We start from the raw sequence: 72,089 nt of genomic DNA, 5'->3' as shown, positions 1-72,089 counted from the left end.
GGAAAATCCTTTTGTATGAAAAATCTAAACCATTCAAGTTAGATGTTTGAAATTTGTCATGCAGGTACCTTAGATACCGTAGAGGTGTACTAAGAAAGGAATTCCCGAAATTCCCACGGGAACGGGAATTAGCGGGAAAATCCTTTTGTATGAAAAATCTAAACCACTCAAGTTAGACAATTGAAATTTGGCATGCAGGTACCTTAGATACCGTAGAGGTGCACTAAGAAAGGAATTCCCGAAAATCCTTTTGTATGAAAAATCTAAACCACTCAAGTTAGACGTTTGAAATTTGGCATGCAGGTACTTTAGTAAACTTAAAGCTTAGTTGCAACAGGATATTACAAAATTCCCACGGGAACGGTAGTTAGCGGGAAAAAACATTTGTATGAAAAAATCAAATCTAAATAAAAGGAGAAACTGACTGACTCAGTGACTGACATATCAACGCATAGCCTGAACGGCTAAACGTAGGCATTTGAAATTTGGAAGGGACATAGCTTAGGTACCGTAGAGGTGCACTAAGAAAGGAATTCCCGGAATTCCCACGGGAATGGAAATTAGCGGGAAAATCTTTTTGTATGAAAAATCTTAACCGCTTAAGTTAGACGCTTGAAATTTGGCATGCAGGTACCTTAGTTAACTTAAAGCTTAGTTGCAACAGGATATTGCAAAATTCCCACGGAAACGGGAGTTAGTGGGAAAAAAACATTTGTATGAAAAAATCGAAACCGCGTAAGATAGATATTTTCAATTCAATTCAATTAAATTATTTATTGCATTCCATGTAGTACAATGGGGTGTTACATAGGCATAGGAACTAAAATATGGACCCTGTAGGGCACAGCAACGTTGAAGGGAAGAGAGGAAGTGTGTATTAAAATTAAAACTCAATGAACAATCAATTAAAAAAAAAACAATTCAATCAATTGATTCAATCTAGCATGCATGCATACCTTAGTAAATATAAAGTTTATTTTTGGCTGTATTTTGAAAAATGGGAGTTATTGGGAAAAAAAAATGTACTTATGAAAAAATCTAAACTGCATAAGTATGCACTCCCACACACACAAAGATCTCTCTCTTATATAACACGCCACGCGGACGAAGTCGCGGGCAAAAGCTAGTTTAAAATAAACAAATAAAAATTACTAATTATTAAATTTTATCAATGTCATCAATATTAATAATAACGTATCTACAACTTCAGCTATGCGCAGGTGAATAGCCGGCGCACGGGTCAAGGGCAACGCTCGCCAATAAAGTAGGCATACGAACAGATACTATTTCTTTCTCTGTCACTTGCACCATAAACATACTTCTCTCTCTCTGTCTAGTCGTCGGCTCGACTCGGCCGCGGCCGGCGCGTCGTCGGCGCGCCTTTGATGCTTTGCGCTAACGCCGCCGCGCGCTTCCGCTCAGTCGAATACTAAGCTTGACCCGAATCGCGTGATGTTTTTCGAGGATATTTTTTTCGTGTTTGTGAGTGTTTTGTGTTTGTTTTATTCTGTAAATGAGTAGTGTCGACTATGATGATAGATCATAGACCATTTACTGCACAAAAGTATGGAAGATTGTTGATGTTTATTAAAGAGCAAGGTGTTGTGTTTGTGAGTGCGTGTGATACCTACCTACCGCGGAGGAAACGCGATGTTGCATACCTACGTGACGTGACATGTTCTAGGGTACCTACCTAGGTACTTCATCCGAAGGAATAACAATTAAGGTAAGGCAAGAGTAGGGTTTTTATTGTTAATAAGTTAGGAACGTTTTAATAACTGGTAGGTAGGTACCGTGCGTGAAAAATCGTGACAGTAGGTGTTCTACTTCAACAAACTCAACATTTTTAAACGTTGCACCACTAAGCATCTAAATACAAGAGAATGAAAACTCCTACCTAGATACAACATCGTATCACGCACGCACGCGTAACGTAGCCGTGCGTAGGTTTAACGTCTGTGTGCCGCGTTGTTAGACTTACATTGCGGCACAGTAAAAATTCAAAATCTTTATTAAACATTTGCGACAAGAAAAACACCCACCATCGTTTTTAGTACAATCAAATAGGCGTTCCATTTTTTTTTTCGTTACGATGTCACTAACACCCTGTATTTAATATTTTTATAACTAACCATTTATCATAACTAATAACTGCGTCTCCATATTTTACAGGTAGAACTCCAGCGTTCTCGTTAAGATGATGTAGTTGAAGGCCCTGGCTTTGGGTCACCAAGGTCATCAGGAAGAGGACGTACCTGTGAAGGACGTTTAATATCTTTAATGGGGACTCTAGCTTCCTTTCCTCTAGTGAGGATAGGTAGGATGTTCCTAATTGCTTCACCAATTACGCGAGCCTTTTGGAATCGCGGTTTATCTTTGCTCCTTCTATCATTGACTCCTTTAAAGAAAACTACGTCTCCCTCTTTGATGTTAAACTCAGGTTCGCCTCCACGCTTTTGTTTAGTTTTTTCTTTGGTTTCGATCATTTTCTCTGTGATATATTTGTAAAGGTGTTTCGTTCTCTTGGCATGATTAGTTTATACATTGTGAGTGCTATGTACACCGTTATTGTTACACATATCAGTCAGAATACCTAGTTAAGTTATGGAATAAGCTCAATATGTGTGATGTGGTTGTACTTTTTTAAATAAATAAATCAAGTACCAATTTTTGGGTGTATTGTTTTTCGAAGTTTACGTCAAAAGTACTTGAGGCTTCTGTGTGCCCGAAAACAACCTCAAAGGGGGTAAGCCCTGTGGTACTGTGGATAGTTTGATTATATGACATTATGGCATAAGTCATTATGGAAGCGGCGTCGGTAATTTTGTATTCATATTTAGCTAGTCTATAAATTTCTATTAGTGTAGAATGAAAGCGTTCGATCAAACCAGTTGATCTTGGGTTATGGGGAGTGGTTACATGAAAGTCAATTTTATAGAAATTTAGAGTTTCCTTCATTAAATTATTATTGAATTCCGATCCCGGGTCAGAGCTGATCCTGGATGGAACTCCATACATTGAGAAGTACTTAATAAGTGCTCTCACCACCTCAGGTGTAGATCGGTTAGAGATCTCTATAGCTTGTCCTAATTTGCTGAATGCGTCTATAACTGTAAGATAATATACATTTTCAATTGTGAATAGATCGATGAATATTTCCTGGAACGGTTTTGTTTGGGTCTGTGTGAGTTGCAGTTCTGGTTTTAATGGTTTACGGTCGTATTTCAATTTTTTGCAAGCTTCACAACTGTTTATAACGCTAGCTACTATAAGATCCATGTTATACCAAAAATATGTTCGTTTCAGATGCATCAAGGTCTCCTTAATTCCACGGTGGCATGTTTTCCCTTGATGATATTTCAGGACGATTGCTCTTTGCTCATCCTCATCTTCAATGAATATAACTCGCTCTGTACATTCATACAGTCGAACTGTATCTTTTCTTAATAGGGAAATTACAGCTTCGGTAAACTGTTTTCGATGTATTGGTTCCTCAAAATATATAAAGTATTTAATTTTTGGTTTAATATATTCTTTTAGGAATTGTTTAACTAAAGCGGGTTCATTTACTGGTAAGAAAATTTCCAAAATTTTTTGTTTGCTGTTTGACATATTTTTGACTTGTAATTCCTTCCTATTCCAACTGAAGACGAGAATCTGATGAGGCTTCGTGTCTATGGCTTCTCGAAGAATGGGGATTCCTTCTGTATCTATTTCCAGAGCCGAATGAGCAGTTTTTGTACTGGTGGTGTATTTACCTTCCGTTGCTGTTAAAGTGTCTGAAGACAAAGATGGTATAGGGAATGTTGCTTTGGAAGATATGCTACGAGTTTTTTCTGAGTCTGAACTAATTTGAATTGTTTCTAATTCGTCAGTAGGAGGAGGGTAGAACGAAGTTCTACAGCGAATAAGCTGATTCTTTATATATTTTTTTTTTAAGTTGGAAAATACGTATAAAAATTCACGTTTTTATATACTACGCATTGTAAGTGCTGCGATTAATGTGTACTAGTGTTGGTGAAGTGTTTTGTGCAGACAACAAAGACAAACAAAAGTTCCAATGGAATGTTGCTGTTGCCTTTTGTGCATGTAATTATGCATCAATTCTTCAAGGGAATATGATAACTTTAGTACGACGAGTGTATTCAGAGTGAGCGGACTCATCAGAGGATTTCTAATCAAAGGACTACAACAGTTGTCTGCAAAAACACGAAGATGACCTTTGGACTGCACGTCAGTTGTTTTAAAGTCTGTAGACTTTATGCCTCCTACTGGTCGCAAATTTCGCAGCCTTATATTATTGCATCGATGGCCTAGTGGTGTGAGGACGCTATCGTTGACTGTTCAAAGCCGCTGGCTCCGAGTTCAAACCCCGGCGACGACAAACCGTTTTTGACTTTTTGTGATTTTTAATATTTTGCTATTTTTGTGAAACATATATCTTTTATTGTGTTTTAAGTGTAAAAATCCTTTTTAGTTAATATTAATTGCTTCAAATAATATATTTTTTTTTTAAATTATTATTAGATTTTGAATGTTGATCAGGTGTTGTAATTTTAAATTTATTGACTACTAGCTTTTGCCCGCGACTTCGTCCGCGTGGCGTGTTATATAAGAGAGAGATCTTTGTGTGTGTGGGAGTGCATACTTATGCAGTTTAGATTTTTTCATAATTTTTTTTTCCCAATAACTCCCATTTTTCAAAATACAGCCAAAAATAAACTTTATATTTACTAAGGTATGCATGCATGCTAGATTGAATCAATTGATTGAATTGATTTTTTTTTAATTGATTGTTCATTGAGTTTTAATTTTAATACACACTTCCTCTCTTCCCTTCAACGTTGCTGTGCCCTACAGGGTCCATGTTTTAGTTCCTATGCCTATGTAACACCCCATTGTACTACATGGAATGCAATAAATAATTTAATTGAATTGAATTGAAAACATCTATCTTACGCGGTTTCGATTTTTTCATACAAATGTTTTTTTCCCGCTTACTCCCGTTTCCGTGGGAATTTTGCAATATCCTGTTGCAACTAAGCTTTAAGTTAACTAAGGTACCTGCATGCCAAATTTCAAGCGTCTAACTTAAGCGGTTTAGATTTTTCATACAAAAGGATTTTCCCGCAAATTTCCGTTTCCGTGGGAATTCCGGGAATTCCTTTCTTAGTGCACCTCTACGGTACCTAAGCTATGTCCCTTCCAAATTTCAAATGCCTACGTTTAGCCGTTCAGGCTATGCGTTGATATGTCAGTCACTGAGTCAGTCAGTTTCTCCTTTTATTTAGATTTGATTTTTTCATACAAATGTTTTTCCCGCTAACTACCGTTCCCGTGGGAATTTTGTAATATCCTGTTGCAACTAAGCTTTAAGTTTACTAAAGTACCTGCATGCCAAATTTCAAACGTCTAACTTGAGTGGTTTAGATTTTTCATACAAAAGGATTTTCCCGCTAATTCCCGTTCTCGTGGGAATTTCGGGAATTCCTTTCTTAGTGCACCTCTACGGTACCTATGGTACCTGCATGCCAAATTTCAAACGTCTAACTTGAGTGGTTTAGATTTTTCATACAAAAGGATTTTCCCGCTAATTCCCGTTCCCGTAGGAATTTCGGGAATTCCTTTCTTAGTGCACCTCTACGGTACCTATGGTACCTGCATGCCAAATTTCAAACGTCTAACTTGAGTGGTTTAGATTTTTCATACAAAAGGATTTTCCCGCTAATTCCCGTTTCCGTGGGAATTTCGGGAATTCCTTTCTTAGTACACCTCTACGGCATCTAAGGTACCTGCATGACAAATTTCAAACGTCTAACTTGAGTGGTTTAGATTTTTCATACAAAAGGATTTTCCCGCTAATTCCCGTTCTCGTGGGAATTTCGGGAATTCCTTTCTTAGTGCACCTCTACGGTACCTATGGTACCTGCATGCCAAATTTCAAACGTCTAACTTGAGTGGTTTAGATTTTTCATACAAAAGGATTTTCCCGCTAATTCCCGTTCCCGTGGGAATTTCGGGAATTCCTTTCTTAGTGTACCTCTACGGTATTTAAGGTACCTGCATGACAAATTTCAAACGTCTAACTTGAATGGTTTAGATTTTTCATACAAAAGGATTTTCCCGCTAATTCCCGTTCCCGTGGGAATTTCGGGAATTCCTTTCTTAGTGCACCTCTACGGTATCTAAGGTACCTGCGAGCCAAATTTCAAACTTCTAACTTGAATGGTTTAGATTTTTCATACAAAAGGATTTTCCCGTTAATTCCCGTTCCCGTGAGAATTTTGGGAATTCCTTTCTTAATGCACCTCTACGGTACCTATGGTACCTGCATGCCAAATTTCAAACGTCTAACTTGAGTGGTTTAGATTTTTAATACAAAAGGATTTTCCCGCTAATTGCCGTTCACGTGGGAATTTCGGGAATTGCTTTCTTAGTACACCTCTACGGTATCTAAGGTACCTGCATGACAAATTTCAAACGTCTAACTTGAGTGGTTTAGATTTTTCATACAAAAGGATTTTCCCGCTAATTCCCGTTCTCGTGGGAATTTCGGGAATTCCTTTCTTAGTGCACCTCTACGGTATCTAAGGTATTTGCATGCCAAATTTCAAACGTCTAACTTGAATGGTTTAGATTTTTCATACAAAAGGATTTTCCCGCTAATTCCCGTTCCCGTGGGAATTTCGGGAATTCCTTTCTTAGTGTACCTCTACGGTATCTAAGGTACCTGCATGCCAAATTTCAAACGTCTAACTTGAGTGGTTTAGATTTTTCATACAAAAGGATTTTCCCGCTAATTCCCGTTCCCGTAGGAATTTCGGGAATTCCTTTCTTAGTGCACCTCTACGGTATCTAAGGTACCTGCATGCCAAATTTCAAACGTCTAACTTGAGCGGTTTAGATTTTTCATACAAAAGGATTTCCCTTCACTACTCTGCTCCTATTGATTGTAGCGTGATGAAAAGTATACTATAACCTGTCCAGGAGTGTGAAGAATAATTGTACCAAGTTTCATTAAAATCCGTCCAGTAGTTTTTGTTTCTATAAGGAACATACAGACAGACAGACAGACAGACAGACAGACAGACAGACAAAAATTTTACTGATTGCATTTTTGGCATCAGTATCGACCACTTATCACCCCCTGATAGTTATTTTGAAAAAATATTTAATGTACAGAATTGACCTCTCTACAGATTTATTATAAGTATAGATTATTACTGAATTTGTACATTGATTTCTTGTGTGATAAAATATATTATTAATTTATTTCTAGTGTTAGAACTGTGATTCGCAGTTAGACTTTAAGGCACCTGTACATGCCTTATTTTTAATTTTACTTTTAATTGTAGGTACCTATCTATCATTTTATTTAAAGTCAGATGTATTTTTTGTAGGAAAATATTTAATTTAATTTTTTGATAAATTTTTCATTGTATAAATTTAATTTTGTTGACATTTAATATAAATTTAGTATTTTAATATAATAATTGAATGTATTATTGTGATACCTAATTCGTTTTATTTTATTGATTTAAATTTATTTTAACAAAATATATAATGAGTTCCACTTCTCAGAGCGTTACGTGTCCGTATTGTCCGCGTACATTTTGTCCACATGGACTTAAAGTACATATAGGCCGTTCACACAAACATGAACACGGTCTTAATCCCGCGCCCTCGCTCCCGTTGTCCTCGACTGCTGTTGCTGGTCTGGTCGACGGGGTGTCGCCTCAGTTTAGCCTCGATGTTTTAGCTTCCTTGAAAAAGACTATACGTGTTTTAAAACATATTCCAAAAGGAGCTAGAAATGCAGCGGCCGGCAAGATGTGTGATCTCATTGAGAAATGTGTTGAGGCGAATGGGGTTGCCGACTGGTACGCTTTGCTTACATTTGCTTATTCGGCTTTTAGGGTACCTGATAATACTGCTCCAGGAAACCTTACGACCAAAGTCAAGCAACATGTAGCCTCAATAGGTGATTTAAGTCTCAACACTAGTATTGGACAGTCGTCACTCAAATCACCGTCAGTGTATAAAACAATTGAGACCAAAGTTTTTGAGGGTGATTTGAGAGGTGCCGTCCGCGTGTTAATGTCCGAGGACACAATGGCAACTCCTGGTCCTGACACCCTCGCATCGTTGCAGACAAAGCACCCATCGCCATCCCGCCCGCTCGCCCTTCCTCCTGCACCGGGGGCATCCACAGCCGCTTTAACTGTTAATGTGGAAGATGTGGTGCATGCTCTCAGTACATTCTATACTGGTTCAGCGGCAGGACTGGATGGTTTACGTCCAGCTCACTTAAAAGAGCTGACGTCAAAGTCTGCGGGTGATAATGGACGGCGGTTGCTGGAGAGCCTTACTAAAATGTCCAATTTCTTGTTAGGCGGAAACCTCCTGCCGGAGGTGTGCCCCTACTTGTACGGTGCATCGCTGTGTGCGTTGTCAAAGAAGGACGGTGGCGTGAGACCCATTGCTGTTGGGAGCACGTTGCGTCGTTTGGTAGCAAAGTTAGGATGCCGTGCGGTGAAAAAGGATATGGCATTGTATCTCCAACCACATCAGCTCGGTTTTGGCACTCAGTTGGGATGTGAGGCGGCTATTCACGCGACACGCACATTCGCAATGGACCCAGCCAATGAAAGTTGCGTTATTGTTAAGCTGGATGTGCGAAACGCATTCAATACCATAGAAAGAGACGTACTTTTGGGCGAAGTGCGCGAGCAGATTCCTTCCCTATATCCTTTTCTTTTTCAAGTTTACCAATCTCCTTCTAATCTGTTTTATGATGGATCTCTTATTCTTTCCCAGGTGGGAGCCCAGCAGGGGGACCCGCTTGGGCCGCTCGCTTTCAGTCTAGCAATCCACAAAGTTATTTCGGAGTTAGAGTCACCGCTAAATATATGGTACTTGGATGACGGCACTGTAGGAGGAAATCCCGAAGTAGTGGAGCGGGACCTTAGTAAACTCTTGCCGCGGTTTGCGGAGGTGGGGCTGGAAGTGAGCGCGTCCAAATGTGAGTTTTTCCCCTGTGGTCCAAATTCCCGTTCTTCTTTCTCCCTTTTATCTACTTTACTTCCTGGGCTCAAAGAGATGTCTCCCAACGATTTTTGCTTGTTGGGTTCGCCCATCTTTCCAAATGCTATACCTGATGTCATCGAGAACAGAAGGCAGCTGCTCTTACTCGCTCGCGATCGTCTTAGGAATGTCTCGGCCCATGTTGCTTTGGTTCTGTTGCGGGTGTGTTTTGCAGTTCCTAAGATAGTTTATTTGCTGCGAACGACACCGACGTGGCTGTGTAGTCAAGAAGTCTCCACGTTTGATGCCTCTTTGAAGGACACTGTAGAGACAGTTCTAAATGTATCATTGAATGCAAAGCAGTGGAGCCAGGCGGCTTTGCCGATCCGGCATGGAGGGATAGGCGTGCGCTGCGCGCGAGATGTGGGTATACCAGCCTACCTGGCGTCGACGCATGGGGTTGCGGACCTTGTTACTGATATTTTATCATTTTATGGTGGCAGGGTGAACATCCCCTTTGCGGAAGACGCTTTGTCGGTTTGGACGACTTCCAATCCGTCTGTGCCTGTTCCGGCTCATCCATGCAGGCAGAGAGCTTGGGATGATGTCGGAGCTCGGCATGTTTTGCAGGAGCTGGTAAGTGACTGTGTGGGGGAGGATGCAGCCAGGTTAAAGGCAGTTTCACAGCCGGAGGCCGGTGCATGGCTTCATGCACTACCATCTCCGCACATGGGAACTTTTCTCGATAGCGACTCGGTTCGTGTGGCGGTTGCTCTTCGCCTGGGCTGCAATGTGTGCGAGAAACATCAATGCATTTGCGGTTCCCGGGTGGAGGCCAACGGCCATCATGCTCTGAGTTGCTGTCGATGTGCTGGAAGATTTCCACGGCATCATGCGTTAAACGAAATCGTCCGCCGAGCCCTTGTCTCAGCAAATATTCCGTGTGCGCTGGAACCTCCGGGTCTTAGCCGTTCAGACGGAAAAAGACCAGACGGTATGACCCTGGTGCCGTGGGAGAAGGGCAGATGTCTCCTGTGGGATGCGACGTGTGTTAACACTGTTGCCGCGTCGCATCTTGGTCGCACGGTCGCTTCGGCTGGCGCCGCGGCTGAGTTCGCTGCTCGTAGGAAGCGGGAAAAATATAGGGAGTTAGAAGGTCGCTACATTTTTATCCCGCTTGCTGTTGAGACGACGGGTTGTTGGGGTAGCGATGCTAAAAAATTTATAGCGGAAATCGGACGTCGTTTAAGAGAGAGTGGAGATGACCCCCGTGCAGGATTGTTCTTGGCGCAAAGGTTGTCCATTGCTATACAGCGAGGAAATGCGGCTAGTGTAATGGGCACCTTCGCGCCCGGATTAGTCAGGGGCGGGCTTTTTGACGAGTGCAGTAAATAGCATTATTTTTGTTAATTAAGTATTTATGTAATTTCGTGACTTGTTATAATTTAAATAACTAAAAATTCGTCAGTTGGGTCTATATTTACTATAATGGAATCGTTATCTTTTTTGTTTTTTAATACGTTGAGTTTTATCCTGGACAATGCGTCGGCATTACTGTTTTGCTTGCCATTTTTGTATATGACTTCGTAGTTAAATTCAGCTAAGCGGAGCTTCCACCGTGTTAGCTTGCTATTGGGCTCTTTGATGGAATTGAGCCAAGCCAATGGTCGATGATCAGTGTAGATGGTGAATTTTCTTCCATACAGGTAAGGACGAAAATGCTTAGCAGGCCACACGATTGCAAGTAACTCCTTCTCTATTGTGCTGTAACGGATTTCAGCTTCGTTCAGGGTACGACTCGCATATGCCACTGGTCGGTCAGAGCCCACTGGACCCTGTGAGAGAACTGCTCCTAATGCATAGTTTGATGCGTCTGTTGTGAGTACGAATGGTTTCTCAAAATCGGGGAATTGTAACAAAGGGGCATTGACTAATTCTTTGCATTTTTCAAATGATTCTATATATTGTTGGGTCATTTCTATTTTATTTCGCTTTTTAAGACAAGATGTCATGGGTTGTGTTATTTTTGCGAAGTCTTTAATAAATTTTCTGTAGTATCCCACTAAACCTAAGAAACTTTTTATTTCCGTAGGGGTTTTGGGTAATGGAAAATCTAATACTGCTCGAATTTTGTCATTATTAGGTTTTAGACCGTCTTGCGTGATGACGTGTCCTAAGTATAGGACCTCCTTTCGTAGGAACTCACTCTTGTCGAGTGTGACCTTAAGGTTTGTGTCTCGTAAACGATCAAAAACTTTTCGTAATTTGTCTACGTGCTCCTGCAGACTATTTGAATAAATTATTATGTCGTCAAGGTATACAAGGCAGTGAATACCCTGTAAACCTCTAAGGACATTGTCCATAGCTCTTTGGAATGTAGCGGGTGCCGTCTTCAATCCAAAGGGCATACGTGTAAATTCAAAATGTCCGGCCTGGGTTGTAAAAGCCGTTTTCTGTCTGTCCGGTTCATCAACTTCTATCTGATGATAGCCGCTGGCAAGATCTATTGTTGTAAAGTATACCGACTTTCCCAGTTTATCAAAGAGGTCTGATATATTAGGGAGTGGGTACTTATCATCTGTTGTAATTTCGTTTAGTCGTCTATAGTCGACAACCATTCTAGATTTCTTTTCTCCTGTTGCGTCTGCCTTTTTAGGTACCAGGTGAACCGGCGCGCTCCATGGCGAGTACGATTCCCTTATTACGTTATTTTTAAGTAATTTCTCCACTTGATTTTGGATTTCTTCATTTTGTGATGGGGGATGTCTAAAAGGTCGAATGTATATTGGGTCTTCATTTTTGGTACGGATTTGATGTTTAACTTTGTTAGTAAATGTGAATGGTAATTGTTCACTGTAAAATATATCCCTGTATTCATAGCAGAGTTTTGCTATGCAATTTTTCTCTTCATTGTTCATGTGTTCTAGACGTAAATTCTTTAAATTGTCTTTCAGGATTGCATCTATCTCATAATTTGTAGCTTCTGAAGTTTCGTTATAGTTCAACAAACATTGTTCACCTTCCAATTTAGTAACTTTTATAGGTCGCGTAAATTGAATTGTGACAAACATTTTTGATGTATTTTGAATAATGGTTTGTGCAAATGATTCTACACAATGGACTACTGCGCTCAGGTTAAGAATGCAATATCAGAAGAAGGAAAAAATGATTGGGCTCCTTTGGAAAGGTTGGAAGGCGCGAAACTCGTACGTAGCTGCTGAGAAAAATGGTGCTACGGACGTGAGTTGGCTAAAAGTCGTTTACATAATGCATTTTTTTATTTGTGTTTCTGATTCCTATTATAACCTTCCCCTTTAAAATTGATATACATTAAGATATATAATTATGTATATAGACTTAGTTAAATAGTTTTTCGACAACAAATCGTAAGGTGATTTTGCAGTCCACTACTGTACACTCAGGACAAACATGGCCGTAAAAAAACCCTAGGACAGAGTTTGATAGAACTTTGCCAGAATCATAGGACAAGTATAAGCTATCATTACATGCAAGTCTCACCAGTGGAGGTTCTTGGACCAAGTTCCAAGTTGCTGATAAGCTTATATGCAATACCGTAATGACTTGCTAATGATGACGATTTCTTGCAATAGGCAATAGCTTAGCCGGTCTCTATCGGAGAGGTGTTTATTTATTTTTCTTGTTATTATCACTCAGATCAAATTCCGGAACAATATAAAAAAAATCGGTAAGATACTTTTGGAAGGGGTAAAAGGCATGAAACTTGAACTTAGCTACCGAGAAACAATGGCGCTGCAGGTATAAATCCATACTAATATTATAAATGCGAAAGTAACTCTGTCTGTCTGTCTGTCTGTCTGTCTGTCTGTCTGTTACTCTTTCACGCCTAAACGGCTCAACGGATTTTGATGAAATTTGGTATGGTGATAGATGATAACCTAGAAATGGTCATGGGCTATAAATAATCACGCCATCGTTCTTAGGGGGTAGGCAGTTGGCAGATAACTAAATTGATTTAGTGATTTGTAGTCGTTTTTGTTGGGACTTTTGCTCTTTCACGTCTAAACGGCTGAACGGATTTTAATGAAATTTATTAAGGTAATAGTTGGTTATCTACAAACGGTTGTACGATCAAATTGATCACGTCATCGTACTTAGGGGGTAGGAAGTAGGCAGAAAACTGAATTGAGTTAGTGATTTTTTTATGGTTTTTGCTGGGAGTTTTGTCTATCATGCCTAAACGGCTCAACGGATTTTGATGAAATTTAGTTAGCTGATAGATAGTAATCTAGAAAAGGATATGGCCTATTAATATTTATGCTATCGTACTTAAGGCGTAGGCAGTAGACAGAAAACTAGGTTAGTGATTTTTAATTGTTTGTTTTAAAAGTTTGCCTCATTCACGCCTTAACGTCTGAACGGAATTTTATAAGACTTGGTTAATTTAAAGATAGGATCTTAGACACGGACACAGGCTACTTTTTATGGCGGGAAAATACCTCATTCCCGCGGAAATCTAGATTTCGTGATCGTGTCAAGAAGCGCATGACGCCATAGCTACTGGAATGATTTCGATGTTTTTTTTTAAACTGAGTGACTTCAAGTTAGTATTTGATCACTTTTCTAACTTAGAGGGTAGGTAGGCGCCATAATTTAGGGAATTTATGATATTGATAAGATAATATTATAAATGCGAAAGTAACTCTGTCTGTCTGTCTGTCTGTCTGTCTGTCTGTCTGTTACTCTTTCACGCCTAAACGGCTCAACGGATTTTGATGAAATTTGGTATGGTGATAGATGATAACCTAGAAATGGTCATGGGCTATAAATAATCACGCCATCGTTCTTAGGGGGTAGGCAGTTGGCAGATAACTAAATTGATTTAGTGATTTGTAGTCGTTTTTGTTGGGACTTTTGCTCTTTCACGTCTAAACGGCTGAACGGATTTTAATGAAATTTATTAAGGTAATAGTTGGTTATCTACAAACGGTTGTACGATCAAATTGATCACGTCATCGTACTTAGGGGGTAGGAAGTAGGCAGAAAACTGAATTGAGTTAGTGATTTTTTTATGGTTTTTGCTGGGAGTTTTGTCTATCATGCCTAAACGGCTCAACGGATTTTGATGAAATTTAGTTAGCTGATAGATAGTAATCTAGAAAAGGATATGGCCTATTAATATTTATGCTATCGTACTTAAGGCGTAGGCAGTAGACAGAAAACTAGGTTAGTGATTTTTAATTGTTTGTTTTAAAAGTTTGCCTCATTCACGCCTTAACGTCTGAACGGAATTTTATAAGACTTGGTTAATTTAAAGATAGGATCTTAGACACGGACACAGGCTACTTTTTATGGCGGGAAAATACCTCATTCCCGCGGAAATCTAGATTTCGTGATCGTGTCAAGAAGCGCATGACGCCATAGCTACTGGAATGATTTCGATGTTTTTTTTTAAACTGAGTGACTTCAAGTTAGTATTTGATCACTTTTCTAACTTAGAGGGTAGGTAGGCGCCATAATTTAGGGAATTTATGATAAAATTTTGATGCAACTGTCTTTATTAAACAGTTATATCTCATTCCTACAGGAACCTACACATAGCTATAGCTAGCTATCTATTAACATTAAAACTCTTTCTAGAATCACATTACGCCAATTAATTGATCTGATTTGTATAAGTTTTTTTATTCAACTGACTGTTACATTACATACAGATAAAATCTAATTACTTACACCACATAATTAATATAGTACTACATGACTAGCTACGCTTTAAACTTGAGGAGGTAATTCGATAGACATTTATACGAACTTTAAGCCCAGTAATCAATCATAGTAATAAGGTAATACTCATTTTAGACAAAGAAACGGATAGGTAATCAGTTCGTCAACGAAATTATAACACCTACACTTAGTTTGTTTACTATTCAACTGTTGTAAAATATTATAAATGCGAAAGTAACTCTGTCTGTCTGTCTGTCTGTTACGCTTTCCCGCTTAAACCTCTCAACCGATTTTGATTAAATTTGGCACAGACAATCTTTAGACCCTGAGAAAGAAAATAGGATACCTTTTATTGCGAAAAGAAGGGACGAAGAGATTGAAATAGGGGTTGAAAGTTTGTATGGGATATTTTAATTTTAAAATATAAATCCATGAAACTTTATATTTAAGCACTTGATAAAAAATAATTAAACATTTGTTCTAGCGTTGCTGAAATTTCGACCAGTGAGGGGGTGAAATGAGGGTTGAAAGTTTGTATGGGAGTTCGTCATTTTTGGGGATAAAACCACGAAACTTTATATTTAGGAACTTGATAAGAAATAAAAAAACAATTTGTTAAAGCGTTTTTGAAAATTCGATCTTTGAGGGGATGAAATAGGTGTTGAAATTTTTTATGAGGTTCGTCATTTTTCAAGATAAAAATATTAAATTTTGTGTTTAGGCACTAAATAACAAACAAAAAATCGTTTGTTCAAGCATTTTGAAATTTTTACCAGTATGGGGGTGAAATACGGGTTGAATGTTTGTATGGGTATTCGTCATTTTTGAAGATAAAACCATGAAACTTGGTACGTAGGTCTCTTAGGATGTGCAGAGTTTTTCAACAAACGGATTTTCCGAAATTCGAACGGAATGGAACGGATTCGGAACGGGAACTACAAAGCCAAACTTTTTGTATACAAAATATTAACCACTGAACCTAGGAACATGATATTTAGTAGTTTTGGGTGTATCAAGTTAAAAAAATTTGGCTTTTGTAGATAAAGTTCCTTTTAACGAATACTCTGCATCGCCGCCACTGCCGTCGGTCGTCGTTCGTCGTCGCGCACATTCGCCGAAGTGTGGCGGCAGTCAACGGCGCTGTCTTGTGGTGGGGGAGCGCACGTGGTGTATACGTGTCCTGCTCGCGAGTGTCGAGTCCAAACAATTTCTACATTTTAACAAATAATAACAAAATAGCAAACGTTGTGTACAAAAAAGTTTTAAATTAGGTCATTTTAAAATATTTTTGTACACAACGTGACGCTGACCCCTGTAAGTGTCTTGGACATAAGGGACCGATAAATATTCCTAGGTAATTTCTGCCACTCAATGGAATACATAGGTACTTTATAACGACTGTAAACAGATATTTTTTATTTTTTTAAATATACCTACTTACTCTCTTTTAATCACATGCTATACCGTTCCTTTTATATAATCCTTAATATTCAAATTAAAAGTACGCAGACGAAGTCGCGGGTACCAGCTAGTTGACTATAATTCGCTTACATTAAGATTTTTTTTGTTTTTTTTTTTATGTTTCGGATTCTGGAAAAGATCCCCTTTAAAATGATATACAATATGATACATAATTATTTATGTAGACTTAGTTATCCAGCAACAAATCTTGAGTCGATTTTAGCTCCCACTGTATTTTATCACATTTTTAGCCAGGACAAACATGGCCGTAAAAAAAGAACCCCGGAACAGAATCTGATAGAACTTTGCCAGAATCATAGGGAAAGCATAAGCTTTCATTACATATAAGTCTCATCAGTGGAGGTTCTTGGACCAAGTTTCATACAAAAGTGCCCATTGTCATTTGATTTGAATTACCTTCACGTGCAAAAGCTTGGATGACATATTATTCACTTTTATTGATGAAAAGGTTAAGTAGGCTTTGATTGCCGTCAAATTTGGGAATGATGGATAGAAATTCGTTGGGGATTACCCGAACTTCACCCATTGTTAATTATTATAATACACGGTACACAAAATTAATACACAAAATAAATCACACAAATAAATCAAGTAAATCACACAATTAAATCAACCTAATTAAATAATATGAAGTCAATGGAGTACTTTATATTATTGTACACTATTTTAACTTATTTATTTTAAACTAATATTGTATCTTCGATAGATACCTAAACTAAAATAGAGTCGATTTTAGTACTCTATCGGCTTATCATCTAACTTAATTTGTATCTTCGATAGATACCTAGGTATAGAATAGGGTCGATTTTAGTACTCTATTCATTAAAAAGTTCTACATACTTACATACACAGTCGATTGGTTGAACCTTTAAATATGTACGTAGAAGTCAGACAACGTTTACCCTGGAGATGTTTATCCGAATAAACGTAAAAGTGCCTAACAAGATAGAGAGGAAAACAGGAAGAGGTTTACTCACAAGCCGCTGCTCCGCATATTATCTTGATAGATACTCGTACAAGCTGCAACGTTCTTCCAATTAATTTATTCTTCTTAAAATTCCGCCTTTTGACAAATTTATTTGGTTCGAGGATACCCGCAATAACGTTAACGACGTATGTGAGCTTTAAACCGATTTTTGTGCCTTATGAACTCACACGCGAGTATCCTACCGGCTGCGCCAGTCAAAATTGGACTTTGGTAAATTACTTTTTTAAAAAGACAAAATAAATTTAATTAGACGTTTTATTAGCTTGGAGCTCTACATGAGACTGATTTTTAAAACAAAGCTTATTACTATCTTACTTCTAACTTACAATGTATATCGGATTACTGCTAACAGTACAGACCAGGAATTGAGGATGTTTATGTCTACGCCTTGTCATCGGGTGGCGCGACGGATGTGCGTGGGCGCTAGGCTCGCATTACTACAATGTCAGCGCCTTTGGTAGGTATAACTAGGTAGGAGTTTTCATTCTCTTGTATTTAGATGCTTAGTGTTTCAACGTTTAAAAATTGATGAGTTTGTTGAAGTAGAACACCTACTGCCACGATTTTTCACACATGGTACCTACCTACCTGTTACGCCTCTGGCTTAATTTTTATATTTTTTTACTACGAAGTGTCATCTGGCAACACTAATTTTGACAGCAAACATCAATCAAGTCACGATAGTTATGCCACCCCTAGCCCGAAGAACGGTGACAGTGCATGCTGCCTAGAACAGCATGTCAGCACATTCTGTAGACAGACCACCGCGGTGGCCTGACTCCCACGCTTTCCTCTTAGATTTAGCTAGAACTTTAAGTTAGCATTAAAATCATTCATGTAGCGCATCCGACTCTGTGCACATGTCTCGCCGTACTTTAAGTTTTATTTTAATATACATTTAACTAATTCAAATTCATTAGTTTCTTTTTAAAAATAGTGTCCCGCGCTCCCGAAACTTGACTGGCGCAGCCGGTAGGATCCGTGTCGTTACCGTGCGTGTGCTGCTTATAGGGCTCGAACTCGCCCTACGTGCGGTTTTTGGACTCAATATCGTCGTGTGTAAAAACTGTACCAGTGCAGTAAAGCGTCGGACCGGATCCTGCGAACCAAATAAATTTTGTCACACTTACGGGACACACTGAGTGTTCTAAGGCGACAGGACACTAAGGACATGGAAGCAGCCGGGGGTTGGTGAGTACGACTTTTCGCCTTCCTTCGCTTATCCTTGTTCCAATATTAATCTGAGATCGGACTTCTCTCAGTGATACGTACTCTGATTTTTTTTTACTAAAAATATAGAACTCAAAATCGTTCTTATTTTATATTTAAATAGTTACATTAAGTACATTAAGATTATAGATAAGGTGTGTGCATGCTAGTGTAGTAAGACCACGGTAACATGATCATTAACTAACATACGGATACCTGGATATACATAAAGCTGCCTCAGGTACATGCTCTATAAATAAAACAACCATTGAAATAATAAATAATAAGTATATTGGTTACTTACTCTAAATTTCCAAAACGCACGCGTGCTCAAACACAAGTGTACACGTGTTCAAAATGGTACGTCTGCCTTTGATGCGTGCTCGAATCAAAAGAGCCCCAATGAAAGACAAACACGCCTTTTTATACCCTTTCTCCTAGTGTTGCCATATGAAGGCAACACAAATTCGCACAAAATTACAGAAAACCTAACACTAGATTTAAGATTTTGTGTGATATAATTGATTTGATTGTGTTTTAAAATGGCGGAGGTCAATTTGATTCCGAGTGAATTTTCAAAAATTATACCCCTATTTAACGGACACCTGAATTTATTTATTCGTAAGTGCGAATATGTTATTGAAAAATTTAGAGGGAGCGATGCTCAGAATGCTTATATTATGCATACCATTACCAGCCGTCTTACTGATAATGCAGCGGCCCTTATCAATGAGCGAGAGGACATCCGTACATGGGATGAATTCAAAACGCTATTGATTCAGCATTTCGGTGATCCTAGAACCGAAGAGAGTATAGCTATGCAATTAGAAGGTTTAAAAATCAAACCAAACCAATCCTATCATGAATTTTGTAACCATGTTCAATCGATTAGAGCAAACCTTATAGCTAAAGTTAATATAATAGATGACGAGAATATGCGGCAAAGCAAAATCACGATTTACAACAGATTAGCTCTAAATGTTTTTCTATTTAACTTGCCCGAGGAGATGCTACGCATTGTCCGATTAAAATCACCTGAAACATTAGAGGACGCCCTAAGTGTAGTGCTCGAGGAAGTGGATTTCCACGAACAATATCAGCGTAAAAATAAAACGAATAAGCCTCAAGTACCAGCAGTGCCCTTTAAATTTCCTTCTAATATATCTCATCCAAATATCCCTCAAAACCAAGGATTTGCTAAATACATAGGAAACATTCCTAACAATACTCAAACCAATTTCAAGTTTGGTATACCTGTTAACCGACAGTTCGGACCCCCTCAACAAAGTAACCAGCAGTTTGGCTATCGACCAAACTTACAAAATCAATATCAGCAGTTTGGTTACCGACCAAACCTACAGCAAAACAACCAACAATTTGGTTATCGCCCTATCCAACCCACCTCCTTTGGGTATAGACCACCTCAAGGCCTACAACAACTACCAGCGATGCGGCCCCAGCAGTTTGGACAGCAACAAACTATTAGACCTCCACAGCCAAATTTTTATTCCAAAAATTTTACTAATGATGTTCCCATGCGTACCGCTCCACAAAAAACAGGCCAAGGTTTTCGTGTAAATGAAACAGAATTATACAATGAGCATCCGATCGAATGTTTTGATCAAGACACTTACACGGAGAGTTATCCCAGTCAGGCGGATCATTATCCGTATGCCTTCGATACGTATGAATGCGATGCGCCCACGCAAGACTACTCTTATCAATGCAACGATAAGGCGGAGCCACTAGATACGACTCGTACTCTCCATGGAGCGGAGGAGTCAAACGAGCAGCATGTTGAAAATTTTTACATACGGGCCTCAGTAGGGAAAGACAAATTATAGAAATAAATTGTGACGTCAAATTAAAATTACCGTACATTTATTTACCGGAAATTAACGCAAAGCTTATGATCGACACCGGTAGCACCCGTTCGTTCTTAAGCCCTCAGAAGGCCTACCAGTACGTTGCCACTAGTTATTCACGAACCGTTTGAAGTCGTAAGCACGCATGCCAGCTCAAGACATAATGAGGTTATTCATATTCCCCTAACACCAACTTTTAATACCACTGACCTTCATAAATTTTACCTGTATGAAGTAGACCCGAGATATGACGGCCTAATTGGTAATGACTTATTGACAAAAATTGAAGCCATTATTGACCTTAAAAATGCAGTACTGAAAACGAAAACCACGGACATCCCTATTGTTCACAATTTTACCGAGTACGTAATAAATCTTCCCCCACGAGCTGAAATGAGAGTAAAAGTGCCTACTGACTTATACTCAGGGCAAGCCATTTTAAATCATACAAAATTTTGTGATGGTGTGCGAATGCCTGATGCTCTAGTAACCTGCAACAAGGGTTACGCCACCACGGTTATTCAGAACACCTTAGAAAAGGGAATTGACATTGTTGTAACAGCCCCATTTCCGACAGCAGAATATAAAACAATTGATGCACCACTGTTGTCATTATGGTGGGCAACCATGCGCATTTAAAGAGGTCAGATGCGAATGATTGTATGGGAAAAATTTTTAATCTTCAAAATAAGTCAAAATGTAAATTTGTAATTAGCGCTTTTCCTTATTGTAACAACTTAACCAGCGCACATAACGTCATAGTGACGTATTATTTTTTGACATTAATAAATTTAGTCCTAATTTTATATTGACACAAGATAGCTTGTATCTATCGATGTATTTTAAACGTAAGTTAGCTACTATAGTAGCTTTTTCTATTCAACATTCGTTGACTAATGTTAGTAATGTTACTAACGTACCTCTTTTAGATTTAAAAAACTAGTTAGTTCGACAAAAGATACTCCTAACGCTGACATTGTCATTGGACAAAACAAGGTGGGAGTTTCTGGCAAAAAATTTACAAAGGATAAACAAAGGACTTTTAATATTTTTCATCAAAATATTCAAGGTTTCTCCAGCAAATTAGCAATGGTCGAATTGTATTTAGAAAAAACCAAATTTGACGTAGTCTGCCTAACAGAACACTTTCAAAAGGAATACCAGATGTTATGTAACTACGAGAACTACCATATTGTGAGTGCTTTCAATCGAGAGACGGCTAGCTGTGGAGGTTCATTGATTTTGTTAAGGAAACATTATAAATATAAGGAACGTAAAGACATAGCTCGACTGTCGGTTGAAAGACACATTGAGTTATCCTGTGTTGAGCTGGATAAGTATATAGTAGTATGCGCATACAGCCCCCCCACCAGTTCTTTTAAAACTTTACGCGAAGTCTTGGAGGATGTTCTACGAATTATTTGCAAGTGCAAGAAATGTGTAATTGTATGTGGGGATTTCAATATAGACATTTTAAAAAGTGATAGTCACAGTGTTGAGTTTGTGGGCCTTTTTAAATCATTTAATTTGGATCACGTATTTTTTGAGCCGACTAGAATAACAGATACATCGGCCACCTGTATTGATAACGTATTTTGTAATTGCCCATATCTGCAGAAGTCGATAGTGAAATCGCTCAAGTCAGATCACTTTGGGCAAAGTGTAATCTATACTGTCACAGAACAGTTACAGAGTTTTACAGTAGTAAGCCGACCTATCACAATTCGTAGAGTAGACAGATTCATTGAAGCTCTGACTTTAAAATTAGATCTATTTAATTGTGAACACGATGACTCAAACAAGTTATTTATCCGATTATTTTCTATTGTCAGTCAAGAATATAACCAATTATTTACTAAGATTTCTAAAGTTATACGCCCCGGATTTAAGTTCAGTGACTGGGCTACTAAAGGCATCAGAAAGAGTCGAGATTTGCTTTTTGATTTGTATGGAGAGAGAACTATAAGGCAGGATGATGAATTCAAGAATTACATTAGAAAATATTCTGAACTTTTCAAAGCTGTTTGCGCTAAAGCTAAATCGAATTTTTTGACGAACAAGATTAAAAGCGCAGATAATAAAACTAAAACTACATGGTCAGTGATTAATATTGAAACTTGTAAAGCAAAACCCCGAGATAATGAATTTGTGCTTAACACACCTCGTGGTCTTACTAAGTCTGATGCAGAAGTTGCGCAAGAATTTTTAGATTACTTTAGTAATATTCCAATTGAAACTACAAAATCTCTTAACTCTTCTTCGCTACTTTCAGCTCAGATACTTAAGAAAAATGTGCCTCTCTGTGAATTAGAATTTAAATTTAAGTATATAACTCCGCACACTATTGTAAAAACCTTTAGAGAAATCAAAGTAAAAAAAACAGAGGACTTGTTTGGGATGAGTGTGAAAGCCTTTACAGCCGTCATTGATACACTAGCTCCATATCTAGCTGTTACTTTCAATATGTGTATTGACAAGGGTATGTTTCCTGATTTGATGAAGCAAAGTAAAATTGTACCGTTATATAAATCCGGTGACAAAAAAGATCCTGGAAATTATAGACCTGTTGCTATATTACCCGTTTTTAGTAAAATTTTCGAAAAAATTGTACTGCATCAATTGCTCTTACATTTTAACCAAACTAAGGTGCTACACGAGCAACAGTTTGGTTTCACAAAGGGTCGTTCGACAAGTGACGCGGGAGTTGCTCTCATGAGACATATCTTCGCAGCCTGGGAGCAACGCCAAGATGCTATAGGAGTTTTTTGCGACCTCTCAAAAGCTTTTGACTGTGTGGATCCTGAAACTTTGCTTCTCAAATTAGAACACTACGGTATTAAAAGTAAAGAATTGGAATTTATGCGATCTTATTTGTCTGGTAGATCACAAAAGGTTCAAATAAATAATACAGAATCTTTCGGCTCTGAAGTCAAGATAGGTGTTCCGCAGGGCTCCATTCTCGGGCCATTTTTGTTTTTAGTTTATGTTAATGACTTGGCCCACATGGTGGAGGGTCAGAACTTGTCAAATATCGTACTTTTTGCGGACGATACTTCCCTTATTTTTAAAACAGACAGACGAAAGCCCAACAATGACCATATAAATCACGCCTTTTGCCAGATCCACCACTGGTTTACAATAAATAACCTAGTTTTGAATGGAAAGAAAACAAAATGTATTAAATTCAGTTTACCTACCGTAAATTCTGCTGATTGTGATATACTTCTAAATAACCAGAAACTAGACTTTGTTAAAAATACAGTTTTTCTGGGATTAAATATTGATGATAGACTCAAATGGGACACACATATTAAATCATTATCAGGTAGACTTAGCTCAGCTGCATTTGCAGTCAAAAGGATTAGAGAACTGACTGACGTGACGACTGCAAGATTGGTATATTTTAGCTACTTCCATAGTATTATGTCGTATGGTATTTTGCTTTGGGGTAGAGCAGCTGATATTGAAACAGTTTTCATTCTACAAAAAAGGGCAATCAGATCTATCTACAAACTGAGATGCCGCGATTCTCTCAGAGAATTTTTTAAAGAGATTTCCATTATGACTGTACCTTGTCAATACTGTATATATGAACATTATGTATGTTAGGAAAAATTTACACTTATATTTAAGAAACTGTGATAAGCACAAATACAACCTAAGGAATAAGAACAAATTAGCAGTTCCTAGTTCCAGACTATCCAAAATTAGCACATCATTTGTAGCGCTGTGTGTGCGATACTATAATAAGATACCAGAAGATGTACTAGGCCTTTCGGGAAACATGTTTAAGAATGTTATAAAAACTACTTTAATCAGTAAAGCTTATTATAAAGTAGGAGACTATCTTAAAGATAATAATATTAAATGGATTACTTCAGCTCAACACAAGAAAGACAAGAATGTTTGCAATAAAAACTTGGCCCTAAAATACTGAATTTGAAATAACTTTGTAAGTGGATTAAAAAGGATTGTGAAACACTTGATGATATTTGAACAGTAGAGTACTTTTTTTTATATCCAGGCGGAGGATTTTTGAGCTTCTTTATATAAGTGGTGCATGCTCGCCTCGAAATGTTCGTGTACGCGGTGGCGTCCGGAAGTCGGGTCGCACCTTTCCCTCAAAAATGTGCGAAGGGAGCGATGGCTGGCTTTCGCGTCAACTCGTGATCGGGTGCTGCGTATGTGGACAGGCCTGCTTCTGTCAGGGAGCTCATAAAACACTGTTTCTGTGATAAAGTCACATAAACTCTTTATGTTTCACTTTCCTTCCACCGACTGTAATTGGAATACCATTGTATTTAAGTCTATAAATTATGTAATACAAACTGGATTAAAAGAAAAGAAAGGAAAACATGAAACAGTAGGACTAGGGCCCTGTGCTGGGAGGTTTTCTGGCCACGTCTTTCCCTCAGCGTTACAGATTCCGATGTGGTAGTAGTTTTACAGCTAGTTACATAATATGTAATTTAATTATGTTTGACGTTCAAAAAGCGCTAACTTTGTAAGCCAATTTTGAAAAATAAATATTTTTGAATTTTTTTTTTTGAATTTTGATAATGACGTAAATTTTTTAAGCGACGAGACACGCACCAGTGACATTTACTATGACAGCATACTTTTACAAAATTTGACAAAACTAAGACTGGACCATATGAGTACTGAAGAACGTGACTGTATTGTTCGTCTATGCAAAGAATATAAAGATATATTCTACAGCGATCAACTGCCACTGTCATTTTCTAGTCAAGTTAAGCACTTTATACGTACAAAAAATGAAGACCCAGTTTATACAAGACCTTATAGACAACCTCCTTTCCAATCTGAAGAAATTAAAAGACAAGTTGAAAAACTTTTACAGGACAATGTTATACGCGAATCCCACTCTCCTTGGAGTTCCCCGGTACATTTAGTGCCCAAAAAACGAGACGCCTCAGGTGAGATAAAATATAGGATGGTTATAGACTACAGACGTTTAAATGACTTGACAGTCGATGACAAATACCCCTTGCCGAATATAAACGATATCTTTGACAAACTTGGAAAGAGTTCTTACTTCACTACACTAGATCTTGCTAGTGGGTACCACCAGATTGAAGTGAATGAGGAGGACAGGTAAAAAACAGCTTTCAGTACGCAATTTGGCCACTATGAGTTCCTCCGCATGCCTTTTGGACTTAAAACCGCTCCAGCAACTTTTCAAAGAGCAATGGACAATGTGTTACGCGGGTTACAAGGCATCCATTGTTTGGTGTATTTGGATGATATAATTATATTTTCGGCCAGCTTACAGGAACACTTGGACAAATTACGAACTGTATTTGACAGACTGCGAAAGACTAATCTCAAGGTTCAGCTCGATAAATCTGAGTTCCTGAGAAAAGAAGTGCTTTATTTGGGACATACTATAACAAAAGACGGACTAAGACCCAATAATGATAAAATCACAGCAATTCAAAATTATCCTCTCCCCAAAACGACCACTGAAATCAAAAGCTTTTTAGGCTTAGTGGGATACTATCGACGATTTATTAAAGACTTTGCAAAATTGACACAACCATTAACAGCGTGTTTAAAAAAGCGAAACAGAATTACAATTGATCAGAAATATATTGAAGCTTTCGAGAAATGTAAAGAGCTCCTTACGAGTGCACCTTGGTTACAGTTTCCAGATCCTACTAAACCGTACATACTTACGACAGACGCTTCTGCAGTAGCCTTAGGCGCTGTACTTTCACAGGGCCCCATAGGACAAGACCAACCTATTGCGTACGCTAGTAGAACATTAAGCGACACTGAAACACGATACAGCACAATAGAGCGAGAGCTACTAGCCATAATTTGGGCCGTAAAACATTTTAGGTCATATCTTTATGGTCATAAATTTCGTATTTATACAGACCATAGACCACTTGCATGGCTCTATTCACTTAAAGATCCGAATAGCAAGTTGACTCGCTGGAGACTACGACTCCAAGAGTACGACTTTGAGGTTATCCATAAAAGCGGAAAGCAAAACACAAACGCTGATGCTCTCTCTCGCATAAAGATTAATGCTTTAGACTCTGATGACAATGACCGAGAATCCATGGTGGTTAACGTTGACGATGACCTAAAATCATTTATGAAAGAGATTGATGACAGAGTGGCTCAGTTAGGAAAAGAAAAGGATAATTCTGGCACCATAACTATTTCTGACTCATCGGCTACTATGACAATATCCGACATTGAAGAAATGGACTATCCTATTGTCTCTGACAAAAGTTCAACTGAAACAGCTCATTCGGGAACAGAACTCGAATCCCATGGTATTCCTATTCTACACGAGGCGATTGATACAAAGCCAAACCAAATTTTAGTCTACCAGTGGTTTAGGAACGAACTCCAAGTAAAAAATCTGTCTAACAAAAAGCAAAAAATTTTAGAAATCTTTTTACCCACAAACAATGACGAGTTAATAAAGAAATTTCTGAAGGAATACATCAGGCCAAATATTAAATATTTCATTTACTTTGAAAAGGAGACACATAGAAGGGATTTTTCGAAAATTATTATAGAATTGTTCAAGAAGGGATCGGTTGACTTCTATGAATGCACTGAAAGAGTGATTTATGTGGAAGATGAGAGAGAACAGAGAGCAATCATCGCCAAATACCATGAAGGAGCAACGTGCCATCGTGGTATCAAAGAAACTGCAGTCCGGATACGAAGAAACTACTATTGGGAAAATATGATGGAGATAACAGCAGCAGTCATCAACGCTTGCGAAGCGTGCAGGAAAATGAAATATGATAGAAAGCCTCTTAAACCCGAATTACAACTTACACAGACTCAAAATTCGCCATTTCAAGAGCTATTTATAGACCTTTTCTGTATTGAAGGAGTCTACTACCTAACACTTGTTGATGCTTTTAGTAGATTAGGTCAAGCGATCGAAATATCAAATCGTTCCACTCCCGAAGTTGTACGTGCTCTAATGAAGTATTTTACCTTTTATGGAATTCCAAAAAAAATATCTAGTGATCCAGGGACTGAATTTAATAACGAGTTAATGAAAGAGTTTATGGCCCTACATAAAATTGAACTTCACATTACTACGCCAAACAATCCAAATTCGACAGGCATAGTAGAACGATTTCATTCGACCTTAATAGAAATTTACCGTCTTGCCAAATATGACCAAAAATATACTGATGCAGCCTCCATAATGACTTATTCTATTCTAGCTTATAATAACACCATTCATTCTACGACAGGCCTCGCACCCTTTGAAATAGTTTTCGGTCACACCAGTGTTAATCAGGCGTTTGATATAAATTTTGAAAAAACATATACCCAACAATTGCTAAAAGATCATCACAAGCACATGAAATATTTATACAATTACATTAGTAAGGACATGTTAGAAAAGAAGGAAAAAATTAGGAAACAGAAAGGTGGCGAAACTGTACCAAATTTAGAAGTAGGCGACATTATATTCAGTAAAGATATTAACACACGAAAAAGTAAAGATAAGGCCCGGTATCAAAAGGTAAAGGTAATAGGTCCAACAGATAGAAATGTCGTACCCGTACAAAGAGGCGCCAAGGAAACAAGGATTCTAATTAAAAATGTTAAACGTCCTCCACAGGTGGTGCTTAAGCCTGATGGTTCTGTACCTTCAGATGAGCCACAGCCTTCAACTTCAAAACATTAAGGACAACCCCGGGATATTGCCTGTCAAGTTGGGACAAGCATATCGACAAGAAGATAAATGGACAGTTATTAAAGTTTTAGATTTGAATGATATAAAGGAAACCCTTAAATTTAACGTTAATAAGTTTTTAGAGTTTGATAAATTGGTAGATGTTAATAAACCTTTTTCACATGAGTTTTATAATATAAGGTTACACGCGTATGATTTGTATAATAATATAACCATTAACAAATTCAGGCAACTTGTTCCGTCTAGCAGATTTAAGAGAGGCATCCTGAACCCTCTTGGTTCTTTAATAAAAGTAGTCACAGGGAATCTAGACCATGAAGACGCGATTAAATATGACAAATTGATCTCTGAACTTAAAGGCAATCAAATACATACAGAAAAGAAATTAATTATTGTATCTAAAATGTTAGATGGTTTAATAAATAGCACCGAGACATTATATAATAACACGTTAATATTAGACGAACGTCTTAAACGTATAGAAAAAATTGTTAAATACATAGCATCGAAAGAAAATAACTCCGTTTATAATACACTAGCTGGTACCCGCGACTTTGTCTGCGTACTTTTAATTTGAATATTAAGGATTATATAAAAGGAACGGTATAGCATGTGATTAAAAGAGAGTAAGTAGGTATATTTAAAAAAAATAAAAAATATCTGTTTACAGTCGTTATAAAGTACCTATGTATTCCATTGAGTGGCAGAAATTACCTAGGAATATTTATCGGTCCCTTATGTCCAAGACACTTACAGGGGTCAGCGTCACGTTGTGTACAAAAATATTTTAAAATGACCTAATTTAAAACTTTTTTGTACACAACGTTTGCTATTTTGTTATTATTTGTTAAAATGTAGAAATTGTTTGGACTCGACACTCGCGAGCAGGCCACGTATACACCACGTGCGCTCCCCCACCACAAGACAGCGCCGTTGACTGCCGCCACACTTCGGCGAATGTGCGCGACGACGAACGACGACCGACGGCAGTGGCGGCGATGCAGAGTATTCGTTAAAAGGAACTTTATCTACAAAAGCCAAATTTTTTTAACTTGATACACCCAAAACTACTAAATATCATGTTCCTAGGTTCAGTGGTTAATATTTTGTATACAAAAAGTTTGGCTTTGTAGTTCCCGTTCCGAATCCGTTCCATTCCGTTCGAATTTCGGAAAATCCGTTTGTTGAAAAACTCTGCACATCCTAAGAGACCTACGTACCAAGTTTCATGGTTTTATCTTCAAAAATGACGAATACCCATACAAACATTCAACCCGTATTTCACCCCCATACTGGTAAAAATTTCAAAATGCTTGAACAAACGATTTTTTGTTTGTTATTTAGTGCCTAAACACAAAATTTAATATTTTTATCTTGAAAAATGACGAACCTCATAAAAAATTTCAACACCTATTTCATCCCCTCAAAGATCGAATTTTCAAAAACGCTTTAACAAATTGTTTTTTTATTTCTTATCAAGTTCCTAAATATAAAGTTTCGTGGTTTTATCCCCAAAAATGACGAACTCCCATACAAACTTTCAACCCTCATTTCACCCCCTCACTGGTCGAAATTTCAGCAACGCTAGAACAAATGTTTAATAATTTTTTATCAAGTGCTTAAATATAAAGTTTCATGGATTTATATTTTAAAATTAAAATATCCCATACAAACTTTCAACCCCTATTTCAATCTCTTCGTCCCTTCTTTTCGCAATAAAAGGTATCCTATTTTCTTTCTCAGGGTCTAAAGATTGTCTGTGCCAAATTTAATCAAAATCGGTTGAGAGGTTTAAGCGGGAAAGCGTAACAGACAGACAGACAGACAGAGTTACTTTCGCATTTATAATATTAGTAAGGATTATTTTCCCTCGTTAAATAGTAAACAAACTAAGTGTAGGTGTTATAATTTCGTTGACGAACTGATTACCTATCCGTTTCTTTGTCTAAAATGAGTATTACCTTATTACTATGATTGATTACTGGGCTTAAAGTTCGTATAAATGTCTATCGAATTACCTCCTCAAGTTTAAAGCGTAGCTAGTCATGTAGTCATTCATTCATTGGCCACAGCATCTAACGTAGATGATTGTTGCAGCACTTGTGAGTCTACGGGTTCCCGCAGCGCCGCCGATGGCTATAGAGCCCTATAGCAGCGCGGCATTTCTTGCCACATCGTTCGCACACAAAACGCGACTCCTCAGGAGGTGGTAAAGCACGACGAAGACTTTTTTGCTTCAGGTTTTCCAGCCAGTCATCGTCATGTCTTGAAGTCCCGACGTTAATATCATGGCGCCATTCAGGTCTCATTTCGGCGCGCTTCTCCCACCCATCCGTCTGAATACCGAAGCTGTTCATGTCCCGCTTGCAGGAGTCCTTAAATCGTAAGGATGGACGCCCTACAGGTCTTTTTACGCCCGCTATCTGGCTCAACATTACTTGACGCGGTAGTCTATCAGGGTCCATGCGATGTACGTGACCAAGCCAGCGAAGTCTCCTCTGCTTCAACATCGCAGTTATGCTGCAGCAGCGCGTTTTGTAACTTTATCTTGCCAAGTGACTCCAAGTATAGTTCTCAGGCAGCGCATGTGGAAAGCATTTAGTTTGCGTTCTTGTTTCGCGTATGTAGTCCACGTTTCTGAGGCGTACAGCAATATGCTCAGGACGCAGGTCTGATGTACAAGCACTTTGGTGTTAGTAGTAAGCTTACAGTTCCTCCATACACGTGCAAAAAGCTTTCCAAATACAGTTGACGCTTTGCCAATCCGAGTATCTATCTCCTTGTCATTCGATAGCGTGTGCGTGGTGGTAGAGCCAAGGTAACAGAAATGTTCCACGACATCAAGTATGGCACCCTCGAGTGAGATTCTTGGAGGCTGGTTTACACCTTGCACCATGATGACTGTTTTCTTGGTGTTCACGCTCATAGAGAACAGCCGACAAGCGTGACCAAATCGCGACACCAGCTCCTGAAGTTCACTTTCCGAATTTGCAACTAGTGCAGCATCATCTGCATAAAGAAGTTCTCTGGCAATTAAGTTCAAACGCCTAGTTTTTGACTTGAGAAGACTAATGTTGTATAATCTTCCGTCCTTTCTTGTATGTAGATGTACTCCGACGTCACAATCCTCGAAAGCAGTCAGAAGCAGTGCCGAAAAAAAGATACCAAAGAGGGTGGGTGCTAACACGCAGCCTTGCCTGACTCCACAGTTCATGTCAAAAGGCTCTGAGATTTCGCCATCAAATATAACTGAGCCCTTCATGTTATCATGGAAGGACCTGATGAGTGATAACAGTTTCGGAGGGCATCCAATTCTGCGCAGTACTTCATATAGCCCCACCCTACTCACAGTATCAAATGCCTTATTGAGGTCGACAAAGGCCATATACAGCGGTACACGATGTTCGCGGCATTTTTCTTGGAGTTGTCGAAGAGTAAATATCATGTCGTTGGTCGAACGGCCACTTCTGAAACCACATTGAGATTCGGGGTAGATCCGAGAGGCCAACGAGTTCAATCTTCTTAAAACAACTTTTGCGAATGCCTTTCCCGCAATACTTAACAAGGATATACCCCTGTAGTTATTACAGTCTCCTCTGTCTCCTTTACCTTTATACAGAGTAATGATGTCAGCGTCCCTCATATCTTGAGGAAGAGTCCCCTCATCCCAGCAGCGCAGTAAAAGAACGTACAGGGGAGAGGAAACGCAGCCGAGTTTCACCAGTTCAGCAGGTAAGTTGTCATGTCCTGTACTTTTACCCAGTTTCAGGCTCTGGAGAGCTTCATGGAATTCAACGCCTGTGGGGGGGTCATCGAGCTCAATTACAGCGGAACGAGAAACGAAATTTGCCAGTGCGTCAGGGTGTATGGAAACTTCTTGAGAGTACAGGTTCGAGTAGTGTTGTGCCCATCTTTGAAGTTCTTCATTTTTATCTGCAATTGGATTTCCGTCCAGATCTTTGATTGCGGCACGTTTTCGTTTAGTGGGACCGATTGCAGACTTTATTCCCTGATACATTCCCCTAAAATCACCCATGTCCCGACACTGTTGGATAGACTGGCAGAGTTTAACCCAATAATCATTGGCGCAACTTCGACAGGTACGTTGTACTTCTGCTTTGACTGCCTTGTATGCAAATTGTCTGGCAGGATCTCTGTGGTTGTTCAAAAGATTGAGGTGAGCTGTACGTTTTTTCTCAATCAGCGGCAGCAAAATGTGTTCGTACTCAGTAAACCAGTCGTTATGGATCCTTCCTTTCTTGCCAAACACCCTTTCAGATGCTTGCGCTATTTCCCTCTTTATTAGCTGCCACATGTCTTCAACGCTGGTACATGATTCTAGAGCTTCTCTGCATAGCTTATGTTCAACTTGTTTTTCAAGGTCTTTGTATAAGTTCTCATCCAGCATAGCTGCGGTGTTCAGAGCAACTTTCCGGGACGGTTTCTTAGCAGAGTGAATTTTCTTCGGGACGAGACACGCTTTAGCCATAACCAAGGAATGATCGGTATTGCAGTTAGCACTATGATAAGTACGGGAATTAAGAATATCGCGCAAATCCCTCCTCCTCGTGACAATAAAATCGATCTGATGCCAATGACCCGAGCGTGGGTGTTTCCATGATACTTTATGAGCGATTTTGTTCTTAAAGTAAGTGTTCGTTACACAAAGAGACAGGGACGCGCAGAGCTCCAGCAAGCGCTGCCCGTTTTCGTTGATGTTACCCATTCCGTGATTACCGATGCATTCTGGCCAGTCTTCAGACTTATTTCCCACTCTTGCATTAAAATCACCGAGTAATAGAAGTTTGTCAGATGTTCGAACATTTTCTAGACATTGACGTAAATCTTCGTAGAAGTTGTCTTTAACATCGGCAGGGGCTTTTAGAGTTGGTGCATAAGCCGAGACCAGAGTAATAGGTCCCGATGTCGACAACAATCTTAGTGCCATTATGCGTTCGGAGACACATAAAGGTGTTTCAATACATCTAAGTAAGCAGTTACGAACAGCAAATGCAACACCGTGCTCTCTTCTTTCGCCGTCGTTTTTTCCTTTCCAGAAGAAGGTGTAATTGTCCTCACGAATACTGCCCTCGCCCAGAAGACGGGTTTCCTGTAGTGCGGCAATGTCAATACGGAGGCGGAGAAGTTCTCTATCTATGATGGTGGTCTTCCTAAGTTCTGGTGTACCATCGGTTACCAATGACGTATTGTCTATTCCAGGAAGCATGGTTCTCACATTCCATGTGGCGAATCTCGTGACATTTAAGTTGGTTACTTTACTATGATATCTTTTGCCAGGTGCATTAAATACCCATCCTGTTTCAGACACTGTGACATGCCTGCTGCTCCACACACCTATAGAAGCGCAGGATGAGGGGCGGACCAGTACCTTATTGGCCGGGGGCTGCCCAGCTAAGGCAGGCGGTAACTGGTCAGTTAGCCGCGATGAGCTATCCTACCGTCAGGAGTCACCCCTGGCGCCCGCGCACACGTCCATTAGCGCAAAGCTTATCACCGGTGACTGCGACTCCCCGTGTTGTTATCCGCACCCTTTCAGATGCGAGTGGAGTGTCCTCTCCACAGGCGCTGCATGCCTGGGACGCAGTTCAGAGAGCATGGACTTGCCCAGCATTCATGTTCCCCTCTCGACCTCTTCGGCTGTACCCACAGGAATGACGAGTCATTACGTGTGGAGCCGATTTGGTTGCAGAGGTTGCCGACTTGTTCAGGTTGGACCCTAATGTCGACTACGGTACCCCAGATCCGTTGCCTCCTCCGCCAACATACACCGTACCGAATCCCATCTTCTCCGCTGTAGTCACCGTTGAGGTCTTCACCCGTTACCCAGGGCAGGGGGCCGCGTTATACCCCGCGGTACTAGGTCCCTGACCGAACTCAGCCACCCCTCGCTCCGGCCTACTGAAGCGAGCGGTGCCCAGCCTCCGCGACGCGGACGCGCCGATCAGGAATTACTCCAGTGAAGAGCAGGGAAGGCAACCCTGTTCCCCCTGGAGTCGAAGGCCAGTCATGTAGTACTATATTAATTATGTGGTGTAAGTAATTAGATTTTATCTGTATGTAATGTAACAGTCAGTTGAATAAAAAAACTTATACAAATCAGATCAATTAATTGGCGTAATGTGATTCTAGAAAGAGTTTTAATGTTAACTAGCTTTTGCCCGCGACTTCGTCCGCGTGGCGTGTTATATAAGAGAGAGATCTTTGTGTGTGTGGGAGTGCATACTTATGCAGTTTAGATTTTTTCATAAGTACATTTTTTTTTCCCAATAACTCCCATTTTTCAAAATACAGCCAAAAATAAACTTTATATTTACTAAGGTATGCATGCATGCTAGATTGAATCAATTGATTGAATTGTTTTTTTTTTAATTGATTGTTCATTGAGTTTTAATTTTAATACACACTTCCTCTCTTCCCTTCAACGTTGCTGTGCCCTACAGGGTCCATATTTTAGTTCCTATGCCTATGTAACACCCCATTGTACTACATGGAATGCAATAAATAATTTAATTGAATTGAATTGAAAATATCTATCTTACGCGGTTTCGATTTTTTCATACAAATGTTTTTTTCCCACTAACTCCCGTTTCCGTGGGAATTTTGCAATATCCTGTTGCAACTAAGCTTTAAGTTAACTAAGGTACCTGCATGCCAAATTTCAAGCGTCTAACTTAAGCGGTTAAGATTTTTCATACAAAAAGATTTTCCCGCTAATTTCCATTCCCGTGGGAATTCCGGGAATTCCTTTCTTAGTGCACCTCTACGGTACCTAAGCTATGTCCCTTCCAAATTTCAAATGCCTACGTTTAGCCGTTCAGGCTATGCGTTGATATGTCAGTCACTGAGTCAGTCAGTTTCTCCTTTTATTTAGATTTGATTTTTTCATACAAATGTTTTTTCCCGCTAACTACCGTTCCCGTGGGAATTTTGTAATATCCTGTTGCAACTAAGCTTTAAGTTTACTAAAGTACCTGCATGCCAAATTTCAAACGTCTAACTTGAGTGGTTTAGATTTTTCATACAAAAGGATTTTCGGGAATTCCTTTCTTAGTGCACCTCTACGGTATCTAAGGTACCTGCATGCCAAATTTCAATTGTCTAACTTGAGTGGTTTAGATTTTTCATACAAAAGGATTTTCCCGCTAATTCCCGTTCCCGTGGGAATTTCGGGAATTCCTTTCTTAGTACACCTCTACGGTATCTAAGGTACCTGCATGACAAATTTCAAACATCTAACTTGAATGGTTTAGATTTTTCATACAAAAGGATTTTCCCGCTAATTCCCGTTCCCGTGAGAATTTTAGGAATTCCTTTCTTAGTGCACCTCTACGGTATCTAAGGTACCTGCATGACAAATTTCAAACATCTAACTTGAATGGTTTAGATTTTTCATACAAAAGGATTTTCCCGCTAATTCCCGTTCCCGTGAGAATTTTGGGAATTCCTTTCTTAGTGCACCTCTACGGTACCTATGGTACCTGCATGCCAAATTTCAAACGTCTAACTTGAGTGGTTTAGATTTTTCATACAAAAGGATTTTCCCGCTAATTCCCGTTCCCGTGGGAATTTCGGGAATTCCTTTCTTAGTACACCTCTACGGTATCTAAGGTACCTGCATGACAAATTTCAAACATCTAACTTGAATGGTTTAGATTTTTCATACAAAAGGATTTTCCCGCTAATTCCCGTTCTCGTGGGAATTTCGGGAATTCCTTTCTTAATGCACCTCTACGGTACCTAAGGTACCTGCATGACAAATTTCAAACGTCTAACTTGAGTGGTTTAGATTTTTCATACAAAAGGATTTTCCCGCTAATTCCCGTTCCCGTAGGATTTTCGGGAATTCCTTTCTTAGTACACCTCTACGGTATCTAAGGTACCTGCATGACAAATTTATATTAAACGTTTCTTTCTTTCTTTCTTTCTTATTTATAATAAACGTTTCTTTCTTTCTTTCTTTCTTTCAAATTTCAAACATCTAACTTGAATGGTTTAGATTTTTCATACAAAAGGATTTTCCCGCTAATTCCCGTTCTCGTGGGAATTTCGGGAATTCCTTTCTCAATGCACCTCTACGGTACCTAAGCTGTATGTACCTAAGCTGTATGTACCTAAGCTGTATGTACCTAACCTGCATGACAAATTTCAAACGTCTAACTTGAGTGGTTTAGATTTTTCATACAAAAGGATTTTCTTGCTAATTCCCGTTCTCGTGGGAATTTCGGGAATTCCTTTCTTAGTGCACCTCTACGGTACTTAAGGTATCTGCATGCCAAATTTCAAATGTCTAACTTGAGTGGTTTAGATTTTTCATACAAAAGGATTTTCCCGCTAATTCCCGTTCTCGTAAGAATTTCGGAAATTCCTTTCTTAGTACACCTCTACTGTATCTAAGGTACCTGCATGCCAAATTTCAAACGTCTAACTTGAGTGGTTTAGATTTTTCATACAAAAGGATTTTCCCGCTAATTCCCGTTCCCGTGGGAATTTCGGGAATTCCTTTCTTACTCTACGGTATCTAAGGTACCTGCATGACAAATTTCAAACATCTAACTTGAATGGTTTAGATTTTTCATACAAAAGGATTTTCCCGCTAATTCCCGTTCTCGTGGGAATTTCGGGAATTCCTTTCTTAATGCACCTCTACGGTACCTAAGGTACCTGCATGACAAATTTCAAACGTCTAACTTGAGTGGTTTTAGATTTTTCATACAAAAGGATTTTCTTGCTAATTCCCGTTCTCGTAGGAATTTCGGGAATTCCTTTCTTAGTGCACCTCTACGGTACTTAAGGTATCTGCATGCCAAATTTCAAACGTCTAACTTGAGTGGTTTAGATTTTTCATACAAAAGGATTTTCCCGCTAATTCCCGTTCCCGTAGGAATTTCGGAAATTCCTTTCTTAATACACCTCTACGGTATCTAAGGTACCTGCATGCCAAATTTCAAACGTCTAACTTGAGTGGTTTAGATTTTTAATACAAAAGGATTTTCCCGCTAATTCCCGTTCCCGTAGGATTTTCGGGAATTCCTTTCTTAGTGCACCTCTACGGTATCTAAGGTACCTGCATGCCAAATTTCAAACGTCTAACTTGAGTGGTTTAGATTTTTCATACAAAAGAATTTCCCTTCACTACTCTGCTCCTTTTGATTGTAGCGTGATGAAAAGTATACTATAACCTGTCCAGGAGTGTGAAGAATAATTGTACCAAGTTTCATTAAAATCCGTCTAGTAGTTTTTGTTTCTATAAGGAACATACAGACAGACAGACAGACAGACAGACAGACAGACAGACAGACAAAAATTTTACTGATTGCATTTTTGGCATCAGTATCGACCACTTATCACCCCCTGATAGTTATTTTGAAAAAATATTTAATGTACAGAATTGACCTCTCTACAGATTTATTATAAGTATAGATAGATAGCTAGCTATAGCTATGTGTAGGTTCCTGTAGGAATGAGATATAACTGTTTAATAAAGACAGTTGCATCAAAATTTTATCATAAATTCCCTAAATTATGGCGCCTACCTACCCTCTAAGTTAGAAAAGTGATCAAATACTAACTTGAAGTCACTCAGTTTAAAAAAAAACATCGAAATCATTCCAGTAGCTATGGCGTCATGCGCTTCTTGACACGATCACGAAATCTAGATTTCCGCGGGAATGAGGTATTTTCCCGCCATAAAAAGTAGCCTGTGTCCGTGTCTAAGATCCTATCTTTAAATTAACCAAGTCTTATAAAATTCCGTTCAGACGTTAAGGCGTGAATGAGGCAAACTTTTAAAACAAACAATTAAAAATCACTAACCTAGTTTTCTGTCTACTGCCTACGCCTTAAGTACGATAGCATAAATATTAATAGGCCATATCCTTTTCTAGATTACTATCTATCAGCTAACTAAATTTCATCAAAATCCGTTGAGCCGTTTAGGCATGATAGACAAAACTCCCAGCAAAAACCATAAAAAAATCACTAACTCAATTCAGTTTTCTGCCTACTTCCTACCCCCTAAGTACGATGACGTGATCAATTTGATCGTACAACCGTTTGTAGATAACCAACTATTACCTTAATAAATTTCATTAAAATCCGTTCAGCCGTTTAGACGTGAAAGAGCAAAAGTCCCAACAAAAACGACTACAAATCACTAAATCAATTTAGTTATCTGCCAACTGCCTACCCCCTAAGAACGATGGCGTGATTATTTATAGCCTATGACCATTTCTAGGTTATCATCTATCACCATACCAAATTTCATCAAAATCCGTTGAGCCGTTTAGGCGTGAAAGAGTAACAGACAGACAGACAGACAGACAGACAGACAGACAGACAGACAGACAGACAGACAGACAGACAGACAGACAGAGTTACTTTCGCATTTATAATATTAGTATGGACTAGCTTTTGCCCGCGACTTCGTCCGCGTGGCGTGTTATATAAGAGAGAGATCTTTGTGTGTGTGGGAGTGCATACTTATGCAGTTTAGATTTTTTCATAATTTTTTTTTCCCAATAACTCCCATTTTTCAAAATACAGCCAAAAATAAACTTTATATTTACTAAGGTATGCATGCATGCTAGATTGAATCAATTGATTGAATTGATTTTTTTTTTAATTGATTGTTCATTGAGTTTTAATTTTAATACACACTTCCTCTCTTCCCTTCAACGTTGCTGTGCCCTACAGGGTCCATGTTTTAGTTCCTATGCCTATGTAACACCCCATTGTACTACATGGAATGCAATAAATAATTTAATTGAATTGAATTGAAAACATCTATCTTACGCGGTTTCGATTTTTTCATACAAATGTTTTTTTCCCGCTTACTCCCGTTTCCGTGGGAATTTTGCAATATCCTGTTGCAACTAAGCTTTAAGTTAACTAAGGTACCTGCATGCCAAATTTCAAGCGTCTAACTTAAGCGGTTTAGATTTTTCATACAAAAGGATTTTCCCGCAAATTTCCGTTCCCGTGGGAATTCCGGGAATTCCTTTCTTAGTGCACCTCTACGGTACCTAAGCTATGTCCCTTCCAAATTTCAAATGCCTACGTTTAGCCGTTCAGGCTATGCGTTGATATGTCAGTCACTGAGTCAGTCAGTTTCTCCTTTTATTTAGATTTGATTTTTTCATACAAATGTTTTTCCCGCTAACTACCGTTCCCGTGGGAATTTTGTAATATCCTGTTGCAACTAAGCTTTAAGTTTACTAAAGTACCTGCATGCCAAATTTCAAACGTCTAACTTGAGTGGTTTAGATTTTTCATACAAAAGGATTTTCCCGCTAATTCCCGTTCCCGTGGGAATTTCGGGAATTCCTTTCTTAGTGCACCTCTACGGTACCTATGGTACCTGCATGCCAAATTTCAAACGTCTAACTTGAGTGGTTTAGATTTTTCATACAAAAGGATTTTCCCGCTAATTCCCGTTTCCGTGGGAATTTCGGGAATTTCTTTCTTAGTACACCTCTACGGCATCTAAGGTACCTGCATGACAAATTTCAAACGTCTAACTTGAGTGGTTTAGATTTTTCATACAAAAGGATTTTCCCGCTAATTCCCGTTCTCGTGGGAATTTCGGGAATTCCTTTCTTAGTGCACCTCTACGGTACCTATGGTACCTGCATGCCAAATTTCAAACGTCTAACTTGAGTGGTTTAGATTTTTCATACAAAAGGATTTTCCCGCTAATTCCCGTTCCCGTGTGAATTTCGGGAATTCCTTTCTTAGTATACCTCTACGGTATTTAAGGTACCTGCATGACAAATTTCAAACGTCTAACTTGAATGGTTTAGATTTTTCATACAAAAGGATTTTCCCGTTAATTCCCGTTCCCGTGAGAATTTTGGGAATTCCTTTCTTAATGCACCTCTACGGTACCTATGGTACCTGCATGCCAAATTTCAAACGTCTAACTTGAGTTGTTTAGATTTTTCATACAAAAGGATTTTCCCGCTAATTGCCGTTCACGTGGGAATTTCGGGAATTCCTTTCTTAGTACACCTCTACGGTATCTAAGGTACCTGCATGACAAATTTCAAACGTCTAACTTGAGTGGTTTAGATTTTTCATACAAAAGGATTTTCCCGCTAATTCCCGTTCTCGTGGGAATTTCGGGAATTCCTTTCTTAGTGCACCTCTACGGTATCTAAGGTATCTGCATGCCAAATTTCAAACGTCTAACTTGAATGGTTTAGATTTTTCATACAAAAGGATTTTCCCGCTAATTCCCGTTCCCGTGGGAATTTCGGGAATTCCTTTCTTAGTGTACCTCTACGGTATCTAAGGTACCTGCATGCCAAATTTCAAACGTCTAACTTGAGTGGTTTAGATTTTTCATACAAAAGGATTTTCCCGCTAATTCCCGTTCCCGTAGGAATTTCGGGAATTCCTTTCTTAGTGCACCTCTACGGTATCTAAGGTACCTGCATGCCAAATTTCAAACGTCTAACTTGAGCGGTTTAGATTTTTCATACAAAAGGATTTCCCTTCACTACTCTGCTCCTATTGATTGTAGCGTGATGAAAAGTATACTATTGTTAGAAGAAAGTGGACACACGGAAGGGGACATGACAGCTAGTCTATAAAAGGCAGCGCACGCCCGGCGCGCGCCCCATTCTGCGTTCGACACTCGTAGCGATCACATCTCCTAGACGTTGTTTATGTATTACTGGCTATGTAAATTCTATTTTGCTTAATAATTCTAATTGCTTAATTTATTTCTTTTTGTTAAAATTCATTATTAAATTAAACTCCAACTATTCTCCCTCGTTCGTTTTTTTTTAAATAATAAAGCTGGCCATCGCTAATATCAGAAGTGGGATAGGCTCCATAGCTTATCTTGCCTTTGGATAGAGCGAACAGCGTGATCTTTCATATTTTTAATTCTTTGTAAATAATGGCCGATCGTCCTCGACGCGGAAGAGGTAGGGTTAGGCCGGAAACCGAGGTTTCGGATCCCAATAGGGACATTCGTGAACAACTAGGTGTGATTCTGGCGCGAATCAACGCGCTAGAAAACTCCACGTGCAACGACCACGTGGCCCCATCACCGGAGCTTGCACGTGCTGACACAGCGCGCGCCGCCGGCGCCCGCCCGCTTGCGCTGGCAGATGCCAGCACGCCCGTGCCGCTGCTGACCCCTTCGATCGTGGTGGACGACTCTGTGGCGAGCACCTCCGCCGCCCTAGACGTGACGGACAGGATCATTGGAGCACTGAACACATTGACTAAAGTAAGATCCAACCATTATTACATTTCGAATTTTGATCCAAGTGTTAACGACATCGACTCATGGTGCGAGGAGGTTGAGAGAGCCCGCGAGATTAACTGTTGGGACGATAGTGAGTGCCTCGCTAGAATAGCAAACTGTTTACGGGGTGAAGCACGTGTGTGGTTGAACGAGTGGATCACTAGTGATCGAACTTGGACAAAGGGCATTGAACATTTCACTATGGAGGCTGGCATAGCCTGGTGGCGCCACCTAGCGGATTTTTTAAAACTGCGGCGCACGATGAAACCTGTGCATATCGATAGGGGGCACTTTTCTGCACAAAAAAGCTTTAATGAACCTATGCTCTAAAGCGTCACGTTTTCAAGATATTTAGCTTGAAAGTTCCGAAAAGTGTTGTATGAACAAATCGATTTTACTTTTATATGCAATTGGAATATAGTGACTAAGTGATTATGCATGGAATATTAGTGTTTAATATACCACATGTTTACTTTATTGAAAAATAAATAAATAGAAAATAGATAAAATAAATATCTATAACTTACTTTTATGTGTAACTTAAAAGAAATCCAGAAACGAGTCGTGAGATGTACAGCTCATGACTTATTCTCGTGGTAATCACGCTCAAAGTTATTTGCTATGATTGTCTAACAATTTCACACTTTTTGAGTTTTTATGTTTATTCAATGAAAGGCAGCTTAAATGTCTAATCACAGTGAAAGCAGGTGGGGTGTGAAAATTCGCTTTTAGGACTACTTAGATTTACAGCAGTGTATAGAACATACCTAGTTCGTATAGACACACCAATGGGGTGTGTGCCTTCAATGCAACGGGACCTTAAGCTGTTTAGTTCATAACAATCATATTACATGAACACATTGTTCAATTATTCATCGATTTTCTTAGTTGTGTTTTTATAAGTATGAAATAAAACATCGTAAAAGTAGTCATATAGTTATTTATATTTTGCTTAAAAATGAAATCAATACTAATTGTTATTGAATACATACAGTGTATATGTCACCGTAAAATTGTAAATAACGTTAGATTATAATCTATCTCGCGAGGTTGTGAACTGTCGAAAAATTGTGAAACGTAATATACTGCTTACAATTTAACGTATTATTATTCGTCAGATTATAATCTATCGAAGTAAAACTGTTAAATCACAATCTTACAATCGATAGATTATAATCTAACGTTGTTTACAATTTTACGGTGACATATATAACAAATAGGCTTTTTTTATACAAATTCGTACCTATTAGGATAATGAATATCAGTCTTCTTGAATAATCAATCTTCTTCTTCATCAGAAATAATAACTTGATCTAAAAAGGCAGCAGGGGGTTGAATTTCTTGGTGCCGAGCCCATCCCATATACCAAACTATGCACATGACATGAGCACAGCACCCGAGTGTCCGTTTTCCAACTATACAGCTGCAATAGTGACCGACAAGTTTATTTCTGTTTTTCAAACTATTATTTAGCAAGATTATACAAAATAAATTCTGTTGCTCTGGTGCCTCGAGAGTATTTTAGCTCTTGTCAGCCCAGGATCACAAACTAATATGTTGTATTGATTTAAATTATAGTCAACTTCAAAATCTTCATACACTTCAATGAAAAACGTTTCATTTAGGTGTTCGCCATAGTAGCTTCTTGCCTGCGTCACTTGATACGGCCCCAGAGACATTATCAACAGATCCTCATATGATAAGATGGGAAACTGTTGAAAGCCTTCATTTGAGTTTATAGCTTGGAAAGCGGCTCTGCGTTGATTTAAATTGTTTTGTATTACAAACTCGCACAGATAGTTTGGGGCGTCGTGCTTAAGGTATATATCGTTGATTATTTCATTTACGAGTGGGTGATCTGTCACCCGTTTTCTGAAGGCATTTATTAGGGCGCAAGCAATCCTCACTTCCTCTTTTAAATGTGGCATATTCGGTATTGCGTAGTTAGCTGGAAACGATAAGAATACTGTTCCATCAATAATGAAGTAAGTACGTCACATTTAGACTGCGTTTCCACCAGTAACATGCTAGATGCTACGTAGCATACCCTACAATCGGGTTCATTGTGCCGATCAGAATCAGACCCAATTATCTGATTGGTGGATATTAAACCTAGCAACGTAGCACATGTCAGATGAAAAAACAGCCTTACCGTTGTGCTTGCATTAATATGAACTGATTACTCTCTACTGTTACAAAAAAATGCAAATATCATTTATTATACATAATTAAGTGGTAATAGTTGGCTATAAAATCTATTGAAATAAGTCTGGTACACAAGTGATACGCTTGGCGTAAGAGCTATCTCTGGCTAATTATAATAGAGATAAGTTGACGACTTTCTGTTAAAAATGTTTTGCGTTGATTACACTTCGTCTAAGACGCTACATAATGAGAGCTTCGATAAAGTAGGATATATTATTTCCATAGCCGAATTTTTTTCATATGACATTTCGATTATGAAAAGCACGATTGAGAAACGAGCCGAATTATACATTGTCATTTTATGTATTATACTGACCAGGGACTATAATATAGATACCAGATACACTGCATACTGAGATTTTTAATTTTTGCAATGTTCAAATAAGATTACTTAGCTCTCGATCGTCAAATAAGTGGCGAGCATAATTCAGGATGTTGGGGTGCCTAGCAATATAATCTTCAGTTGTCAAGTAAGACTGTATAGGACGCCGAGATCTTCGGCGCGGGCCACGAACAGTGCTTACACCACAACAAAAAACATTGCCTGGCACCAACATGACTGGACATCTTGCCAAGACAACAACAACAAATTCAACAATAACACTAACAAAGTCAACAAAAATACTAACAAACTCAAGAGGAATATTAACAAACTCAACAGTGGTAACAAATACAACAGAATGAACAGGATAGAGTCTCAGAACAGAGAAAAGCGCGTGCGCACGTTGAAGATGAAAGTGGCAAACTGACTGAAAGTTCACCCGGCTGCCAATCGTCCTATTGTATTTATTGTATGATGTTGTCTCACTCACACTTATTGTATGGCTATTCGCTATCCTTGTTGATTCCGCCGAAATAATAGAAATTCGTGCAACTTTAAACAAAGGACCTCCATTTTCGTAGCTCCTGGAATTAAACGAGAAAGCAAAATGGCAGTTAATAAGTACACCATTTTGTTTCTCTTACACAGATTTCTTAAACTTCGAGAATTCTGCTTTTTAACGAGTACTAATGATGCCGCACTAAACGCATAGCGTATATAAAAATGTAAACTTTATTTTATATTTCATTAGATCCTGTCGTTGTGTCAAGTAAAATCAAGTTAAGGAGTAAATGACGCCTATATCATACATAATACAAACTGATAAACTCAGTTTGCAATTAGTAACCTTAGATAAGGTGTGCACAGTTAAGTACCTATGTACTTCCTATATAATGCAGCAAAGACAAAAACCATTAATGTTGTTGCAAGTATTTATTAATTTCATTTTTTCAATAAGATAAATATGTTGTATATTAAATAATGTTTCATGTATAATCAATCACTTTGTCACTATATTACGATTGTATATAGATAAATAGTAAAATCGATTTATCCATATGACACTTTTCGTAACTTTCAAGCTAGATATCTTGAAAACGTGACACTTTAGAGCATAGGTCCATTAAAGCTTTTTTGTTCAGACAAGTGTCCCCTATCGATTTGCACAGGTTTCATCGTGCGCCGCAGTTTTAAAAAATCCGCTAGGTGGCGCCACTGAGATATGCCAGAAAGGTTCATAGCTCTTTCAAATTGGAATTTAAACCGTTGTGCTCCCGCCGGATCGATGTCGCTAACATTTTATACGATGTCATGAGCACGAATTCTGATGGTTATACTACGTACTCTGATTTTGCTAGACGTTCAATGGTGCCGATTCCGGCAGGCACACTTAAATTTAAGTTAGCTAAGATTACGGTTTAAATGTCAAAAACTGGATTTGTATTCTGGCGGCACATTTTAGTTGACGCCTAATCTTAAATTTAGGAATGACGTTTCTAAATTACTCAATTTAGGTTTAGGCGACAAAAAGCTATTCTAGCGAACATTAATTTGACGTTAAACTCTTATTCTAAATTAATTTTATACGGTTTTCTAAACTTGCCGGATAAAATTAAACTTCTTAAAATTAAGTATATGAATCAGTTTTTCGGCACTTTTTGGGCGCTTTTTGTGAATTCCGGCCACTGATTTCACCTGCAGATCATTCGGAAGACCTTGCCGCTCTCAAAATAGCTTAAATAGCGATAAAGAATCTTCTAAATATACGAATAGAAGGATCAACGAGAAATATTTGTTTTACGTCGTTTACCGTCGAAGACCAGTAAAAGAAAGAAGACGGCGAGGAGGCCCCATCGAAACAAAAGACTCTTAGCTGGTATGATGATGTCTCTGGCATGAGTATCATCTTCAAAGTTAATCCAAACATTTATCTAAGAGGACAATCTAATTGTGTCAATCTTAAACACTACTTTCAACTGGACCGTGTGGTGGATGCTTGAAACAATGCAGTGCCAGTGATATTAACGATTAACGTGTAACATCAACACATACCTAGCTCTGTGTGTGTCAAAACTGTAATGACTCCTACCAGGCGCGCAGTGCAGGCTGCACTGCCTGCTTCTTCTTATCCTTTTGACCTGAAGGACTTAAAATTACTACAAAAGTAATGTACCTATCTATGGAATGGAACTACAGAAGTACACTGAAGGAAGGCCTCCACAGCAAGGTAAATGTTATCAGGTATAAATAACATGGCAGCAACCAAACAGTTTATTGCCCAAGTCAAATTACTAACACACTTGATCCCGCTCTGGGTAGATACCTTACTTGTTGGTTTATTCCTTTAGATTATTTCAAAATACTTTATGATGTGAACCAAACAAAATCACCAGTTAGCAGTAACAAAAGGTGGGCTAAAAAACTTCTTTTACAAGCTCTTTACTGCTTTATCTCAGTTTCCACGAATATCATGGCATGCTAAATGTACTGGGAATGCGACGGAACCCACATTTTTTGTTTACATCCTTCTGATCATTATATTTGTTTCTGTCCAACCCGTTAGGAAATGTAAGCATGAATTGATGTATGTATGTATTCTGATTAATCCTTTTTTATTTCAGGTGATAAATCTTTGATTTTGACATTTGCAAGTAGTCCTAATAGCCACTGCATCCTGAATTGTAATTATGAGCCACCAATAACAAAAAATACTTCTGTGACATGGATCCCTAATGTTCTCTCAGGTATGTAAGTACATTAAATATGAATGCAAATCTGTCTACCTATGAGTTATATATATAACAGCCTCTTTGGTCTAATGGTTCTCTAACCATAGCTCACAATCTGGAGATCCGGGTCTGATACCCAATGGGGACATCGTCAAAATCACTTAGAGGCTGTCAAGGTCCTTTGTATGTATAGGAAACTGCAGGCTTGATTCATCCAATTGTCTGAAGAAGTTAGATGATTCTGTGCTTCAGAAGGCACGTCAAGCAGTTATTCCCGGGCTATTTAGCCCAAACACGGTCACTAATCTGCAGTCGAGCAGAATATAGTATGCTTCATACCCCCTCCGGTTGATTGAAGGGATGCCTAAGCCCAGCAGTGGGACATAATAAATAGGCTATTTATGTTTGTTTCTTATTAGAATAATTATCTAAGCATTATACTTGTTTCAGATGGTGATGAATAAAGAAAGAAGAACCCAGGAGTATAAAAAAATACTTACATACATACCTACCATTGTGGTGCTGTACATACATACATAGTCACACCACCATACCAGGATGGACTGAGCCGTGCACTACCAAGAAGACCAACTGCAGCCTCTTGTGATGGACATAATGACCAGAGTGGTGACAGATAAGCAACCCATCACAAATATAAATATTTCTTTATTCTGTGCAAGTTTTGATGTTATAAATAAAATACAATCAAAAAGTATTTGTAACAAGTATGTTTTATTACTAGTTTAGTAGGGAACAGAAATAAAATAAACAAATTTATTTTGTCTTTCTTCTACATCTGTGAGGTTTATTTGGGAACATTCCCAGTTTTTTCAGTTAAGGCCCTTGTTATCCTCCCATTGTTATGTAATCTGCTCGTTGTCACTCACAACTCCCAAATCTGAAGAGAAAACAAATATTATAAATGCTGTATACACTTCCATATCTCTGAACTTTAATAAATCAAGACAACATGCAGTCAGTTTTTTAAGATAGATAACCAGTCCGTTACCTACATACATACATAAACAGCCTATATACATCCCACTGCTGGGCACAGGCCTCCCCTCAATCAACCAGAGGGGGTATGGAGCATACTCCACCATGCTGCTCCAAAAAAAAAACACCTCCACCAACCCGCATTGGAGTCTGTTACCTAGGCCATTATAATACTGAAGAAGATCCCTTCCTTAGTTACTATTCTTCTTCTATCATGTGAGTTATGAGATGGATTACCAACCGATGAGGTTGGTAACCCTGGTATCTGGGTTATTATTGAGCCGCCAAGGGCCCCTGACATGACTCATGTAACAACTACATATTTACTCTAGTAAGTAGTAACCAAGACCAACAGCTTAACATGCCTTCTGAAGCACTGATCATCTTACATTTGGACAATCAGGTGTTCAGCCTGTAATGTCCTAGCAAAACAAGGAATACAAAGATGATTTCTGTGATTTTTCTCTACCGGGATTCGAACCCGGGACCTCTGGATTGTGAGCACAACGTTCAACTACTGGACCACGGAGGCCGTTATGTGTTTAGTTACTATGACTGGCATGAAAAATGGTTTCATACATAAGAGGCAAATTCACAGAGTCTTGACTCCATTACTAATTACTTAAGTACCTACATAGTCATTTCATTAGATAAGTAAGCTTCGTCAAGGGCCTTTAGTCCGGGACACCCGAATAGTCACAGCAGCAGGTTGATGAGGTTGGTCATTGATCTTACAAACCACATTAGAGAAAAAACAGGATTAGCCGTTCCTCATATCTGGCCGTCCTAGGCCTGAGCCTAATCAGCCGTAAAGGAAATCCACTTACAACGAGCAACACTCACTTAAATATATTTTTAACTAGGAATATGCTTACATGTTGCCATTGCTCCAAGATGCATCAAAATTCTTCCATACTATTGTTTTATAAACATTAAAATAGTTCATCCTCTTATTGATTTTCTTTATAATTATGTCATCCCACTTAAGGTTTCTGTCAAGTATTGCCTGAAAATTAGTAAAAAATCTGATTAATACAAGTAACTCAGATTCATTCATCAAATATGATGTCTACAAGTTCTTCTGACATATTTTTTTGATCACTCACCTCTTCATCACTAAATTTGTAGTGCAACTGCTCAGGAGGAAATCTAATACAATCACTCCTGTCTTCAAAACTTCGTGCTCACCTCATGCTGGACTTTCTCTACTTGGTAATTTAAGGCTATTTACGTGTACGAATGAGTCCATATTAAAAGAGCTCAAGATCACGGCGCGGCTCTCCTCAATATGCCGGAATCGTGCCCTAAGCTTCTTCGGACATATTATGCGGTCTCCGAAGCACAGTCTGGAGAAGCAGATCATCGTTGGGCAAATGGATGGCAAACGTGCGCGAGGAAGGGCGCCTACGAGGTGGTTTGACATCGTGAAGAAGACGGTGGGCGGCAGCATACAGAGGGCGGTGCACGCTGCATATAGCCGTACCGAGTGGAAAACCATAACCTGTGGTCGCGATCCTCAGCAGTGAGGGAACGACGAAGAAGAAGATAGGAGTCTTGTTGGTTGAGGACTTTTAATATGCATTCACAGCGAGTTCCGTCGTTCTGATACAACACAACTTCCACTTTTACTAGTTCCGCCTTGGTCTTCCTCTTCATCGACGTCCTTTTATTTAGTCATTTTTGTGTTTTATTAAGTATTTTTGATTTGAAAACCTAACGATACCTAATCTCAACACGTTTTTTTTTTTTAAGTATGATCTTGACGCTGTGTTTTTTATGGTTTAGAATAATGCCAGATGTATGTTTTAAAATTCATAGAAAAATGTTTTATTGCATTTATTTATTGTATTTGCTGCTAAAACACACATAAATTACGATTTTGTATTCCTTCGTACGAAATTATAAGAAAAACATGTATTTTTTTTGTTCAAATGACGATTTCATTCACTCACTTCCATTCATTCTTCTTTACCAATTCTTTACGAAAAAAACGACACCAGCTGGTTGACCATAGACCTCGTAGACGTTCTATTAAATTTAAGCGTGTCAAACATCCTGATAAAATATTTTAAATTTAGACGACCATAAAGCCAGAATTGCACTTTTTGCTAAACTAAATTAAAATTAGGTTTTCTAAGATAAATTTAGATTTAAGTTGGTGTTTGCAGGAATCGGCACCATTGTTACGTTTAAATATAGTGAAAGGTTTAAGTGACGACTTGATAGTTGCAATTATCGTGCGTGGAATTACCGACCCTCAGATTCGAGCTGCAGCGACCAATGCTCGATTACAACCAAAGGATCTTGTCGAGTTTTTTTCCTTATATACCAAACCCAAAGCCAGTGTGTCCCGTGATTCTGTGCGTCCGTCTCGTAGTAGGCACTTGGAAAGTAACGCGAGAAAGCGCGGTTATACAAATAAAACTCCGTCACGTGAGATAAAATGCTTTACGTGCGGAATGACTGGCCATATTCAAATAGCCTGTCCAAAACGACCAAAAGTCGACTTTCCGGCTAATAATAGTAGGAAAACAAACCAATCACAATCCGTTAAGTGTACGTTTTGCAAAAAATCCGGTCATGACGTCATAGATTGTTTTGCTAAACAACGATCGCAGGAGCGTAACAAAAATAACGTTAATTTCTGTCGCGAGTTAGAAGGCTCTCCGAGGGACAGGGATGTGATCACTGCAGTCGTGCAGGGCATACCTACGGATGTACTCATAGATAGCGGCTCGCGTGTATCACTGATTTCAGAATCGGTTGTCAATCACTTTAGTTGTGCGCGTATACCGACCCATCAAGTTCTGCGAGGGATAGGTAATCAAAACATCGAATGTACGAGCTATGTTACTCTCGTTGTAGAATTTACGGATATCTCGTTAGAGGTAGACTTACTTGTTGTGCCGGTAGGTTGTATAAACGTGCCTGTTTTAATCGGAACCGACGTGTTAAATCGTGACGGCGTGGCGTATATACGCGTAAACAATGAGCAACGTATAACACGTGTGACCGGACGTACTCATCAGGCGCCCGTTTTGCTCGTACGGCCAGATGAGCAGTTACCTGTGAAAACGCCCCTTCAGGGTGCTGATCGGTGCAAGCTATTAAATATAATTTCTGAATTTAAAGATAACTTGGTAGAAGGTACTGCACTGACCACTGTTACTAAAGGTAGCATGCACATCGAATTGAAAAGCGACACGCCTGTACATTATCGGCCTTATAAACTTTCTGCCGATGAGAAACTGAAAGTTCGTGAAATAATACAGGACTTGCTTAACAAGGGAATCGTACGTGAATCCGAATCTCCATACGCCAGTCCCATTATTCTTGTAAAGAAAAAGGATGGCAAGGATCGATTATGTGTGGACTATCGGGCACTTAATGCAATAACGGTCAAAGATCGCTATCCATTGCCGTTAATCGAAGACCATATCGACCGCTTAGGAAAAAGCAAATATTTCAGTTGTTTAGATATGGCTTCGGGATTCCATCAGATAGCACTAGACAGCGACTCTATCCCGAAAACTGGCTTCGTGACGCCCGAAGGGCATTACGAGTATTTAAAAATGCCTTTCGGCCTGTGTAATGCCCCCGTTGTGTATCAGCGTATCATTACCACTACTCTTAAGCCGTTGATTGAGCAAGGACGAGCTCTGGTATACGTCGACGATGTAATTTTGTTAGGCGATTCGGTAGATGAGGCCCTAAAAACACTTCACGAGGCCCTCCTCATATTAACGTCAGCGGGTTTCTCGATAAACTTGCGAAAAAGTACTTTCGTAGCCACGGAGGTAGAGTACCTAGGTCGTAAGATCTCACAGGGTCAGGTTAAACCGAGCGACTTAAAAATAAAAGCTCTGATTGACTCCCCCGTGCCCACGAACGTGAAACAAATCCGGCAACTGCTAGGGTTGGCTGGCTATTTTCGTCGGTACATTCCCAATTATGCCACGAAGACAGCGCCAATTGCTCTACTGACTAGGAAAGGGGTAGCGTTTAGATGGGGCAAGGACCAAGAAAATGCACGTCGATATTTAATAGAGTGTTTAACAAACGAGCCCGTGCTAGCCGTTTTCGACCCGTCATTGCCAACCGAGTTACATACCGACGCGAGTTCTATCGGTTATGGTGCGGTCCTCATTCAGGAGCACCCAGGGAAGAGGCGGCGGGTGGTCGCCTACTTTAGTAAGACCACGCAGGGTGCCGAACCTCGATACCACTCATACGAGCTCGAAACGCTTGCCGTCGTAAAATCACTTCAACATTTCCGTCATTATGTGTTAGGTATTCCTTTCAAAATAATAACCGACTGTAACGCGTTAAAATTAACGGAGCGGAAAAAAGATCTCATCCCACGTGTCGCGAGGTGGTGGATGTATATGCAGGATTTTAATTTTAATATGGAATATCGGAAGGGTGTTCTTATGCAACACGCAGACTTTTTGAGTCGGAATCCCGTGGACGTCCGTCAGATTACGAGGCCTAGAAATTGGGCTCAGATTGCACAGTCTGCCGACGAGGAAACTCGCGTTCTCATCGACAAAGTAAATAACAATGAGCTAGACTCGTCACGCTATGTTGTACGTAATGAAATGCTCTATTATAAATACACTCCCACCGGCGAAGACCCCAAATTGCTCTGTTATATACCCAAAGGTCAGCGTTTGAGTTTACTTAGACTGTTTCATGATCAACACAATCATATCGGGCAAGACAAAACCGCTGACCTCATTTTACAGCATTTCTGGTTCCCTGGACTTCGTACCTTCGTAAAAAAGTACATAGGCCATTGTATTATATGTCTCTCTTCAAAGAAGGTACCTAGAGCACCACACCAACCTATTTCCTCCTGGCGCAAACCCGAAATCCCATTTAATACGGTACATGTGGATGTTTTAGGCCCATTGCCCGACTCGAAGGGATTTAAACATACCCTTATACTTGTTGACGCATACTCTAAGTACTGTCTTTTATATGCAATGAAAAAGCAGGACTCTGCTGAGTTGAAAAAAATATTTACGAATGCGATCTCCTTATTCGGTTCTCCTAAACTTATAGTTTGTGACAGGGGGCGCATGTTCGAAAGTTTAACGTTTCAAAAATGGGTAACCGACATGGGGTGTCAAACGCATTTCATAACACCCGAAATGCACAGGGAAAACGGACAGGTAGAGCGCTATTGCCGGACTTTGTTAAATATGTTACGTATTGAGGCCTCCAATGAAAACAGTCAATGGTCAGAGTCTCTTTGGCGATTGCAACTTACTTTGAATTGCACTAAACACAAAACTACGCAAACTTCACCCCTTCAATTACTTGTGGGTATAGAGGGCGCAACCCCTATAATCAGGTCCGTTATTCGTGACATTGCTATTGAAGACACGCATCCAAATCGAGAGGCAATACGCGAACTTCAACGCCAGCGGGCTTCCGACCTACTGGAGCAAAACAGACAAACACAGGACTTACGTGTAAATAGCGGTCGCAAGATCACCCGATCGTTTAATGTCAATGATATGGTTTTCGTTAATAAACATTCGCAGATGACAGGCAAGCTGGACTCTGGGATGCGAGGCCCGTATAGAGTTACTAAGGTCCTGCCCCACGGCCGTTACGAATTACGTTTGTTGGGTAACTCGTATGGCAAAACTACGCAGGCAGCCGTTGAGCACATGGTTGCCTGGCGAGGGGAGTGGACACCAGAGTCATGTGCTTCATTTTTTGAAAGTGAGTTCGACTATGTTGTTGTTTAGGTCTCTGCCTAACCCGATGGGAAATGGGCGTGATCTCATGTATGTATGTACATGTACGCGTCGAGCGCTGCTCCGCATGGTGATTGTATGTGTACGCGTTGAGCGCTGCTCCGCATGGTAGTTGTATGTGTACGCGTTGAGCGCTGCTCCGCATGGTGGTAGTACATGTACGCGTTGAGCGCTGCTCCGCATGATGGTAGTACATGTACGCGTTGAGCGCTGCTCCGCATGGTGGTTGTATGTGTACGCGTTGAGCGCTGCTCCGCATGATGGTAGTACATGTACGCGTTGAGCGCTGCTCCGCATGGTAGTTATATGTGTACGCGTTGAGCGCTGCTCCGCATGGTGGTAGTACATGTACGCGTTGAGCGCTGCTCCGCCAGAGACAAACTAAGTAGGTGCTACCGTAATGTTGAGCTAGGATCCATTATCGCTTACATGTAGTCGCTTACAGCGATTAGTATAATATGCACCTATTTCATTTCTAATACAAATATTTTATAATGCTTACAGCTATGGATAACGAAGATGATCAGCCAACTCAACCTCACGCGGGACCATCTATGGAACATGTCGTCCAGATAGAACACCAGCCGAGCAGAGTGGGCGAGGACGCCCACGTGTCAGGAGAGGCCGTGTTAGAAGAAAGTGGACACACGGAAGGGGACATGACAGCTAGTCTATAAAAGGCAGCGCACGCCCGGCGCGCGCCCCATTCTGCGTTCGACACTCGTAGCGATCACATCTCCTAGACGTTGTTTATGTATTACTGGCTATGTAAATTCTATTTTGCTTAATAATTCTAATTGCTTAATTTATTTCTTTTTGTTAAAATTCATTATTAAATTAAACTCCAACTATTCTCCCTCGTTCGTTTTTTTTTAAATAATAAAGCTGGCCATCGCTAATACTATAACCTGTCCAGGAGTGTGAAGAATAATTGTACCAAGTTTCATTAAAATCCGTCCAGTAGTTTTTGTTTCTATAAGGAACATACAGACAGACAGACAGACAGACAGACAGACAGACAAAAATTTTACTGATTGCATTTTTGGCATCAGTATCGACCACTTATCACCCCCTGATAGTTATTTTGAAAAAATATTTAATGTACAGAATTGACCTCTCTACAGATTTATTATTATACTATATATAGCTACAAACCCACTGACTGACTGACTGACTCACTGACTGACTCACTGACAGGGTTGTTCTCCCAGAAGGAGCGTCGGGGGGTGAAAATGATGTATGGGGGGTGTGATTGGGACCTCCCGGTGAGTATGGGAAAAATCCCAGATCTTGGAAAACTGCTCCGCATCAGGGAGACACCCTACAGTCTGGCGCAACTATTATACCTGGTGCAATTTTTTTTTCGCAAAACCTATTTAAATCTTGGTCAAATTCTATTGTCGGTGAAAAAAAAACAAAATGGCGGAAAAACAAGATGGCCACCATACAAAATTTTGTTTTTCCAGAAAATGTCTCGGGGGTAAAAACTGTGTATGGGGTTGTAATCGGAACGTCTTGATGAGTATGAAAATACTTCTCGATCTTTGAAAAGTGCTCCGCATCAGGGCGGCACCCTACAGCCTGGCAAAAGTATAAAACCTGGAGCAATTTTTTTTTCGCATTACATATTTAAATCTTGGTCAAATCCAATCCCCGGTGAAAAAAAAATAAAATGGCGGAAAAACAAGATGGCCGCCATACAAAATTTTCGTTTTTCCAGAAAATGCCTCGGGGGTAAAAATGATGTATGGGAGGTGTGATCAAAACCTCAAGTTGAGTATGGAAATACTGCTCGATCTTGAAAATCTGCTCCGCATCAGGGAGACACCCTACGGCCTGGCAAAACTATGCCACCTGGAACATTTTTTTTTCCACCAAACCTATTAAAATCTTAGTCAAATTCTGTTGTCGGTGAAAAAAAATCAAAATGGCGGAAAATCAAGATGGCCGCCATACAAATTTTTCGTCTTTCCTGAAAATGCCTCGGGGGTAAAAATGATGTATAGGAATGTGATCGGAACGTCATGTCAAGTATGAAAATACGTCTGGGTTTTCGATAGCTGCTCCGCATCAGGGAGACACCCTACGGCCTGGCAAAACTATCGCACCTGGAACTTTTTTGTTTTCACGAAATCTATTTAAATCTTGATCAAATTTTATCGCCGGTGAAAAAAAAAAACAAAATGGCCGAAAAACAAGATGGCCGCCATACAAATTTTTGTTTTTCCAGAAAATGTCTCAGAGCTAAAATTGATGTATAGGGGCGTGATCGGAACGTCATCTTGGAAAACTGCTCCGCATCAGGGAGACACCCTACGGCCTGGCAAAACTATAGCACCTAGAACTTTTTTGATTTCACAAAACCTATTTAAGTCTTGGTCAAATTCTATCGCGGTAAAGACACGCGAGCAGCTTGCTGCGAGCGAACCACGCGAAATCTAGTTATAAGTATAGATATAGCTACAAACCCACTGACTGACTCACTGACATAATTGTTCTCCCAGAAGGAGCGTCGGGGGGTGAAAATGATGTATGGGGGGTGTGATCGGAACCTCCCGGTGAGTATGGGAAAAATCCCAAATCTTGGAAAACTGCTCCGCATCAGGAAGACACCCTACAGTCTGGCGCAACTATTATACCTAGATCATTTTTTTTTTCGCAAACCCTATTTAAATCTTGGTCAAATTCTATCGTGAGTGAAAAAAAAACAAAATGGCGGAAAAACAAGATGGCCGCCATACAAAAATTTGTTTTTTCAAAAAATGCTTCTAGGGTTAAAACTGTGTATGGGGGTGTAATTGAAATGTCTTGCTGAGTGTGGAGATACTTCTCTTTCTTCAAATCTGCTCCGCATCAGGGAGATACCCTACGGCCTGGCAAAACTATCACATCTGGATCAATTTTTTTTCCGCACAATGTATTTAAATCTTGGTCAAATTCAATCACCGGTGAAAAAAAATCAAAATGGCGGAAAATCAAGATGGCCGCCATACAAAATTTTATTTTTCTAGAAAATGTCTCGGGGGTAAAAATTATGTATAGGGATATAATCACATCGTCATGTTGAGTATTTTAATTTTGCTCGATCTTAAAAAACTGCTCCGCATCAGGGAGACACCATACGGCCTGGCAAAACTATAAAACCTGGAGCAATTTTTCTTTCACAAGACCTATTTGAATCTTGGTCGAATTCAATCGCAGGCAGAAAAAAAACAAAATGGCGGAAAACAAAATGGCCGCCATACAAAATTTTGTTTTTCTAGAAAATGACTCGCTGGTAAAAATAATGTATGGGAGTGTGATTGGAACGTCTTTTTGAGTATGGAAATTGTTTTTAGTCTTCAAAAACTGCTCCGCATCAGGGAGACACCCTACGGCCTGGCAAAACTATAGCACCTAGAACTTTTTGGTTTTCACGAGACATATTTAAACCTTGGTCAAATTCAATCGCCTGTGAAAAAAAATCAAAATGGCGGAAAAACAAGATGACCGCAGTACAAAATTTTGATTTGGCAGAGAATGTCTCGGGGGGAAAAAATGATGTACGGAAGTGTGATCGGATCGTCATGTTGAGTATGGAGTTACTTCTCGATCTTGAAAAACTGCTCCGCATCAGGGAGACGCCCTACGGCCTGGCAAAACTATCGCACCTGGAATTGTTTGTTTTCACGAGATCTATTTAAATTTTGCTCAAATTCTATCGCCGGTGAAAAAAAACCATAATGGCGGAAAAACAAGATGGCCGCTGAACAAAGTTAGGTAGGTGGTTGCTAATTCCTGTAAATACCATCTAATACTTATTTTATTTAAAGTTATATCTGCCATTTTCTTATCCGCCGAAAAGGAAAGGGAAGGGTAATCGACAAGCATAAAATTTATGGAACACACGTCAATTTTAAGCACAAATCTAAAACAACCGTCTAAAATTCTTACATTGGCCATAACCCGACAGAATTATGTTGACAGCACACGTCAAACGGTATGCATACCAGCGAGATACCTTTTTAATTCGCCCGGGTTATTCATTCATTAACTCATTCTTCCTAAAATTAAGACCTATCAATCATCCGTCCCTTTCCTTTTCGGCGGATAAGAAAATGACAGGTATAACTTAAAGTAAAATTAGGAGGTGTCTGCAGAAATCGGGGCCTTAGCAAAACTATTAAATGAAAAATAATGTGTAGTTTCAAAATGGCGGCGAAGCTAACCTAGCCACTTGGCTTCAAAATCAAATCAAATTAACTAGGTATACAATTCTTGTACCTAAAACAGAGGCCCTATCAAGACATTTTACAGCATGCCTGCCAATATCTATGTAGTTTGTTCAACGAAAAGCAATATCTTATTTCGATCCCATGCCCATGGTAAAATATTTTTTTTCCTAATTATAATAACACACGTTACTCTTGACTTTCCAGACTAGGTACATTCCTAAAAAAAATATGGATGGTGCTGTCCAGATTTAACTTTCTCTTTGCTCAGGTAAATAATTATTCAAAAATATAAAGTAATGGTAGATGCATACATATTAATAAAGTGCTTGATATTCTCTGAATAATAATGGGTGGAAGATTTGTTGTGCCTGGGTGTAATAACAAGGCTAATCATTTATACCCAAAAACAAAGATACAGTTTGGCCAGAACAAGCCTGGCTGATCACCCGATTATCTGAAAGTAAGACAATCCGTGCTCCAGATGGCATGTTAAGCTATTGGCCTCAGTTACTACTTATTGATGTAAGTAATTAGTTGTTTCCCAAAACCAGACTAAATATATTGACATGGTTACATATTACCAATTAGTAAGTATTAAAATACACATAGTTAGCTTTTTATCAATTTAATGATATAATTTAACAATTCTATGAACATAAATAGCTACTAACTACATATAATGCAACGTCACACTTAATACAGTTTTAACATTCACTAGATATTCAATGCTTTTGAGGTAAGCTCATCCTGCAAACAAGGCATGCACCAGCATCCATCAGACATCTGAAAGCAAATATGAATGTTCTTAAAACATAATTGTAGTTTTGACGTCCATATGGAACCAATAAATACAAATTAGGCATCCCGTACACTTATAATAAAGAAATGCACAATATTTTATTTAATGTGTAGGGATGACATTAAATTGAAATTAGAACAATGTTTCAATCATAAATATTTCCCTATAGCAATTATGATTGAAATAGGTAATACATAAAACTGTTAAACAGTTCTCACACAAAATAACTTTATTACCTGTCTCGGAGACATTTCTTTTTCTATACATATAATATCACTCTTCAATTCTTACCATAAGTCTGTGGCCTGTAATTTTGTCTTTCTGAGTGCCTTCCCAAAGATATTTCACAACTTATACAGATACAATTGTGTCTAACTCTCAGACTGGAACATTCTTCAGCAGTTGTTATTGTTGCTTAGTATGAGTTAATTATGACAAAGTCCATCAGCATCGTCGATCAGCATCTGACACCTATAAATAAATAATTTTATAATAACAGTGTCATTTGATTATATGTTCCTTAGATACTATATGCAATACAGTATATTGTGTATTGTATTGTACCTTATTGATAAGAAATTAATCAGAAAAAAAATACAGGTACCTACCGTATCATGTCCACGCATTTTTTTTCTATTAAAGACACCAGTTCAGAGCTAAGCTCCACATTCATGCATTGTATTCATTTGTAGGTTTGGTTTCAACAGAATGTGGCAATGAAGTCAAACAACCATGTCTGAAATGAAATAAAAAAGGACTGTATTAATAAGCAAAACACAATTTCTTGCGATGCAGTTCACTCTTCTTCATTGAAAGTGCTACGCTCGCGCATTTTTAGTTGCGTGTTATCTTGTTGTAACGAATTTAATACCTATAACGTGAAGTAACGTTTATTTAAAGCATTATATTTTTAAGAAGATACTTACATTGCAATTTATCAACGAACATTAACATCATCCACAAACTTTTTTCGGCTCTATCCAAAACACATTTGACAGTTCTGGAAGTTTCTACGGTAGAATTGCGACGCAAAAACGGGAAAGCAGGGCTTGAGTCGATGAACTTGTAACTTGTAAGTTCCAGTTCTTGCAGACAATTGAGACAATTTGTAACAAAAAACACAAGAAAGCAGTACCAAGAGTACCAAAGATTCAGTCAGTAACAAGGCCAATTTTTTTTTTGTTTTCACCGAAGGGTTAGGCAAAGGAAACTATGCCCACACAACCATGTCTCGTGTACCTTTTTTCGTGATGGTTGATGATTAATTAAATGATGAAAGGTGATGACGACAAATGATGAGATGACATCTAAGCCTTCATCCTCGGAGCAGGCAGATTCTTACTCTGACGAATTCCTCAAACGAATTAACTCAAAAATGCGTATAAACTTTTAAGTTATGAGTGGTTTTTTGGCACGAAGCGAAAACAGAAAAAAATAACATAAATAGAGTAATATTTTTTTTCTAATACATTTACACTATCGCCAAAGTTTTACCTCTAACTTAATACGATCATTAACCACAAAACACCACTTCATATTAATTATTTAGATTATTCATTGAAGAAAGCAACCATATCGCTCACGTTTCCGCCAAAAAGTCCGAAACAAAAAAATAATTATGACTATATCACTGTGTAATGTTTAGGGTTAAATATAATAATAAGCAATATATTGGTGCTAATTCCTGTAAATACCATCTAATTTTATTTTAGGTTATATCTGTCATTTTCTTATCCGCCGAAAAGGAAAGGGACGGGTAATCGACAAGCATAAAATTTATGGAACACACGTCAATTTTAAGCACAAATCTAAAACAACCGTCTAAAAATTCGCCCGGGTTATTCATTTATTTACGCATTCTTCTAAAATTAAGAGCTGTCAATCATCCGTCCCTTTCCTTTTCGGCGGATAAGAAAATGACTGGTATAACTTAAAGTAAAATTAAGAGATGTCTGCAGGAATCGGGGCCATTGCTTATTTATTCATTCCATCGACATCTATATATTCCAAGCAAAGTAAATAAGTACCTCAATATTTTTTCGATGTTGGCTGTTTGAATCTGCTTTGCCAGTGAATTTCTTTTTTTAGCCTCATGCATGGACTGCCTTTATTTAAAAAAAAGTAAACTTGGAATTTTTTTTGGACCGTTGGAAAGACTCATCCTTGTCAGACAATTAAGTGAAATATTAACAAATACCCCCTAAAATGTCAAGTATTTTCAATCCATTTGTCTTTAACATTAAGATGACATTTTAAAAAAAATATATGAGTGCATATTTCTCTGTGTTTGTAACCAGGCCAAAAATTAAAAAAAAAATTGTTGGCGTCAGTTGGCGCGAAAAAGGTGACAATCGTTATTTTTTTCACTTGTATTCCAAGATTTCCAAAGGTAAGTCGATTTTGTGTTATTAATAATTTAACAATTATTGATCAACATTTAGATAAAATATGTAATATATAAGAAACTACTCATTAAGATTTTAAGAAAGTTAGCCTTAAAATATATATATGAAAGTAATCTACATCTTTCTCTACTGATTTTCTCTTTTTCAAATAACTAATGTACTTAAGTGAGAACAGTAAAATGGTAAGTACCTACCTACTTAAAAGCTCTAATTCTTATTTTATTGTCTACTAGCTTTTGCCCGCGACTTCGTCCGCGTGGCGTGTTATATAAGAGAGAGATCTTTGTGTGTGTGGGAGTGCATACTTATGCAGTTTAGATTTTTTCATAAGTACATTTTTTTTTCCCAATAACTCCCATTTTTCAAAATACAGCCAAAAATAAACTTTATATTTACTAAGGTATGCATGCATGCTAGATTGAATCAATTGATTGAATTGTTTTTTTTTAATTGATTGTTCATTGAGTTTTAATTTTAATACACACTTCCTCTCTTCCCTTCAACGTTGCTGTGCCCTACAGGGTCCATGTTTTAGTTCCTATGCCTATGTAACACCCCATTGTACTACATGGAATGCAATAAATAATTTAATTGAATTGAATTGAAAATATCTATCTTACGCGGTTTCGATTTTTTCATACAAATGTTTTTTTCCCACTAACTCCCGTTTCCGTGGGAATTTTGCAATATCCTGTTGCAACTAAGCTTTAAGTTAACTAAGGTACCTGCATTCCAAATTTCAAGCGTCTAACTTAAGCGGTTAAGATTTTTCATACAAAAAGATTTTCCCGCTAATTTCCGTTCCCGTGGGAATTCCGGGAATTCCTTTCTTAGTGCACCTCTACGGTACCTAAGCTATGTCCCTTCCAAATTTCAAATGCCTACGTTTAGCCGTTCAGGCTATGCGTTGATATGTCAGTCACTGAGTCAGTCAGTTTCTCCTTTTATTTAGATTTGATTTTTTCATACAAATGTTTTTTCCCGCTAACTACCGTTCCCGTGGGAATTTTGTAATATCCTGTTGCAACTAAGCTTTAAGTTTACTAAAGTACCTGCATGCCAAATTTCAAACGTCTAACTTGAGTGGTTTAGATTTTTCATACAAAAGGATTTTCGGGAATTCCTTTCTTAGTGCACCTCTACGGTATCTAAGGTACCTGCATGCCAAATTTCAATTGTCTAACTTGAGTGGTTTAGATTTTTCATACAAAAGGATTTTCCCGCTAATTCCCGTTCCCGTGGGAATTTCGGGAATTCCTTTCTTAGTACACCTCTACGGTATCTAAGGTACCTGCATGACAAATTTCAAACATCTAACTTGAGTGGTTTAGATTTTTCATACAAAAGGATTTTCCCGCTAATTCCCGTTCTCGTAAGAATTTCGGAAATTCCTTTCTTAGTACACCTCTACTGTATCTAAGGTACCTGCATGCCAAATTTCAAACGTCTAACTTGAGTGGTTTAGATTTTTCATACAAAAGGATTTTCCCGCTAATTCCCGTTCCCGTGGGAATTTCGGGAATTCCTTTCTTACTCTACGGTATCTAAGGTACCTGCATGACAAATTTCAAACATCTAACTTGAATGGTTTAGATTTTTCATACAAAAGGATTTTCCCGCTAATTCCCGTTCTCGTGGGAATTTCGGAAATTCCTTTCTTAATGCACCTCTACGGTACCTAAGGTACCTGCATGACAAATTTCAAACGTCTAACTTGAGTGGTTTTAGATTTTTCATACAAAAGGATTTTCTTGCTAATTCCCGTTCTCGTAGGAATTTCGGGAATTCCTTTCTTAGTGCACCTCTACGGTACTTAAGGTATCTGCATGCCAAATTTCAAACGTCTAACTTGAGTGGTTTAGATTTTTCATACAAAAAGATTTTCCCGCTAATTCCCGTTCCCGTAGGATTTTCGGGAATTCCTTTCTTAGTACACCTCTACGGTATCTAAGGTACCTGCATGCCAAATTTCAAACGTCTAACTTGAGTGGTTTAGATTTTTCATACAAAAGAATTTCCCTTCACTACTCTGCTCCTATTGATTGTAGCGTGATGAAAAGTATACTATAACCTGTCCAGGAGTGTGAAGAATAATTGTACCAAGTTTCATTAAAATCCGTCTAGTAGTTTTTGTTTCTATAAGGAACATACAGACAGACAGACAGACAGACAGACAGACAGACAGACAGACAGACAGACAAAAATTTTACTGATTGCATTTTTGGCATCAGTATCGACCACTTATCACCCCCTGATAGTTATTTTGAAAAAATATTTAATGTACAGAATTGACCTCTCTACAGATTTATTATAAGTATAGATGTTTATGAATGAAATTGTTCGTCACTGCCGGATACAGGTAATTATTGACCTATTTTATTCCACAACACAATAAATAATGTTCTAAATAACACTTTTCATTTATATATTTGTAGCCACAAATCTGTGCAATTGATGAAGCGTCTTTGCTGACACAATGACGATGACGATTCATACACCATTGAATGCTAATGTATAATAATGTATCCATCACAGGACACGCGAGTTTTACTATGTAGCGTTTATGTGTACTCATTAATCGATTTCCAGCTTGGCATTTGTTTAAGTTTTTGAATATTTCTTCGAGCAGACATTTGTAGTAATGTTATTTCTTAAATTTTCCTTGATGACGAGTAAACAGGCATCCGGGTAGTTTCCTTTCTTCCTTATATTTATTACTAGCTTTTGCCCGCGACTCCGTCCGCGTGGCGTGTTATAAAAGGAGAAAGGTTAAAAAATGCTTAATTTTATTATTTTTAAATGAGGTTACAGTATAAGTAGCTCAGTTAAATAATGAATTGTTATTAATTTCTAGATTATTAGTTTATGATTTGGTTTGATATTTTAGGAAAATACGATCAGTTTCGAAAATTTAAACAAAATTTAAAAATTACAACAGAAATACGCCGTGAAACGTCCGCCTGGAAAATTCAACAGAAAACTACCTACGAAAGATTTGAACCATCCAAGAATAGTGAAAAGTTCGCCCGCAAAATTCAATATTTGACACGACCATCAACGACGTCTGCCCTCACGCGTCTGCCGCGTTCCGGTTGCTCACTCGGGTATTTGCCCCCCCTCCGCGCCTCGCCACCGCTGTCGCCGCCCCACAAACGCCGCCGCGGCCGCGACGTTTCTTGGTTGCCACTACCGCGAGCTACAAATTTCAAGCCTCTAACTCGCTTCCCGTTCCCAGGGAAATTTTTAACTTTGCATTCACTAAGGTATATAATATATGCATGTCAAATTTCAAGCATCTAACTTATGCAGTTTAGATTTTTTCATACAATTTTTTTTACCCGCCAATTCCCATTTTTCAAAATACAGCCATAACTAAAATTTATATTTACTAAGGTATGCATGCATGCTTTTATTCGTAGCATGCATGCTAGATTGAAAACATCTATCTTACGCTGTTTAGATTTTATCATATAAATGTTTTGTCCCGCTAACTCCCGTTCCCGTGGGAATTTTGCAATATCCAGTTGCAACTAGCTAAGTACGCTAAACTAAGAATACCACAAAAATGTCGATTGATAAAACCTTGGATGACTCTTGGCCTATTAAGGTGCATCACAAATAGAAATTCTATGCAAAAAAAGCTAAAAACTAACCCTGAAAATGAAATCTTAAAAATTACTTATAAGCGTTATAGAAATCACTGCAATTGCTTAATCAGGAAATTAAAAAGAAAATTTGATCGTGATCAGATAGCAAAGTCGAGCAAGGACCCTAAAAAGTTATGGAAAGCTATTAACACCATTACAAACAGAAATAAAATTATGTCATCAAATACCAGACTACTAGAAGTGGCTGCGACCCCGCAGGAAGCGGTTAATAAAATTAACACATACTTTGTTAATATTGGGAACCATCTAGCAAACGATATTATGTCAAGAAATACGTCTCATCATAAGCCTAATAATATCAAGCGGCTCAATACCTCTTCAAACACAAAACTGTCATCATTTGTTCTTTTAGAGACTGATCCTGTGGAGGTGCATGCGGTTTTAATGGGCTTGAAGTCGGATAGTTCTGCCGGATGGGACAACATTCCCACCTTTTTCCTAAAAGAAGTACATGAACTAGTAGTCCCAATAATTACTCAACTGGTGAATCTCTGTTTCCGACAAGGAGTTTTTCCGAATGCCCTTAAAAAGGCTGTTATAACACCTGTTTATAAGAATGGAGACAAAATCGACTGTGCCAATTATAGGCCAATATCCGTACTAACAGCCATCTCTAAAATATTGGAAAAATTAATTAATGTTCGTATGATCAAATATTTAAACAAATATAATATTTTATCAAATTCACAATATGGCTTTAGAAAGGGAAAGTCAACTGAGGATGCCATCCTTGCGCTTGCTTCCACTGTTACAGATAAACTGGATGGTGGAGGTAAGTGCTTGGCTGTCTTCCTCGACTTAAAAAAAGCCTTTGACACAGTCTCGGTCCCCATTCTTCTACACAGCCTTGAGAAGATAGGTATACGAGATGTACCCCTGAGATTGCTTGCAAGTTATCTAAGCGAACGTAAGCAAACTGTAAAGGTGGGAGATTACACCAGTTCTGAGAGCATCAATACTTACGGAGTTCCCCAGGGAAGTGTACTTGGACCGACCCTTTTTCTGATATACATAAACCACCTATGTAATTTGGTTTTAGAGAAAGGTCACATATTCTCCTACGCAGATGACACTGCTGTAGTCTTCTATGGCAGGACATGGAACGAAGTTCGTTTGATCGCCGAGTCTGGACTTATTAAAATAGTGGAATGGTTGGATTCCCATCTATTGACCCTTAACACCGCTAAAACAAACTATATTTGTTTCACCATGTATGAAGTCACTCAACCGACAGCTGATTTCCAAATTAAAATCCACAGATGTCAACCCCCGGCAGCGGCTGATTGTAACTGCACAGTGCTAGAGAAAGTTCATGACACTAAATACTTAGGCGTTATTGTCGACCAAAGGCTATCCTGGCATGACCACAGTGAGCTAATAATGAAGAGAATCCGCAAACTTATTTGGATCTTCAAAACCCTGCGCCATGTAACCTCTAAAAGGCTAATAAAACAAATTTACACAGCATTAGGCCAATCAATTATATCGTACTGCTTGCCTATTTGGGGTGGTGCTACAAAAACTAAATTTTTGGAATTGGAAAGAGCCCAGAGATCACTTATAAAAGTGATGCTCTTCAAACCCTTCAGGTATCCTACAGATCTCCTATATACAAAATCGGATATTCTTACGATAAGAAAACTGTACATTCTACATCTTATTCTTAAAAAACATCTTGCACTCCCTTTTGATCCAAATTTATTTAATAATAAGAGAAGAAAACATGATGTTGCTCCGATAGTAAGAGTTAAAACTACATTTGCAATGAGGCAATACAATAAACAGTCATCTTATATATATAATTTATTAAATAAAAAACTAAATATATATCCTATGTCACATTATAACTGTAAAAAATCTGTTACAGCTTGGTTAAATCAAAAAACCTACGCAGAAGTAGAATCTATCTTGCTAACGAATATATAGAATAACATAATTATATAACGTACATATACACTGCATAAGCGCACATACACTACACATACTCACACACACCCTCACATACACACGTACACTTAATTATTAGTTTACATATGTATAAAATAGTTATGGAAGAGCGGAGCCTCCTACTACAAGCAACTTCTTGCTTAAAAGGAGACCCCGAGCCCTTGTATTGTAAAAATCTACCTTTAAAGTAAATAAACATTTTTTATTATTATTATTATTAACTAAGCTTTAAGTTAACTATGTAACACCCCATTGTACTACATGGAATGCAATAAATAATTTAATTGAATTGAAAACATCTATCTTACGCGGTTTTTGATTGTTTCATACAAATATTTTTTTCCCACTAACTCCCGTTTCCGTGGGAATTTTGCAATATCCTGTTGCAACTAAGCTTTAAGTTAACTAAGGTACCTGCATGCCAAATTTCAAACATCTAACTTGAATGGTTTAGATTTTTCATACAAAAGGATTTTCCCGTTAATTCCCGTTCCCGTGAGAATTTCGGGAATTCCTTTCTTAATACACCTCTACGGTACCTAAGGTACCTGCATGACAAATTTCAAACGTCTAACTTGAGTGGTTTAGATTTTTCATACAAAAGGATTTTCCCGCTAATTCCCGTTCTCGTGGGAATTTCGGGAATTCCTTTCTTAGTGCACCTCTACGGTACTTAAGGTATCTGCATGCCAAATTTCAAACGTCTAACTTGAGTGGTTTAGATTTTTCATACAAAAGGATTTTCCCGCTAATTCCCGTTCCCGTGGGAATTTCGGGAATTCCTTTCTTAGTGCACCTCTACGGTATATAAGGTACCTGCGAGCCAAATTTCAAACATCTAACTTGAATGGTTTAGATTTTTCATACAAAAGGATTTTCCCGTTAATTCCCGTTCCCGTGAGAATTTCGGGAATTCCTTTCTTAATACACCTCTACGGTACCTAAGGTACCTGCATGACAAATTTCAAACGTCTAACTTGAGTGGTTTAGATTTTTCATACAAAAGGATTTTCCCGCTAATTCCCGTTCTCGTGGGAATTTCGGGAATTCCTTTCTTAGTGCACCTCTACGGTACTTAAGGTATCTGCATGCCAAATTTCAAACGACTAACTTGAGTGGTTTAGATTTTTCATACAAAAGGATTTTCCCGCTAATTCCCGTACCCGTGAGAATTTTGGGAATTCCTTTCTTAGTGCACCTCTACGGTACCTATGGTACCTGCATGCCAAATTTTAAACGTCTAACTTGAGTGGTTTAGATTTTTCATACCAAAGGATTTTCCCGCTTATTCCCGTTCCCGTGGGAATTTCGGAAATTCCTTTCTTAGTACACCTCTACGGTATTTAAGGTACCTGCATGCCAAATTTCAAACGTCTAACTTGAGTGGTTTAGATTTTTCATACAAAAGGATTTTCCCGCTAATTCCCGTTCCCGTAGGAATTTCGGGAATTCCTTTCTTAGTGCACCTCTACGGTACCTATGGTACCTGCATGCCAAATTTCAAACGTCTAACTTGAGTGGTTTAGATTTTTCATACCAAAGGATTTTCCCGCTAATTCCCGTTCCCGTGGGAATTTCGGAAATTCCTTTCTTAGTGCACCTCTACGATATCTAAGATACCTGCATGCCAAATTTCAAACGTCTAACTTGAGTGGTTTAGATTTTTCATACAAAAGAATTTCCCTTCACTACTCTGCTCCTATTGATTGTAGCGTGATGAAAAGTATACTATAACCTGTCCAGGAGTGTGAAGAATAATTGTACCAAGTTTCATTAAAATCCGTCCAGTAGTTTTTGTTTCTATAAGGAACATACAGACAGACAGACAGACAGACAGACAGACAGAAAGACAGACAGACAGACAGACAGACAAAAATTTTACTGATTGCATTTTTGGCATCAGTATCGACCACTTATCACCCCCTGATAGTTATTTTGAAAAAATATTTAATGTACAGAATTGACCTCTCTACAGATTTATTATAAGTATAGATTTAAGGCGTATATTTTCTTGTTTATTTACTTAATTCTAACTTAAGTTACTAATATACGCTAGTATAAAATATTCTTTAGTACAATTTTAATGGAACTTATATTTTTTACAAATCAATATAATTTGCAAATGTTAAATACATTAAAATGTATACACTACACATTACACAAATTTAATCGGTTATAAAAACTTATTTTTCATTATACATTTATTTTCCTGAATTAATGCATGAAAATATCAAGCCGTTTGTGTTATAAAATAGCTAATCCAACTTACCATGAATATCGTATTTTTTTTTTATTATTTTAGTAAATATATTTTGCTTACTGCTTAGTGAATGATAAAAAAATAAGTGACTAAAATGACAAAGATTAATTTTACGTAATGTAAGTTAGGTATTGGGTAAAATGCTTTTGAATGATGATTTGTTTAAATATACTCGTAGAAGTATAATTACTGCATAACTTATTGCTTTAAGTTGAGAAAGTAGCACTTAGGAGAAAAATGTATCGATAAACATTATTGGTGTCTTCATCGAAATATTTTAGTATTAATTTATTGTTTATATACGCACTTAAATTTGGTAACAATATTATTTGAAAGGCGTTAGCGTTATAAAGTAAAAAATGAACATCAATAAATCATACGTTTGCTTACAAAAAACAAACAGTTTTAGCGCTTAAACACTGAAACAGAATTCTTTTCAAATAACTTCGAACAATTACCACTTTAATACACCTAAACTAAACATTGTCCATGTACAGCGAGATCCTGAATACTGATTACAGTTTCCGTACTCCCTCCTTTCCAGTCCTAAGCGACATTCAAACCTTCACTGACACGATCATTCCACAGGATACGTCCATCCCTTGTATCCCAGATCGCAAGAATCGGCTAGCACGGCATAGCAGCTTGACAGCTAAAACTCACGCAACCATTGTTGAACGACCTACAAAATCCACCGAAAATGCCTACGACGATGGGAACGACACCGACAGTTCTACTCCGGATCATTCCAACCTGCGACATTCATCCATATGACAGCTTACTTAATCTGAGTGGAACTCAGCTAAAGCAATCGAGTGATACCTGCCTCCATCTTCCAGCCAGCTCCACTTCACTCTCATGCACCGGTCGCACCCGCAGCCAAGTGTTCATCCTGCCAGTTCACTTCACGCCCGTTCTCTCGTCCCCTAAAGATGAGCCTCCACAGCGTTAACGGCTGGGAAGGGCATGCACACATTGCCAATTGATTAACACACATTTTAATTCAGTGATTGTGACTAATAAAATGGTAAACCTAGCTTTGAAATTCAATGTAACCATCATCAAATCGAGTGCAAGCTTGTTAAAGTCAGTTCTATCGTTAAATTATACGAAAAGAAGAAAAAACAAGATAGAATGAATATAAATAATAATAAATAATTCGCAATATACGATAATTTCAGCACATGATTTAACCGATCTAAAAAACCCAATAAGCTTAATAACAGAGATGAACTGTTCAGTCTTTTCAAGAAGTGCCACCCTAAATAAAGTTACGTTAAACTTAAAAGTTCTGATATGATAACGTTATTCGAGAAAGGTTGGTCATTTTCGATTCGGTGCCTGGGTAGTAGTACTTTTATGTCACGTCTTTCGCGAACGCGACCTAAAGCTACATACAGTTGACCGTGACTAAACATATCAGATCTAAGATCGACCCCCACGCGACTAATCGTTTGACCCTGGCTCTTGTGAATTGTCATTGCGTAACACACCTGCAATGGGAATTGACGGCGACACATCTCGTAAGGGCTGTTATGTTCTATAGGCGCTTTAAAAAGAATTCGAGGGATCAAATAATCTCCTAGTTCACCTTGTTTCCGAACTTTAATAATATATGGAGATGTTTCAACAACTATTACTTTGGTGCCATTTACTAAGCCGTCCGCGAAACTAAGATTACGCGTGATTACACAAACACATTCTAATTTTAATTGCAAATCGAAATCTGGAACACCTTGTGGTCGAAGTGTATGTAAAAATTCGGGACTAAAATATACTTGATCAGCGTTGTCGCTTAAAACTTTGTCTATGGCATAAAAATGTAATACTTCTCCTGGTAGTTTGTCTAAAATAACGGCATTAATTTCTCTAACTGCATCGTTACGGGTGCATAGAATCGCTCTGAAGGAGCATACGCCTGGCTCAGTAAGGGTAACTTCTGGGAATACAAAATCAATTAAATCTTCTAATTCAGTAACATAATCAATGGATTCAAGTTGGACTAATTGCAAATCATTATTATTTGTTTCTAACCTAAGAGTAGGTAATGAATTTGAACCCAGTTTTAAAAGAAATTCTGCATACTGTGCGTCATCCTTACATCTCTGTGAAGTTACCAAACTAAATTTTTTCAATTGTTTCCAAATAGGAGAAGTTTTTAGTGACGCGTTTAATATATCAAAATTCGTTCGTGCTTCTGGGACTACAGGAGGAATTTGACGAAAATCTCCTGCAAAAATAATTATTTTAGAACCAAAAATTTTGTCTGACCTCATCAAATCTTGCAATGATCTATTTAATAAATTTGTAAGGTATTTATGAGCCATCGGCGCTTCATCATACACAATGAGATTAGAATTGTAAATCAATTCAGCTCTTTGAGTACCATTTGAGATGTTCCAGTATCCGCTATCATCTAATAGATGTAAAGGAAATCTAAACAAGGAATGAGCCGTCATTCCGTTTGTGTAATTTTGAGCAGCAATTGCAGACGATGCACAAGTTAAAACTACACCTTTAAGGTTACCGCGGATATATGCAGTTATGACCTTCAATAATAGCGTTTTTCCGGTGCCGGCGGGAGTAGTATGTTATTGGGCATTCTAGACCATCGAAGTGAAGGGATTCGCGAAAATGTTCTTGGGCATTCTAGACCATCTTCGTTCAGTCGGATCGCTCGAGCGCCAACGCGCTATCGCGCGCGCTCTCGCGGATCCCTTCACTTCGATGGTCTAGAATGCCCAAGAACATTTTCGCGAATCCCTTCACTTCGATGGTCTAGAAATACCCAATAACATCGATGGTTCTTAATATTACGATCAATCGGTTAACAACTACAACACTCACCAGTATAGCTCGAGTCATCATGGGATTTCATATCACTGTATTTAATATCACAAGTATAATATCACTTAGAAAATTATTTTGGTCTGTCCGTGTTCGAATCAAGTTTTTTCCTGTAAGTCAAATTCATTAGCAGATTGCTTCATGTCTCTATACAATTTGCTGTCCTGTCATCCAATACCAGATTGGCTCAACGATCTCCAGAATTATGACATAAAGTGATAATATAATTTGAGACTCACAAAGTACCATACGAAAATATCAGAAATTCTATCCAGATTGGCGCGAGTCGTCATTGAATTCAAGAACAGCTTCGGTCCTGTCATTTAATACCAGATTGGCTCAACGATCTCTAGAATTATGACATAAAGTGATAATATAATTGAGACTCACAAAGTGCCATACGAAAATATCAGAAATTCTATCCAGATTGGCGCGAGTCGTCATTGAATTCAAGAACAGCTTCGGTCCTGTCATTTAATACCAGATTGGCTCAACGAACTCTAGAATTATGACATAAAGTGATAATATAATTGAGACTCACAAAGTGCCATACGAAAATATCAGAAATTCTATCCAGATTGGCGCGAGTCGTCATTGAATTCAGGAACAGCTTCGGTCCTGTCATTCAATACCAGATTGGCTCAACGATCTCTAGAATTATGATATACTTAAAGTGA

General features: G+C 38.5%; 2 protein-coding genes and 3 long non-coding RNA genes across 5 annotated transcripts; 3 read left to right on the top strand and 2 right to left on the bottom strand.

The window, feature by feature from the left end:
- The first annotated feature begins 8,577 nt into the window (after window positions 1-8,577).
- LOC126381483 (uncharacterized) lies at window positions 8,578-9,812 on the top strand. The gene is made up of 2 exons (XM_050030969.1): window positions 8,578-9,022; window positions 9,528-9,812. The coding sequence occupies exons 1-2, from the start codon at window positions 8,632-8,634 to the stop codon at window positions 9,530-9,532; spliced, it is 396 nt and encodes a 131-aa protein (XP_049886926.1). The 5' UTR covers window positions 8,578-8,631; the 3' UTR covers window positions 9,533-9,812.
- A 35,354-nt stretch (window positions 9,813-45,166) lies between these two features.
- On the top strand, window positions 45,167-47,223 carry LOC126381487 (uncharacterized). The gene is made up of 3 exons (XR_007568848.1): window positions 45,167-46,006; window positions 46,401-46,523; window positions 46,959-47,223. It is a non-coding gene; the product is annotated as an uncharacterized LOC126381487 (long non-coding RNA).
- LOC126381488 (uncharacterized) lies at window positions 47,222-49,691 on the bottom strand. The gene is made up of 3 exons (XR_007568849.1): window positions 48,611-49,691; window positions 48,380-48,510; window positions 47,222-47,406 (listed from the first exon to the last, which is right to left on the bottom strand). It is a non-coding gene; the product is annotated as an uncharacterized LOC126381488 (long non-coding RNA).
- A 2,985-nt stretch (window positions 49,692-52,676) lies between these two features.
- Window positions 52,677-54,150, top strand: LOC126381482 (uncharacterized). Its single transcript, XM_050030968.1, has 2 exons — window positions 52,677-53,237; window positions 53,777-54,150. The coding sequence occupies exons 1-2, from the start codon at window positions 52,709-52,711 to the stop codon at window positions 53,947-53,949; spliced, it is 702 nt and encodes a 233-aa protein (XP_049886925.1). The 5' UTR covers window positions 52,677-52,708; the 3' UTR covers window positions 53,950-54,150.
- A 3,945-nt stretch (window positions 54,151-58,095) lies between these two features.
- Window positions 58,096-59,479, bottom strand: LOC126381484 (uncharacterized). The gene is made up of 4 exons (XR_007568845.1): window positions 59,212-59,479; window positions 58,894-59,021; window positions 58,577-58,756; window positions 58,096-58,269 (listed from the first exon to the last, which is right to left on the bottom strand). It is a non-coding gene; the product is annotated as an uncharacterized LOC126381484 (long non-coding RNA).
- Between the last annotated feature and the right edge of the window lie 12,610 nt (window positions 59,480-72,089).

This window comes from Pectinophora gossypiella, unplaced genomic scaffold (genome assembly GCF_024362695.1).
Source record: "Pectinophora gossypiella unplaced genomic scaffold, ilPecGoss1.1 Pgos_57, whole genome shotgun sequence".
Taxonomy (NCBI): domain Eukaryota; kingdom Metazoa; phylum Arthropoda; class Insecta; order Lepidoptera; family Gelechiidae; genus Pectinophora; species Pectinophora gossypiella.
The sequence above is the reverse complement of the archived record's forward strand: the minus strand, read 5'-3'. Positions and strand labels throughout refer to the sequence as shown.

Coding starts and splice junctions, on each gene's coding strand:
- LOC126381483 (XM_050030969.1), top strand. CDS start 8,632: ATGGACCCAGCCAATGAAAGTTGCGTTATTGTTAAGCTGGATGTGCGA.
- LOC126381482 (XM_050030968.1), top strand. CDS start 52,709: ATGTTACGTATTGAGGCCTCCAATGAAAACAGTCAATGGTCAGAGTCT. Junction 53,238..53,776: donor ATGTGCTTCATTTTTTGAAA/GTGAGTTCGACT, acceptor TAATGCTTACAG/CTATGGATAACGAAGATGAT.